A 72,089-nucleotide genomic window follows, 5' to 3' on the forward strand; every position below is an offset into this window, starting at 1 on the left:
AGAGTGACAGCATGGGGAGAGAGAGTGACAGCATGGGGAGAGAGAGTGATAGCATGGAGAGAGAGAGTGACAGCATGGAGAGAGAGTGGCAGCATGGAGAGAGAGAGTGACAGCATGGAGAGAGAGAGTGAAAGCATGGAGAGAGTGACAGCATGGAGAGAGAGAGTGGCAGCATGGGGAGAGAGAGTGACAGCATGGGGAGAGAGAAACAGCATGGGGGGAGAAAGAGAGAGAGAGAGAGACAGCATGGGGAGAGAGAAAAAGACACAGCATGGGGAGAGAGGGTCAGAGAGACACAGCATGGGGAGAGAGACAGAGAGACACAGCATGGGAGAGAAAGAGCATGGGGAGGCAGACACAGCATGGGGAGAGAGACAGAGAGACACAGAATGGGGAGAGAGAGAGAGCATGGGGAGACAGAGAGACACAGCATGGGGAGACTGACAAAGCCTGGGGAGAGAGAGAGAGACAACATGGGGAGAGGGAGAGACAGCATCGGGAGAGGGACGGACACAGCATGGGGAGAGAGACGGACACAGCATGGGGAGAGAGACGGACACACAGAATGGGGAGAGGGATGGACACACAGAATGGGGAGAGGGACGGACACACAGAATGGGGAGAGGGACGGACACACAGCATGGGGAGAACGGACACACAGCATGGGGAGAGAGACGGACACACAGCATGGGGAGAACGGACACACAGCATGGGGAGAGGGACGGACACACAGCATGGGGAGAGGGACGGACACACAGAATGGGGAGAAGGACGGACACACAGAATGGGGAGAGGGACAGACACACAGAATGGAGAGAGGGACGGGCACACAGAATGGGGAGAGGGAGAGACACACAGAATGGGGAGAGGGACAGACACACAGAATGGGGCGAGGGACGGACACAGCATGGGGAGAGGGACGGACACACAGAATGGGGAGAGGGACGGACACACAGAATGGGGAGAGGGACGGACACAGAATGGGGAGAGGGACAGACACACAGAATGGGGAGAGGGACGGACACACAGAATGGAGAGAGGGACGGACACACAGAATGGGGAGAGGGACGGACACACAGAATGGGGAGAGGGACGGACACACAGAATGGAGAGAGGGACGGACACACAGAATGGGGAGAGGGACGGACACACAGAATGGAGAGAGGGACGGACACAGAATGGGGAGAGGGACGGACACAGAGAATGGGGAGAGGGACGGACACAGCATGGGGAGAGGGACGGACACACAGAATGGGGAGAGGGACGGACACACAGAATGGGGAGAGGGAGAGACACAGAATGGGGAGAGGGACGGACACAGCATGGAGAGAGGGACGGACACACAGAATGAGGAGAGGGAGAGACACACAGAATGGAGAGAGGGACAGACACACAGAATGGGGAGAGGGACGGACACACAGAATGGGGAGAGGGACGGACACACAGAATGGGGAGAGGGACAGACACACAGAATGGGGAAAGGGAAAGACACACAGAATGGGGAGAGGGACAGACACACAGAATGGGGAGAGGGAGAGACACACAGAATGGGGAGAGGGAGAGACACAGAGAATGGGGAGAGGGACGGACACACAGAATGGAGAGAGGGACGGACACACAGAATGGGGAGAGGGACAGACACACAGAATGGGGAGAGGGACAGACACACAGAATGGGGAGAGGGACAGACACACAGAATGGGGAGAGGGACGGACACACAGAATGGGGAGAGGGACGGACACACAGAGTGGGGAGAGGGACGGACACACAGAATGGAGAGAGGGACAGACACACAGAATGGGGAGAGGGACGGACACACAGAATGGGGAGAGGGACAGACACACAGAATGGGGAGAGGGACGGACACACAGAATGGGGAGAGGGACGGACACACAGAATGGGGAGAGGGACAGACACACAGAATGGGGAGAGGGACGGACACACAGAATGGGGAGAGGGACGGACACAGAATGGGGAGAGGGACGGACACACAGAATGGGGAGAGAGACGGACACACAGAATGGAGAGAGGGACGGACACACAGAATGGGGAGAGGGACGGACACACAGAATGGGGAGAGGGAGAGACACAGAGAATGGGGAGAGGGACGGACACAGAATGGGGAGAGGGAGTGACACAGAGAATGGGGAGAGAGACGGACACAGAATGGGGAGAGGGACGGACACAGAATGGGGAGAGGGACGGACACACAGAATGGGGAGAGGGAGAGACACAGAGAATGGGGAGAGGGAGAGACACAGAGAATGGGGAGAGGGACGGATACACAGAATGGGGGAGAGGGAGCGACACAGAATGGGAAAGAGAGATAGAGATTGGGGGAGAGAGAGACAGAGATTGGGAGAGAGACCGAGACAGAGAATGGGGGAGAGAGGGACAGAGAAGGGGAGAGAGGGACAGAGAAGGGGAGAGAGGGACAGAGAAGGGGAGAGAGAGAGAGAGAGAGAGAGAGACACACACACAGAATGGGGGAGAGGGATACACAGAGAGAATGGGGAAGAGAGATACAGACACAGAGAATGGGGGAGAGAGAGACACAGATAATAGGGGGAGAGACCTAGAGAATGGGGAGAGAGACAGAATGGGAAGGGTGGAACGAGAATGGAGGGGTGGGAACGAAAATGGAGGGATTGGGGGGGGACGAGAATTGGGGTGTGTGTGTGAGGATGAGGGACAGTGAGTGGTGGAGAGACATAAAGGGGACATAAAGCGCAGTTGGTGATGTCATTTGTTTTATAAATATTTTTTTTAATGTGTCCTGGTTTTTACTTTTGTAAATCTTGTCACCCGACCTCTATACACACAAACACACACTGCAGGACCCACCTCTATACACACAAACACACACTGCAGCCCCCACCTCTGTACACACAAACACACACTGCACGGCCCACCTCAATACACACAAACACACACTGCAGGGCCCACCTCTGTACACACACACAAACACACACTGCAGGGCCCACCTCCACACACACAAACACACTGCAGGGCCCACCTTTATACACACAAACACACACTGGAGCCAGGGTTACCACCTTCTATTGAAGGCTAACCCAGAGATAACATTTTTTAGATCTTTTTATTATATACTAGCTGAGAGCCCCGGCGTTGCCCGGGATGTTTGTGGTGTGGGGGTGGCATTTGGGTGGGGAGTGGTCCACGCGGCCCATGTGCGGTGGTACTGCTGCTGTGGCTGTACTGATGGTGATTGTATCGGTGTGCTGATTTGGGAGGGTTTGGTGCTGATGTGGGGGTGCGGATGTGGGTGTGCCGATAGGGGAGGTGCGAAGGTGCCAATGTGTGGGTGCTGATGGTGTTGATGGGGGCTGGGAATGGCGGGGAGCCGAGAATGGCAGTGTGCTGGGGGGGCATGGGATACCGGTGTGCTGATGTGGTGGTGCTGGGGATAGTGTGTGTGTGTGTGTGTATACGTGTGTGTGTGTGTATACACACGTGTGTGTGTATACACACGTGTGTGTATACATGTGTGTATACATGTTTGTGTGTGTGTATACATGTTTGTGTGTATACATTGTATGTGTGTGTGTGTGTGTGTGTGTGTGTGTGTGTGTGTATAAGTGTGTGTGTATACATGTGTGTGTGTATGTGTACATGTGTGTATGTCTACGTGTGTGTGTGTGTACATTTGTGTGTGTATACATGTGTGTGTATACATGTTTGTGTGTATACATGTTTGTGTGTGTGTGTATACATGTGTGTGTGTGTATACACATGTGTGTATACACAGGTGTGTGTATACACAGGTGTGTGTATACACAGGTGTGTGTATACATTGTGTGTGTGTATACAAGTGTGTGTATACATGTGTGTGTGTATACATGTATGTGTGTGTGTGGGTATACATGTGTGTGTGTGTATACATGTGTGTGTGTGTGTGTATACATGTGTGTGTGTATACATGATGTGTATGTATACGTGTGTGTGTGTGTGTGTATACGTGTGTGTGTGTGTGTGTGTGTGTGTGTGTATGTCTACATGTGTGTGTGTATGACTCCATGTGTGTGTGTGTACGTGTACATGTGTGTGAGTATACATGTACATGTGTGTGTGTGTACGTGTCTACGTGTACGTGTGTGTGTCTACGTGTGTGTGTGTCTACGTGTGTGTGTCTACGTGTGTCTGTGTGTGTCTACGTGTGTGTGTCTACGTGTGTGTGTGTACGTGTGTGTGTGTACGTGTGTGTGCGTGTCTACGTGTGTGTGCGTGTCTACGTGTGTGTGCGTGTCTACGTGTGTGTGCGTGTCTACGTGTGTGTGCATGTGTACGTGTCTACGTGTGTGCGTGTCTACGTGTGTGTGCCTACGTGTGTCTGCATGTCTACGTGTGTCTGTGTGTCTGTGTGTCTGCGTGTCTACGTGTGTCTGCGTGTCTACGTGTGTGTGCGTGTCTACGTGTGTCTGCGTGTGTTTACGTGTACCTGCGTGTCTACGTGTGCCTGCGTGTCTACGTGTGCCTGCGTGTGTACGTGTGCCTGCGTGTATACGTGTGCCTGCGTGTATACGTGTGTCTGCGTGTATACTTGTGTGTATATACGTGTGTGTACACGTGTGTGTATACGTGTGTGTGTATACGTGTGTGTACAGGTGTGTGTGCGTGTGTGTGTCTACGTGTGTGTACATGTGTGTGTATACGTGTGTCTACATGTGTGTGTGTGTGTATACGTGTGCCTACGTGTGTGTGTGTATACGTGTGTCTACGTGTGTGTGTACGTGTGTATACGTGTGTCTACGTGTGTGTGTACGTGTGTATACGTGTGTGTGTATGTGTGTATACGTGTGTGTGTATACGTGTGTGTGTGTGTATATATGTGTGTGTATACATGTGTATACGTGTGTCTGTGTGTATACGTGTGTCTGTGTGTATACGTGTGTGTGTATACGTGTGTCTGTGTGTATACGTGTGTCTGTGTGTATACGTGTGTGTGTATACGTGTGTGTGTGTATACGTGTGTCTGTGTGTATACGTGTGTCTGCTGTGTGTATACGTGTGTCTGTGTGTATACGTGTGTCCGTATAGGTGTCTGTATAGGTGTGTGTGTGTGTGTGTGTCTACGTGTGTGTGTGTGTCTACGTGTGTGTGTGTGTCTACGTGTGTGTGTGTGTGTGTGTGTGTATGTCTACGTGTGTGTGTGTGTGCCTACATGTGTGATCTACATCTGTGTGTGTGTGTCTACATGTGTGTCTACATGTGTGTGTGTCTACATGTGTGTGTGTGTGTGTGTGTGTGTCTTATGTATAGAGATATATATAGTGTGTGTGTGTGTGTGTGTACGGAGGGATCAGGCTGGAGATGAAGGAATGTGTGTGGGGGGGAGCTGCATACATTACAGTCGGCAGCATCTTCCTCGTGCAGGCCGGGAGACGGACCCTGCAGTCATCTGGTACGGAGGGGCTGGGATCGGACGGGAGCCGGACAGAGGGCATGTGGAGGGGGGTGGGGGGGAAGCTGCAGGGAGAGCAGCACGGGGCATGTGGAGGGGGGAGGGGTGAGAGCAGCACGGGGCATGTGGAGGGGGGGAGAGCAGCATGGGGCATGTGGAGGGGGGGTAAGCAGCACGGGGCATGTGGAGGGGGGTGAGCAGCACGGGGCATGTGGAGGGGGGTGAGCAGCACGGGGCATGTGGAGGGGGGGTGAGCAGCATGGGGCATGTGTGGGGTCCCTCCTGCAAGGCTGGCGGGAGCCCCCCCGCTGGCCTCCGCCTCGAGGTGAGGCGGTGCCGAGGAGCGTTGCAGGTGGCGCCGGGTAGGCTGGGCTTTGCTGTGAGGGGGGGTGGGAGAGGTGAGGCAGTGCCGAGGAGCGTGCGGCGAGGCCCGTGGGTATGCTGCCTCACCCATCCAGCCGCTGCCTCACCCATCCGGCCGCTGCCTCACCCATCCGGCCGCTCCCACGTGGATGTGAGGCAGGAGGCAGCGTGTTGTGGCTGCTCCCCCGCTGTTTCCCCCGCTGACTGTAGCGGCGCCGGGGTGTGAGCTTGGGGGGGGGGGAGTGTGAGCTTGGGGGGGGTTGAGCTTGGGGGGGGGGTGAGGTGTGTGTGTGTGACACTATGTGTGTGTGACACTGTGTGTGTGTGTGTGACACTGTGTGTCCTTTGGCCCGTCACTCCGCCTCAGGCCAATGAGAGGTGACGTCACGTAATGCCCATTGCCATAACAACAAGCCGCTCCGTGACATCACACGGCATCATGTTGACATGACTACGGGACGCATTATGGCGCCGAGGCATCAAGTGATGCCACATTGTCATGGCAACATGTCATCGCCTGATGTCAGTGTCTCATTGTCATGGCAACGGGTGCGTCACAAATTTGTTTTATAAATAATTTTTTAATGTGTCGCGGTTTTTCATTTTGAAAATCTGGTCACCCTATTGGATGTCCCAGAATAAAGAGAAAAACTCAACGGTGACCATGTGGTTCCTTAGTCTCCAGCCCTTTAATGTCACTGTGGGACACAGGGCCGGTCTGAGACAGGGAAATGCTGATGGGATTTCTGGGGTGCGCGGCTTGATGTCCATGGTCACTCACCCCAGTAGGGATGAGCTGGGGGAGGATATGTGAGAGGAAAGGTGGTGAAGTTGTAGAGGGGAGGTATATACCTCCTGCTTTTGCAAACTATACCTGGCCTTACTAAGGGTTAAAGGTCCCGGGGGGGGGGGGGTTTGCAAATGAAGCCAGGTGCAGATCACCTCTCCTTAATTAGGAGTGTAAGAAAGGTCAGGCTGGGTCAGTTCTCCCCTGTCCCCTTATATCAGCTAAGGCCAGGTCCCCGCTGTGGCGGACGCTGCAGGGACAAGAGCCGCCCCACAATGGGACCGGGCCCGCTGCGAGGGGGAAGCGCCGCACTGCGCAGACAAACTCCTGCTCTCAAGAAAATTGAGATCAGGAGTTGCAATGGTACGCTAGGCCACGTCCCCCAGTGGTTCAGCCAATGAGGGCGAACCTGCCGGGTGACGTCACGGCCGCGCCCCGTCACTCCCCAGTCTTGCCCCCCCCCGTCTTTCCCCCTGCAGCTCTCTGCAGACCGGGGGACTCGGCTGCACGCGCCGCCAGCCTCGCAAGCAGCGGGGCCGCAGCCTAAGGCTACGCTTATAGTGCCGGCGACGGTCGCTGGAAAATCAAATAGAGATGACTTCCAGCGATCACGACCAATCCGTCTCACCGTTGCATCGCTCTTACTATAAGCGCACGCGCCGGCAGTAATGCATTTGTTTTGCCGTGACGTCGCTGTCGTCGTCGCCGGCACTTTAAGCGCAGCCTAAGGCTAAGGCCCCGCTGCACGGCTGCCTTGCTTGCCGGTGGCGCGTGCAATTCACTGCACCGCGATCTGCAGTGAATTTTTTCCGGGGGTGGCGGGGGAGGGATGGCCAAAATGGGTGGGGGGGCACGGCCATGACATGAGGGTTCGGGACCATCACGCAGCCCTTCAGTCCCTCAGCCCCTCACACACACAGGCACTCACACACACACACAGGCACACACACACACACACACGGGGGGAATCGGAAGGGGGATCAGAGCAGAGGGGGGAAATCACCAGGGGGGGTGATCGGAGCAGAGGGGGGAATCGGATTGGCTGCTTTACGTCATGTGACGCTGCACTCGCCGAAACAACGAGCTCCTTGTAGCTCCGGCTGGCTGACGTGTCACAGCACTCAATCAGCCTCGCCGGAAGGAGCCAGCGGGGACATCCAGAACGGGGGCAAGCAGCTGGTGGACCGCGGCCGCATGTGCCGCCGGCCGCAGTGGGACGAAAGTCTAAGGCCTGGTCCCCGCTGGCTATTGCAGCGCCCGCTGTGGCGGACGCTGCAGGGACGAGAGCCCTCCCCTCAATGGCGCCTTGCCCGCTGCGAGGGGGGCCGCAGCGCTGTGGCGAGAGTTGCTCCTGCGCTCAATAGAATTGAAAGCAGGACTCGCAACAGAGCGCTAAGCCACGCCCCCCGCGGTTCAGCCAACAAGGGCGAACCTGCCGGGTGACATCATGGCCGCGCCCCGTCACTCCCCCGCTCACTGCAGACCGGGGAATCGGCTGCACGCGCCGCCAGTCTCGCGGGCGCGCGTGCACCGGAGGCACTGCGGCCTGAGCCTAAGAGCTGGATGCTACAGACAGGCACTGGCCTGCAACAGGTTTGGTTTATGATATCTGTGTTTTATTGTTTGGTAAGTGGGAAAGCCACCCAAAGATAGCTAGAGAATTGCTGTCTAGTTAATGCTCAGATAGAGCTAGGATTTATTTTGATTTTTGTTTGTCTTGATTTTGTCTGCTGGAGTGACAAAGAAAATAAAGCCTTTAAACCAGAGCTGGATGGTCCTGTGACTGTGCTTACCCTAAAAGACAGTGGGATTTAAGGTTCCAAGACAAGAACCCTTCAGCCAAAAAGGGTATTTTGTCATAGTGTATACCGGTATTACCTCTCTGGGCGTGTATGTGTATACCGGTATTACTTCTCTGGGTGTGTATGTGTATACCGGTATTACCTCTCTGGGTGTGTATGTGTATACCGGTATTACCCCTCTGGGCGTGTATGTGTATACCGGGATTACTTCTCTGGGTGTGTGTGTGTATACTGGTATTACCTCTCTGGGTGTGTGTGTGTATACGGGTATTACATCTCTGGGTGTGTATGGGTAGGGTGGCCATTTGTCCCCCTTTTGCCGGGACAGTCCTGTTTTTTTGTGTCCTGTCCCTGATTTGTCCCGGGTTTTGGCCCTGGTCCCGGTATGCGGCGGTGAGGAGGATGCCGTGCGAGAGCAGGTAAGTTTTTTTCCATGTTGAATGAATGGTTGCCGGGGGGCGGGACTTAGAATGCCAGCCGGGCCGCAGGGGATTGGCTGCAAGTCATAGAGTGCCGGGGGCGGGACTTCCGCTTCCTTCTGCAGAGCACACGTGGTGTGTGTCTCTTCCCGCTCCTGGCTCCTCTGTCGGCTGTGCAGTGTCTCCCCCCTTCTGCCCGCCCGGGGTGATAGGAGGTGGGTTTTTGTGCATTTGGCTCCTGTCCTGGCGCTCCCCTCCCCCCCCCCTGGGTCCTCTTGGTGCGGGGGCGGGCAGTGGTGGCTGCGCGGTGTCCCCCCATTCTGCCCCGGGAACCCGTGGCTGCCCACCCGGGGTGATAGGCTGGCCACCAGGGGAGGCGGGGGGGCGGCAGTTTGTACCTCTGCGTCCCAGCGCTCCCACCCCTCCCCCTTGGTGCGGGAGATGGGCGCAGTGGGGGGGTTGCACGGGGAGGCGGGGAGCCGCCTGCTCGTGGCTGCCTGTCTGTACTCCACTGTGTATGTGTGTGTATCAGTCTGTGTGTGTGTGTGTGTATCAGTGTGTGTGTGTACCAGTGTGTGTTTGTATGTGTACCAGTGTGTGTGTGTCTGTATCAGTCTGTGTGTGTACCAGTGTGTGTGTGTCTGTATCAGTCTGTGTGTGTATCAGTGTGTGTGTGTGTATCAGTGTGTATCAGTGTGTGTGTGTATCAGTGTGTGTGTGTGTGTGTATCAGTGTGTATCAGTGTGTGTGTGTGTGTGTGTGTGTGTGTCAGTGGGGTTGTGTGTGTGTGTGTCAGTGGGGTTGTGGGTGTGTGTCTCCCTCTTTCCCCGTCTCCCTCCCTCTCTCACCCTCCATGTCTTATCTTAACTGCCATATACCTACACCGAAGTAACCTATCCTGCTTTCTTCCAGATCTGACTCAAGCTTCACACAGGAGACATCGGAAGACAGGTAGGGAACACCTCCCCTCTAGTATAGTACCTTGAGGGACTGCGGATCAGGTAAAATACCAGGCGGGATTGCTGCTTTAGAAATTGTGAAGAGGGGGCATCCTGACACTGGTTAAGTGGTTCAAAATCATTCAGCTCTGGCTTTTTTTTTTTTTTTTTTTGTTCGATTAGTGAGGTACACACACACACGCACACGCAACAAGGACTAATTGTAGTAAAGTACAAGTATAATACAATAAATAAACTGTTATGTAAAAAATAAATAAAAAAATGTCCAGGTTTTTCATTTTCAAAATCTGGTCACCCTAACTCTGTTGTGCAGTGACGACAGCGAGAGACACACACACACACACACACACACACCTAAATTATACACTAAATGCACACCAGTTCAACACGGTACAAGTTCACTAATTTAGGCTACTAAATTGTTTTGCATACACGCGCTTTTTTTCTGCAGAACTCCAACCTAGGGTTATTGCATTTAAGTTTTTATAATACGGAACACCGAAATCCAGTATGAAAGTGCAACATCACAATGAGTGATGAAAGATTTGCATATGCTTCGAGCTGAATGCTATCTCTTGCTTTTGGTTTGATCATCTCTGCTCTTGGGAGGACGGTGGAAGACATACACTGAACTAACAAGTAGCAGTTAAAAAAAAAAAAAAAAAGAGTAATGCCTGTAGGGTCAGGTGTCATGGTATATTAATTGTTTGTTCTTGTATAGCGCTGCTAGTTTTACGTAGCGCTTTACAGAGACATTTTGCAGACAGTTCCTGCCCCGTAGAGCTTAAAATCTGTTTTTTGTTTTGGTGCCTGAGGCACAGGGAGATAAAGTGATTTGTCCAAGGTCACAAGGACCTGATACCATGAATTGAACCAGGTTCCCCTGCTTAAAACTCAGTGCCAGTCAGTGTCTTTACTCACTGAGCCACTCCAGATGACCAGGTCGTCTCCTAACTGTATTATTTTAATAGTTTAGTAAGACGATCTCTACTGGAAAAGGTAACTACATATTTATGACTGATTTCATTTTAGTAATTTGAAATTCAGGCATTGCATGTCAAGGCACTAAAATACTAGACAAGTAAGACTCCCAACCTTTCTGGGACAAGTCAATGCAAATAAGGCAGGGGTGTGCAAACTATTTCAGCTGCCCCCCTTATTTCTTATGCCGGCATCATTTGACACCGTGGCATTGCGTCACACCAAGCCTCTGAATCCCTCCCTTCCACCCCAAAAATCTCACGCACCCCAGTTTGTTTTGTTAGCAAACCTGTTGGTTTTATTTACCAACTAGGGTGGCTTTAGTCCAGAGAATATGCATACAAATAATGGACATATAAAGCAGCAATCTGCACTGCCTGACCCTTTTTTTTTAATTTTGTGTCCGAGTGTAGGACCATCACTGTTGAAACGTTTAAAGGAGCAATCCATGCAATATCCTACATGTGTTTTTGTAAATAAATCAGTTGCGTAGTATTAGATACCAACTACATTCATTTTTTTTAAATTCAACTCAATGCCATTTTTAATATACTGAGCATCCTTTGATTTCTATAGCAGGCTTTAGCACACTTCCCCAGCAGTGCAAGATCTTTGCAACACTTTCCGGTTTGTGATAATTTGTTGCCAATGTTCCCAGCAGTTTGAGCTGCAAACTAACAATAGATAATGTTACCGTAGTAATATCAGAATACATTGTAGCTGCCGAGTTACGCTGACTGAAGGATTGATTGAAACTGAAAGGCCGCCATTTAGTGAACCCTGGGAACTATGATCTTTGCTGATCAATCACGGGAGAACAAATCGATTACTTTTATTGAAAATGTATTATCCAAGCTAGCAATCAAAGGCTGTGTGTGTAATATATATTTAAAAAAAAAAAAAAAAAGATATATTCAGAAAGAATTTTTGAATTCAACTAGTAGATACACTGAGCAAGCGCTTACGTTTTGAGAATATATATATATATATATATATATATATATATATAATGTCAAAACGTAAGCGCTTGCTCAGTGTATCCACTAGTTGAATGAAAAAAAAGTGTGTGTGTGTGTATATATATATATATATATATATATATATATATATAGCAACTGTAAATATTCCTGTATATTCATTTGCATGTCTTAGACAGGTCTGCAACCCTGTTATATGTGTGTGTGTGTGTGTGTGTGTGTGTGTGTGTGTGTGTGTGTGTGTGTGTGTGTGTGTGTGTGTGTGTGTGTGTGTGTGTGTGTGTATATATATATATATATATATATATATATATATAAAGTGTGTGTGTGTGTGTGTATAAGTGTGTGTATGTTTTTTTTTTTTTAGAAGTGCTGCTTGGATTGCCTCTCAATGCAGTTCAAATACTTTAGATTTAGCCCTTATGTTGAACTGTTGATCAAACTTCTATAAAAATGAAATCCTGTTATTAAAATGCAAAGAAATAAGGAAACAGACAACTTGTACACCTATAACCCTACATGCTTTTTATTACAAGACTAAAATCGAGCATATGTGAAAAATTCCTCATTCAGTAACTACATCTAGGAGCACAAATATTTGGAAAGAAGAATAAAGATTCATTAAATTATGAGAAAATATGATTAAATCATTGACCAAATAGAAAATTTATATAATAAAGCCAGAAAAAAAAAGTTGTAAAATATAGTTTACAATAATTATTCACATTCAAGGCTGTACATCAAATACATACAACAATGTGGCCCGAACATGAATTCAATCCAAATAATTCATATATTAGAATTTAAATAACACAGACTGAACTAGAGGCCAACAATTAGCCAGCAAATAACCTTATACAAGAATAAAAATACAAAAGTGAATATCCTATCATTGCATTATTTGTTTCTGTTTTCATAAGTTTTTTTTCCGTTTTTTAAGCTTTGCCTGTACATCACAGTTACAGTCAGCTACAAACCAGGTAGAGAATCACACACACGTTAATATCCGACTGCCACCAGCCTGAAAGAAAGCTAAAGTACTACTATCAAACTCTTTTTTTTTTTTTAAATTCTATCCGTTATTAGATACAGCAGTACTAAACGCTGCCACCAATTAATGCATGTAGTCGACATCATATTAAACCTAGCACATGGTCATTATAAGAGGCTTTTCAACAGTAATATTTTCCACATACATAGCCATTCAAGCAGACAGACAGACTTGAGTACTAGTTGGGTCACAGAATAAACTGTTGTTTTTTGTAAATTTTTATGTATAGCTAATTTTTCATTGAGATGTGTGCAAGGTAAGTGTGCGTTCCTTCACGCAACATACTCATCAACTGAAGCGCTTTGCCCAACTACCAACAGGAGGCTTGTACCAGGGCAACATTACTGTAGTTAGCTTGCCTTGCGCTTCAGTGCCACCTACTATTCCAGGTTTTAAAAAAAAAGTGGGTTAGTAAGTGTCACTATTGCTTTATAGTAATTAGAAATTAACTGAAGTTCTAGAAGTGCGTGTGTGATTTTTCCCTATAGGGCAGAAACTGAGGGGGCAATTAAGCATATTTACCATCTGCTTCGCCCATACAGCATTGATCACGAGCTCCCTTATTACCAGATTCATAGCACACACACATGTTAACACCCGACTAGTTTAAGTTTTCTAGCACAGACTAGGCTTTTTTTTTTTTTTCCTTTTCTCTTTTAATCACAGAAATGTTTTTTGACCACAAAATAGATGCAAATTAATAAACCAACATCTTGGCTATGACTTAAGTACCATAAATGTTTTCCAACATTAAACTTTTCCTGGTCTGTGATCAGTTTTGTGGCCCAGTATAATTGTTTTAAAAACAGTTTTTTTTTTTTTTGTAAGGATTGAAATAGCAGCAGGTACATATCACATGTTAAGCTGATGGATGACGCAGCTCTATGCTAAGACATCTCTCCATAGGCATATCTAATTGTATGCAGTACAACATTGCAGTTTTTGTTTCCTTTCCAGAATAAATGTTTGTCCTATTAAGCCACAAGTGCACGAATTTGGTGGATAATTAGGACTCGCATTTCCTCTCCAATTTGAGTGATGCTGAAACGTCCATCAACTACCGATTTTAGTCAGTATGTATTAAACGTTTACTTTTGAAACCGAGGTTTATTAAAAATAAAAAAAACAATAAAAGAATGGAGTTAAGGCATTTTGCTTGAATATTATATTTAAGATTAAAATGTTAAATATTGATATATTCAGTGCCATGGTCAAAATTCTGTTTCTCTTGCAGCCTGCTTCTCATTGACCCAATGACCCAAATTTCATGTACTAACACGAGTAGAAGTACCATGGATATCCTGGAACAAGGAGATTAGAAGTTTGCAAAGGTGCTTTTGACCTTACTGAATGTGCCACATACCAAAGAAAGCAAGAGGAAGAAAAACAACAACAATAAAAAAACACAACACAGGTGATCCTTACAACTTCACATCGTAATTAACCTCTTGTGCTACTGGACATGACAGCGATATGTTGCTGCTTCTCCAACAGCAAAGGGGTTCAAAAACTCCCTGATAAAAATGCAGAATTTTTTTTGATAAATCAGAACAAAAAAAATGAATAATAATAATTAAAAGAAAAAAAACGGAAAGACCCACGGACTGTGTGAAAGTGTGTGCGTAAAAGGATCTGTGTTTCTATTGATTGTACGTTAAGCTGGCATAGCAAGGCCTACCCACTAGTTTGCAGCAGATATAGAGCTGATGTGCACAAAAGCAAGATCTTCACTGCAACGATATGCATGTTGTAACAATATAAGCACAGAGAGTAAGCAAAGCAACCCTGAATTCCATATATGTTCTTTTTTTTTTGTTTTGTTAATTTCTGACATATGCTTTCCCGTGGAGATGGTGTCTAAATGATTGGAGAAAGTTCTTCTGTTCTGCTATGTAAAGCTCATCTGTTGAATCAGGAAGTTTCTAGCAGCTAGAGGGGAAGCGTGGCGGAGAATTGGGACGAGTGCTGCTATATGCCGCTGTTCTGAAGGTTCTGGTATTTGTGCCGCCACACTTCTTGGATCTTTTTGCACCATTTATGAGCGTATCCGCTAGGGTCCATCAGATAATATGTTCTGTTGGGCTACAAATTAAAAGCAAGGATGTTAACAAAAGAAAACACATGGCAAATAATTCTCTTTGGGAAGTCTGCTAAACTTCCTACATTGTACTCCATTGCTGCTAAAAAGACCAGCAATGCATTACAATGTGCTAATAACACCAATAACAGCAAGCCTGCCTACCCATCATACCCATTTCCAGCTATATACATATAGCTGGAAATGTCATTAAATGACAAGATTGCTACAAAGTATACACAGCAATACATGCAAGTAATGAAAAACTAAACTCGAACAGCGGATTATTTGCTCAGAAAATCTTTAAATTGATTAAATAATTGACTACACTTTCATAATAAAAACAGATACTCACTGTGTGAACGAAAAAGGTTTTGAAATTCTTAGCCTCCGGGCGCAGTTCCTGTGACCAGGGAATTTGTCCTTTCAGCACTTTATTTACAGGATCCACATAATACAAATGTGGCCCCTCTGTGAGGAGCAGCTGGCGCCGTCGTGCAAACAACCCCTAAGGACAGAGTATCATTTGTTGAAAACCATTTGAAATGACTAAGATGCAGAATTACAAGGTTTTCACTTCTGTATTACAGACCCTTGGAAAATAATTATCGTTTGCACGTTTATTTTCCACCCTGCGGCACATACTGTACGCCATTAGAATTCTAATTTGGAAAATTGATCATATATAATAATACTTGGGACTACTGTGAATAAGCAAAGGTGCTTCATCACTTTATTTTTAAAAACCCTTCAGAATGCCTCACAGTTGTAGCGCCAATGAACGCAGCATGAAACATTGTGTGCTTTTTGTCAAAGTATCTCAAGAATCAGGCGGTCCCGGAGCAGAAACTAATGCGGTTCAGCTCCGCAGCCGCCCTGCTTCCCACCTACAACAACAAAAAAACCCAAGCGGGAACGCACCTTTACGCTTTCGTGACCACATTCAAAAAATTAAACATCTTGATTTATTAAAAAAAAAAATACTAAAGTTGTACATAACACGTTACATTAGCAAGTACATTTTCTTCATTGCAACTCCAGTGGCAAGTTTAGTGTGACACCACTCACGTGAAAATTAAGCTGGCCGACATTCAAAATATACAGTAAAAGAAATATACACTTACCTTTCTTTTATCTACGGGACCCATTTTCAGTATTAAATTATTTTCTACAAACTGGTGCCTAAAGAACAAAGACAACAAACATTATTTGTCAATGGTTCATGCAGCAAAGTGTAAGACTGAATATTTAAGTAAGAAAATGGTCTCAATGTATTACTACTATTCTTGCCGACAAAGAGTGTCAACAATGCACAGAAGGAAAGCATAATTACTGATATTTTATTTATAAAGCACCAACACACTCCACAGTGTGGTACAACAGGGGAAAAAAGTGATATTCTACATCATGGGTGCAAAAAAAGAAAAATGTGCCTACAGCGCTAGTGCAATGAATAAATAGTGTAAAATAAACACTATTAGGGTGTACCAAAATATCATATCTATAAGATAGGCTGCCAGGACAAATGAGATCAATACAAATCACACACAGATAAAAAACAAAAAATAGTCCGGCGCCTAAAACAAATCCAAGGTATATACTGTAGTAGAAAAACCTGACCATATACAATGTCCAGTCCTGTTGAACTGGGGGTCTTCAGATGGATCTTGAAGGTTGTCTCACAATATGTGGAGGAAAAAAAAAACAGAGACCAATCATAGTGTATAGCTATAAAACTGTTGATAGGACAAACAATACAAACTAGACAAAAACACTAAACTCCCAACAGACCAACTGACACTAAACAACACCTATTGAAAAATTGAAAACCTACTTAAGTAGGTTTTCTTTTTTCCCCTACCGGAACGGAGTTCTCACGTCATCACTCCCTGTATACAATCTAATTATTTTTATGTGTATTTTATTAAATTAGTCATTTTTGGCTCATCAATAGGTGGTTTAGTTTAGTGTCAGTTGGTCTGTTGGGAGTTTAGTGTTTGTTTGTCTAGTTTGTATGGTTTGTCCCATCAACAGTTTTATAGCTATACACTATGATTGGTCTCTGTTTTTTCCTCAACATATTGTGACACAACCTTCAAGATCCATCTGAAGACCCCCAGTTCAACAGGACTGGACATTGTTTATGGTCAGGGTTTCTACTATATACCTTGGATTTGTATTAGACGCCGGACTATTTTTTGTTTTTTTATCTACATCAGGGGTGGCAAACTCCAGTCCTCAAGGGCCATCAACAGGTCAGGTTTTCAGGATATCCCTGCTTCAGCACAGGTAATGCAGTCGAAGACTGGTTGTCATCGACAAATGGAGTTGGTCACCCCTTGTCTACATTAATAGAATGACAAACCAAACAAGCGCAAACAGATACAGAAGTTAATGAGGGCTCTGATCCTCAGAGCTTACAATCTAGAGCAGTGGTGCGCAAACTGGGGGGTGCGAGACTGACTGCGGGGGGGCGCGGGGACTACAGAGGCCCCGCGCGCTTCCCGAAGGCACTTAAAGTGCCGGGGGAGCAGCGAAGGCCTCTGAAAACCTTACTGACCTTGACTCCGGCGGCTTCTTACACGCGTCGCCATGGCAACATGCCGTCATGACGCCGGAGCCGAGGTAAGCGGGGGTGAGGGGGGCGCAGAGAAAAAAAATTGCGCCCCCCAGATCTAGAGGATTGAGGGTGGGAGGCTGAGGGGAGACGTGAGAAAGTACTTTTTCACAGAGAGGGTGGTGGATTTGTGGAAGAGATTCCCAGCAGAGAGAGTAGGGGCCAATACGGAAACACATGGGCTGGACATAAGGCTAAATGCTAAATACAAAAGAAAGCCATGGGTCATATAGGGTCTGAGGTTTTACAGCAGACAGGAGAATGGGCCAATTGGTTCTGATCTGCCATCAAATTCTGTTTCTAGATGGTGAATAGCCAAAGAATGATTCAAAGTCTAACTCCTTTTCCTTCTGAATGAGTCCAACCAAGTGTTAAAAAAAAAACCTTTTTTATACCCCCCCCACCCCCCCAAATAATTTCCAGGGTGGATATGGTCTATAAAAATAAATATATCAAGTCAACATTTCAGAACTACCTATGCTTTTGTAGTATACCTGCTCTAATTACACACGTGTATTTAAAACAGCAATCCAGACCACAAAATGTTTATAGTACTCGAACCCGAGGGGTGCTGGGAGCAGTTTGAAGCATTCCGTTTTAAATACGGCTGCTGCAGTCATCCAATAGAAAGCCGCAATGTCATCCGTTGCAGCTTCTTATTGGCTTGCGGTCTGACAGCCATTGTAATTCCCAGGATGGAGAGGAGAACACAGCATCTCAAACTAAGTGAACCGGGGGTCCTCGGAGCGGAAAATGGAGCGAATACATGTATTTATCTGCGTTGACTCAAAGGCGGACAGACGCCTGATGGGTCTCCCCATGAGCTGCCCCCTCTGCACAGGACCAGCGTGCTAAGGGTTAACATTTGCTAGTACTATGTGGAACGTCAACCCCACCCACTGGAATGTGGAGCCAAGAGGACAAAGGACTTTGAATTCACAGCTGCATTCAATCTGATCCTCTTCAGTGTACATCCGCGTTGCCACAAAGGCAGACAGCCTTTGGCATAGCCAAAGGGCAGCGAAAAGGGTGTGAGCCGTTTGCTGATGATAAAGCTTCTCTATTTCATACTGAAACTCACCAGCCCTTTTATTCCCTGTATGCAATTTTCCAACTCTATCTTTCCATGAAATGTCTGAATTGACTGTATAACCCTGTTCTTTTAATGTAACCATGTATTGTTATAACTCTGTGCCCAGGACATACTTGAAAATGAGGGGCAACTCTCAATGTATTACTTCCTGGTAAAACATTTTATAAATAAATCAAAAACAAATGATTAATAGTTCCTGAATGTTACACACACAATACTGAACTTACACATTCAAAACGTATCTAAAACCTGTCGCTTTTTCCTCCGCAATATTACAAAGATACACCCTTTCCTCTGTTGCTCGACTGCTTAAACTTTGACACTGGCCCTCATTCTCTCCCGTCTCGACTACTGTAACCTCCTGCTGTCCGGCCTTCCTGCCTCTCACCTGTCTCCCCTACAATCTATCCTAAACGCGGCTGCCAGAATCACTGTACTTTCCTAAATCTGTCTCAGCGTCTCCCCTGCTGAAATCCCTCTCCTGGCTTCCTATCAAATTCTGCATCTCGCACTCAATTCTCCTCCTCACTTTTAAAGCTTTACACCAGGCCTGCCCAACTCGTAAAGTGAGAAGGGCCGAACTGCTCCAAGGAAAAAAAATTTGGGCCGCACGGGTTAAATCCTCATCATCATCTCTCCTCCAGCACCTCTCCATCATCATCATCCTCATCTCCCCCAGAACCCCTCACTATCAACCTTTATGATACTCCCCATCTATCTTTCATACCCCCATCTCTCCCCCTCACCCATACAATACCACCCTCCACATCAAAAACACAATACCCCCTCCACATCCCCCCAGCCCATTTCATGCCAGCAGCCCCCCCCCCCCAAGTCAGCATCCCCCCCATGTCTCTCTTCCCTCAATATAACACTCTCTCCCACTCCCCTAAATCACACCCTCTCCCCCTCCTCTCAATGACACTCTCCCCCTCCCCTCAATATGACACTCTCCCCCTCCCCTCAATATGACACTCTCTCCCCCTCCCCTCAATATGACACTCTCCCCCTCCCCTCAATATGACACTCTCTCCCCCTCCCCTCAATTTGACACACTCTCCCCCTACCCTAAATCACACCCTCTCCCCCTCCTCTCAATATGACTCTCTCCCCCTCCCCTCAATATGACACACTCTCCCCCTCCCCTCAATATGACACTCTCCCCCTCCCCTCAATATGGCACTCTCTCCCCCTCCCCTCAATATGACACTCTCTCTCCCTCCCCTCAATATGACATTCTCTCTCCCTCCCCTCAATATGACACTCTCTCTCCCTCCCCTCAATATGACACTCTCTCTCTCCCTCCCCTCAATATGACACTCTCTCTCTCCCTCCCCTCAATATGACTCTCTCCCCCTCCCCTCAATTTGACACACTCTCCCCCTCCCCTAAATCACACCCTCTCCCCCTCCTCTCAATATGACTCTCTCCCCCTCCCCTCAATATGACACACTATCCCCCTCCCCTCAATATGACACTCTCTCTCCCCCTCCCCTCAATATGACACACTCTCTCCCCCTCCCCTCAATATGACACTCTCTCTCTCTCCCTCCCCTCAATATGACACTCTCTCCCTCCCCTCAATATGACACTCTCTCTCTCCCCTCAATATGACACTCTCTCTCTCCCCTCAATATGACACTCTCTCTCCCCTCAATATGACACTCTCTCTCCCTCCCCTCAATATGACTCTCTCCCCCTCCCCTCAATATGACACACTCTCCCCCTCCCCTCAATATGACACACTCTCCCCCTCCCCTCAATATGACACACTCTCCCCCTCCCCTCAATATGACACACTCTCCCCCTCCCCTCAATATGACTCTCCCCCTCCCCTCAATATGACACTCTCCCCCTCCCCTAAATCACACCCTCTCCCCCTCCCCTCAATATGACACTCTCTCTCTCTCCCTCCCCTCAATATGACACTCTCTCTCCCCTCAATATGACACTCTCTCTCTCCCCTCAATATGACACTCTCTCTCCCCTCAATATGACACTCTCTCTCCCCTCAATATGACTCTCTCTCTCCCCTCAATATGACACTCTCTCCCCGTCCCCTCAATATGACACTCTCCCCCTCCCCTCAATATAACACACTCTTCCCCTCCCCTCAATATAACACTCTCCCCTCCCCTCAATATGACACTCTCTCTCCTCAATATGACACTCTCTCTCTCCCTCTCTTCAATATGACACTCTTCCCCTCCCCTAAATGACACTCTCTCCCCCTCCTCTCAATATGACACTCTTTCCCCCTCTCCTCAATATGACACTCTCTCCCCCCTGCAACTCACATCATACCCCCCCTGCACCTCACATAACTTCCCCCCCCTGCACCTCACATGTCAGCAGCCCCCCCCTCACATGCCAGCAGCCCACCCCCCCCTCACATGCCAGCAGCCCACCCCCCCTCACATGTCAGCAGCCCACCCCCCCTTCACATGTCAGCAGCCCACCCCCCCCTCACATGTCAGCAGCCCACCCCCCTCACATGTCAGCAGCCCACCCCCCCTCACATGTCAGCAGCCCACCCCCCCCTCACATGTCAGCAGCCCACCCCCCCTCACATGCCAGCAGCCCACTCCCCCTCACATGTCAGCAGCCCACTCCACCTCACATGTCAGCACCCCCCCCCTCACATTGGTGAGGAGGGGGGGGGGGCGTTGGAGGAGGGGAGGGGGATGAATCGCCGCCATTTATTTTTTTTAAATTTATTTATAACTGGCGCCCGGCCGGAGTCACCGCGGGCTACACAGAGAGGCCAGGTGGGCCGCATGCGGCCCGCGGGCCGTATGTTGTGCAGCCCTGCTTTACACTCTTCTGCCCCTCCTTACATCTCAGCCCTAATTTCTCGCTATGCACCATCCTGACTCTTGCGATCTGCTCAAGGATGTCTTCTCTCTGCCCCTTTTGTATCTAAAGCCCTCTCCCGCCTTAAACCTTTCGCACTGACTGCCCCACACCTCTGGAATGCCCTTCCCCTCAGTACCCCACTAGCACCCTCTCTATCCACCTTTAAGATTCACCTTAAAAACACACCTGCTTAACGAAGCATACGAGTAGCTCCGCAGTTAATACTATACACCTGTTACATAAAGCTTGGCCCCCTGCAGACGCACTTACCAGAACGCCCTCCTACTGTCTCTGTACGTTCTCCCTGTCTACCAATTCAATTGTTAGCTCTTCAGAGCAGGGACTCCTCTTCCTAAATGTTAATTTTTATGTCTGAAGCACTTATTCCCATGATCTGTTATTTGTATTTGTTATTTATATGAGTGTCACGTGTTTACTACTGTGAAGCGCTATGTACATTAATGGCGCTATATAAATAAAGACATACATACATACTAATGAAGCTCAGTACGAGTATGTGTAACATTCAGGAACTGTTACACCTACTAGACCACCCACTCACTCTGAAGAACCCATGCTTCACTACCTGTATCTCGAACCAGTTCCATAAACCAAATCTGCTACGCAAGTATGTAGGGACATTGAAAAGACACATACTTTCTTAGTTCAGTGGTATTTACATCGTATTTTCTCTTACCATTGGTTTCCTCCAACTTGCTTCTCCAGCAGTAGCCGTTTCTCTTCCTCAGAGAACTGAAGGTCGAGCTCAAACGAATTATTATCAATGTCATGAATGTATTGCTCTATGTTACTGCCGGACCTCTGGGGCGGAGCAGCTTCTGGCGCCGGCAGTGAATGGGAAGATGCTGAAGACGCCACTTGCATGCACCCAAACTGACTCAAGAGGTCATCATACTATAAACAGAAATAAAAAGGACACTTTAAAAGACGTGCAACAACAATTTCAGTTTGGGTTTCTTTGTTTTGGGGAAAAAAAATAAATTATAAATCGCAAAAAATATATAAACTAGAACCGGTAGCAATATGTATCTGGACAAATAAAAGGCTGTACTTTCCAACTAAAAATCTACCTTAATTTCTCTGGTTGAGAGAATTAATTCTGTGGACGACTTGCATCTATTCTGCAATGACAGTGCAAGTCCTGCATAGTTATTACTAGAGCGGCATCGGACTGCAATGTAGAGACATGACGCAGCAGAATAACTTACATTTCCATAGCAGTCCTCGTCGTCTTCCGACATCGCTGGTAAATACGCTGTGAGTTTCGGAGGTGTTTGAAGGTGCAGATCCTCCCACGTAATGCTCTCAAAGAACGGATGTGCCTCAAGAGGTCCAAAGCCTCCAAATTCTTCACAGCCCAATCGCTGAATAGGATCTAGAACCTAAAGGCAAAAGAGAGATAGTGAAAACAAGAACTATTGGGATTAATAACCCATTACATGAGGAAAATGCACTCTACAGTAATTACACTCATTGTGCATTGGCTTAATTTTCTGAGAAAAAGGCAAAGTATAAAAGACTTGTACCCGCCTCCCCACCACTAAAATTACTATTTGACATGCAATTTGTATCCTTCACTGTTTGAGCAGCATTATACAGGCATACCCCGGTTTAAGGACACTCACTTTAAGTACACTCGTGAGTAAGGACATAGCGCCCAATAGGAAAACGGCAGCTTGCGCATGCGCCTGTCAGCACATCCTGAACAGCAATACCGGCTCCCTACCTGTACCGAAGCTGTGCGCAAGCGGGGAGCCTATAGAGCCTGTTACAAATGGGTTATTTACATCAGTTATACACGTATATGATGACTGCAGTACAGTACATGCATCAATAAGTGGAAAAAAGGTAGTGCTTCACTTTAAATACATTTTCACTTTACATACATGCTCTGGTGCCATTGCGTACGTTAATGCGGGGTATGCCTGTATACAGTAATACTGTCCAGCTGACCAATCCGTGAACTACTAAAAATGCAATAAAAAACAAAATTCTCCATAAAGAACATTGTCTATTGGATGTTTTTTTTTGTTTATTATTTAGGATATAATTTTGTTTACTTTTTACAAGTAAATCAGTACACAATAAGGCTTGTAATATAGTTACGATTGGGCTTAACTTATAGCATCATTTGCTGCCCATTGTAAGCCTCTTAGTAGGCTCAGAATGACACGTTGTGTCAATAAAGCTTTGTTATTGTGACACGCAGCATAACCAATCAGAGCTTCTGCACAAAGGAGCAGTAAGCTGATTGGATAGTGGGCCGTGACGTCACAGGTTTGGCGCGAACAGGGTCTGTATTTGGCGCGAACAGGGTCTGTACAGGGTGTCTAATGCCCTAATATACATCTTGATAAAGGGCACACGGCCCGAAACGCGTAGGTGTGTTTTTTTGAGCTCTTTAGGGGTTATGTTGTATCCAGATGAAGATTAAAGGATTAGTTTTACTGTGAGCCTCCTCCTGTCTTTTTGGCAGTGCTCTGCCTTTCTCCATTTGTTTCTCCTGTTTGCTCTTGGTGGATTTGCACGCCGTTTGGAACCGCAAGTGGACCGCACAGAGGAACTGGGAACCTAACAGTGAGTTACCCTTGTGGATTTATATACTGTACTTAGCTTTAGTAGTGACATTATTTGTACTATACATGTGTGCTAGAAAGCACTAGGTACTAGTCACCTATCCCCTGCCAGGGATGCTGTATTTATATCCTATACAGTGAATGGTCCAAGCGGAGATTTATATCTTATGAAAAGGATTCTGGTTTTGAAGCGCTGGCCACCTCTATCCGTAATATAGTGGGCGCGCTTGCTGCGCCGTGCGTACGGCACTTATAATTGGCTGTGGTTTGCCAACCTTTCTATAATAGGGCCGCACACGCACATAAGTGAGTGTGGAGCCGACCGACAGCTGGGAAGACAGGGAAAAGTACATTTTTGCGCCGCTACCATGTATGTATGTATGAACATTGCACAATAAAAAGACAGACCGTACACACAAAAAATGTGTGTCACGTGCACGCATATTTGCACATGCGCTTGCGCGCCCGCACATACTATAGAACAAGCCTAAGGTTATGTTAGGTGCCTAACACAATCTAATCAGATGCAGGACAAAGATAAAAAATACTACAGTTGTGTTATAATGTCTATTTCACTTCTATAAGTAATACTGCTTTTAAAAAGAAGAAAATAAAAAATACCCAACAGTTGGTCGCTGTCTCCTCTTTGCTAATGCATTTAGGTCAATATAAGCAAATACCCTGACTTAGAAGGGGATACAAAAATGTCATTTTCCTACTTAAATTAATAAAAAAAGCAATGCCAAGTAATAATTACCAGAATCTTTTCCACGAGGTCTTTTGCCTTTGGGAAGAATTTTTCTGGGAAATCATATTCCAGCTTTATAATCTTCTGAAATATGAGATATTCATTTCTGTAAGAAAAGAAAAACATATTAAAAAGTGTTAAAACCAACCATTTTACATATTCGACCGGTATAGTACACGAAAAACATAGGTTCGAATGTTCCTTTTAATCTATCGGCTGCCTCGCTTTCTACAACCCATAAACCCATGGCATTCTCTGCCATTGCTAGCAGCATCATTTGTTGTAGAGGGTAATTAAAAATGTATTTAAACCAATTGCCTTCATCATTTGATTAATATGTGCATCACATTTACCCTCCCAAACTTATTGTGTATTGCTCCATAATATCGCTCCCAAAATCCGTTGATCTAGTGGACTGTAAAGCAGCTAAAACAGATAGACTACATATTAATCCTTTGGTGTTGAGACATATTTGACAATAGACTATTAGCATTAGTGAAAGGCACTACTGCCGTGTCCTTCGCTTGATACACAACACCTTGTGTACTATTTGAAGACAATGCAGAGACAAAATAATGCAGTGTTAGTTCTTACCCTGCTCGGAAAGGAGGTAATCCTGCTACCAGTTGATATATGATACAACCAAGTGCCCATAAGTCAGAACTTTGATTAAAAAGAGGGGGAGAAAAAAACAAAACAAAAAAAAACAGGTGAAACATTTCAGCTACAATCCATGCAGCATATTTCAATGAAGCTAACATCTTGCTGTGACTTCTATCAATAAGCAACACTTAACATTTTCCTATTTAACTAGATATGCCAATTCTGCAAGATCACAGTGATACAGGAGTATCGATTAATCAGCAAAATACGTTGAAGGCCTCTCTGTGGCAGACAAGGGATTAATAATTTCGAATGTTAAGATTTAGTGGGAGGATGGAGAGTTATGTGGCAAGGAATGTGCCCCAGCAGCTATAAGGCTACGCTATTGTGCCGGCGACGGCCGCTGGAAAATCAAATAGAGATGACTTCCAGCGATCGCAACCAATCCGTCGCGTCGCACTTACTATAAGCGCACGTAACGGCGGCAATGCATTTGTTTTGCCGCAACGTCGCGTTGCTTTCGCCGGCACTATAAGCGCAGTCATAAGTGGTTAAAACAGAGAGACGGACTTCCATACTGCAGCCAATAGAACGCTTACCTTTTACAAGCTGATTTCTCGGTTAACAATTCGGGCGACACATATTGTGCGGTTCCTACAAATGAATTTGCTCTTGCTGCAAGCAGAAAAAGAGGGGAAATTAATTACAACACCCAAAACACCTCCTGGCATTTCCTATCTAATGTCACCCCCATGATGCCAGGTCACCATTTCTCTGTACCACTCCACAATAAAATGACAAAAAGTGTATGTCATGAAAAATGACAAAGTATTAAGCATTTTAATAAGCCTGGCGCAGAGGTTCGAGTTAGTTGCAAATTGTCTTAAACACACATGAATTGTTTTTATGGCAAGTCTAACCACTGACCATGCCTAGTTTTATGTGGTTGTCCAGAAAATGAGGATATAAATATAGATAGATATAGATGTAGGGAGCGTGATGCTGGCGAAAAAATTGTCCATACATATGTGGAAAAAAACAAAAAAGTGAATCCCTGCGCTTCTCCCATTGGCCTAACAATATATGGTGAAAAATATACATAGTGAAACCCAAGTCTGTAAGACAAAGGAGACTTTTGGTTGCATCTTTTGATCAAATCATGACAAGCCTGCTCACCAACGTCAAGGTAAGTCTCAGTAGCAGGTCCCTATGCTAAATGCATAAACATTCTAGTGAATTATGTGAAATATGCCCTAACGGGGTTATTAAACAATGCATATGTTTCTGTGACTTAGTGTACTTACAAACTGGTATATACCAGTAAAGATACTCACATATAGGCAAGTCTTAAGCCACTTACTACTTGTGAAGTGGAAAGTGACATATAAAAGTGAAATTGCAGGGACCTTACTTGAAAAATATATAGAGGAAGGTAGAATGGCCTAAAAAGGTCAAGTTGTGCGCCTTGCACTACACCAATGAAGATAAGGGGAACCAATAAATTGTGAATGTGTGGTGACGGAACAAAAACTGCAATAAAGGGTGCGGAGGTGGTGCTGGCAGGGATGGGGTTAATGATGAGCAAAGAAAAGAAAGCTCCCTATTAGCCGCACAAGAGAACACCTATACCTATATTAAAAATTACTATTTATTGATAAATGATTAAAATATATTTATTGCAGCAAAAAACTAACGTGAACCAAAGTGATTAAAATAAATTAAAAAACGGAGGAGGTAACTATATGCCTTGTTCAAACTAACAGTGTATGCTAGGAATAACTATTTTGAATCAGTGTCCCACTGCTATATGATTATACTAACAGTGGTAGTTATACCAATACAGTTCTATGTAGTTTGAGGACTACACCTAAATGGAGAGTATAGCTTAATATAGTGTGTGCGCTCAAAATAATGTGGTATATTTGTTGAGCCAGCTAATGCTAATATACGGATATATACACACACATATATACCAGACCAACAGGTTCAAAGGTAAATGAACCTAGAGGTCTGTCATGATTAGCAAACAGCTATTTCAAGATCACAAAGTATGTGTCTTGTACTCGGAACCATAACAATAGGAGAGTAGTCAGAGTGTTGTGCTTCCTTTAGAAGGCTCCGAAACACTCTAACTGAGAAAAGGCAGCAGACCTCTCCGATATAGCCAGCACACTAGGTGGTGACGCTTAGCCTGCCCAACATATGTTTCACCGTTGTGGCTTCATCGGGGGCAATTACAGAGTGATTCTCTCAAATCTTTATACACTTAATTCTTACCCCATTGGTTAATTAGTGTCAGACTGTGATAGGGTTTCTGCATGTATATCCCTCCCACACTTCAAATTGGGTTACATAATGTTAGGAGTCCCTAGTTGGCTGTGACTTATCACATGGCTACTGATACGTCCCATTGGTGGGTGGTGGTCATGTGACCTTGGCCCCTGGTTATCCTGCCCCTTTATTTGATTAAGGGGGAGGAGGGGAGTAGGGGAGGGGAAGAGCATGAAATCCCATGTAATTTATGGCCGGGGGTAGCGTCGCGTCATCAAACTGCGACATCCCACACTGGCAGCAGACAGCATAATGCCAGTATCCACAGCACAGGGCCAGTCGCGCATCCAATTGGTTGTTCACAGTCACATGACCGTTCGGCATCTTAGCCCTGCCTTTTTTGTTTTGGTTTGCAGAGGATGGTTGCCATAGCTACCGAGAATGCCATGCGCTGAATGGCCTGGAGTTGCGTCGCGTCATCACTGCGCGACATCCCTATTGACAGCATGAGGGAAGTCACTGCGATCAATCTTCCCAGTGTAACTGAAGAAAAATGTTTTAAACACTCATTAATGGCCACCATATAGCATATTGACAATAGAGACATTATTCATTGTGATTGCTTGAAATCTCGGGTGCTTATGGTGTCGCATCAAAGTCTTCTTAGTCCTGACTAGGTAAGTATCTCTAATTAAAGGACATATTAGTAATTGTTTGCAGTGTTTTTACTTGATGTTTGTGTTTGCCTGTGTTTGTAAATAAACCTTCTTAATCAGCTGCGTGTTTCTAATTGACCATTTCTGGAGTCTGACATTGAATTTCAAAGGAAACCAGATTATTCATCAAAATTTTGGCCATTATATTGCCATGGAGTGTAGGAGTGAATAACCCAGAAGGAGAATTGCAAATAGTACAGCGGAACAGGATTGGAGAGTAATGCACCTATTTAAAATAAGTATCACCTGTAACCAGAAAGTTTTACCAGAAAATTTGCAAGAAGGGGGTTTGTTATAGGAAGGGGGTGTAGAGGAACCCCTCATTCAGACCTAATGGTGATAGGGTGGATAATTGATATATCCAACGGGACTCTTGCTGTAAAAGAATTTTGTCCCAGTCCCCCCCTCTTGTATTGGCTTTGAGGCAGAAAATGCCTTGAAAGCGTAGGGAATTTATGTCTCCCCTATGATGTCCCCTAACATGGCATGACACGGGAGTGTCTAGCTCATTTCTGATAGAACCAATGTGTTCCAATATGCGTCTGCGGAACTGGCGGCCCGTCTTCCCTACATACTGTATCCCGCATTTACACGTAATTAGGTATACTACTTGTATGGTTTTACAATTTATGAAACTCTTCATCTGAAATGTTTTGTTGTTGTTGGTACTTTTAAAACATTTACTGGTGTGGATATATGTACATGCTTTGCATGTTCCGCACCTATAGGTGCCCAGTGTTTTTGGTGGAAGCCATGTTTGGAATTGAGACTTAGTTTGGAAATGGCTGTGAACCAACGTGTCTTTCAAGTTCTTTGATCTTTTGGGTACCATTGTTGGATATGGTTTTAATACTTCACGAAGGTCTTTGTCCTCCAAAAGGATGTGCCAATGTTTCTTGTAGATGAATTTGATCTTATTCCATTGGGCACTATAGGTACCTATATATCTGATGGTTTTATCCATATCCTGTTTCTTTTTGGAGTAAAGTAGTTTTTCCCTATTGGTTTGTTCTGCGTTTTTGTAGGCTTTTTTTAACATTTGTTTTGCTGTACCCTCTATTGAGGAACTTATTTTTCATAATTTCCGCTTGTGAGTGGAAGTCCACTGGATTGGAACAGTTCCTCCTGATGCGGAGGAACTGGCCCGTCGGGATACCTTTAATGAGTGGTGTCGGGTGGTGGCTGTCTGCCCTTAAATAGCTATTTCTTGCCGTTTTTTTAGCATGTGATACCGTATTTATAGTGCCATCTTCATTGATGGAGATTTTTAAATCCAGAAAAAACAGATTTTTGTCACTGACCTCGCACGTCAAACGTAGATAATGCTCATTTGAGTTGAGAATTTCCACAAAGGTGTTAAATAGTTTTTTACTGCCCATCCATAATATCAGAATATCATCTATGTAGCGAATCCACATAGTGATATTGTCCGTGAAGTTGGTCATATTCTCATTAAACACACTATTCTCCTCCCACCAACCCAGGTACAGGTTAGCATATGTAGGGGCACAGGTTGTCCCCATTGCAGTTCCCTGTACCTGGAGGTATAGTTTATTGTTGAAAGTGAAGTGGTTGTGTGTTAGGACAAAAGATAGAAGATCACATACAAACTCGTTATGTTTAAGATACTTAATCCCATGGGTGGATAGGAAGGAGGCTGCCGCTTTTAAGCCTACTGGATGTTGAATACTTGTGTATAGTGACTCAACATCCATGCTGCACAAGATTGTGTTTGCATCAACTGTTATTCCTTCCACGCGTTTTAAAACATCACGAGTATCTTGTACGTATGAGGGCAAGGATCTTACAAATGTTCTCAGAACTTTGTCTACATAGACACTTGGGCCCTCAGTGAGGTTCCCAATACCCGATACAATTGGGCGGCCCGGTGGATGTATGGGATCTTTGTGCACCTTTGGCAGACTATAGAAAGTTGCTGTTTTGGGGAATGGGTTATACATGAATTTATGTTCATGTTTGGATATTACTGAGTCTTCTAATCCTTGATCTAACAGGATTTTGAGTTCTTTCATAAAGATTGGATTTGGATCCTGGTCTAAGATTGTGTAACAATTGGTGTCACCTAGAAGTCTCAGGTTTTCCTTGATGTAATTTTCTATTTTAAGTATAACTATATTCCCTCCTTTGTCTGAGCTTTTTATTGTGATGTCTTGCCTGTCTGATAGATCTTTGAGGGCTGCCCTTTCTTTTTTGTCCATATTACTCTTTCTACCTCTTCCCTCTATTGTTATGGATTCTATATCTTTGGACACCATTTTGACAAAAGTTTCCACATTGCTGCAAGTATCCATTGAGGGAGTGAATTTGCTCTTTGGTTTGAGTTGTGTGAAGGGACCCATTCCTGGTGGTATTTCACTTTCTTCACACAACTCTAAAAGAGTATCTAAATTATCCAGATCTTCAGTACTCATTTCCACAGAATCCAAATTTTTGGATCTGGCAAGTTGGATTTTTTTGTAATATTTGTGCAGCAATAGTTTTCTTGCAAATAAGTTGGTGTCCTTAATGCATTCAAAATGATCCATATTGGAGGTAGGAGAATATGAGAGGCCTCGTCTAAGGAATTTAATGTGGTCTGCAGTTAAAGCAAGGTCAGTGAGATTCATAATGAATGTGTCTTGTGAGTTTTCTGGTGCTAATGATACGTTCCCTTCCTGTTCTTGTTGTAACCTCTGCGTTTGTTTTTTCTGCCTCTTCCCCCCCTTTCCCCTTCTCGTTCGCTTAAATAAAGATCTAGGGGTTCGGACATTAAGGGGAGACCTAAAAAAGAGGTAGATTCCTGACTAGCTGTTTTGGATCTAGTAGTGATGTGTGATCCTGTGTCAGGTTCTTGGAATCTTCTATGTGTTATCTCCTGGTTACTGGGGTTATCAGTGTCTGAGGATTCCTGATCTGTAGTAGAATCACTCTGAACTGTCGGTTCAGCGTATTTCTTTCTTTTTTTTTTAAATTTGTTGGTCTGGTATATATGTGTGTGTATATATCCGTATACTAGCATTAGCTGGCTCAACAAATATACCACATTATTTTGAGCGCACACACTATATTAAGCTATACTCTCCATTTAGGTGTAGTCCTCAAACTACATAGAACTGTATTGGTATAACTACCACTGTTAGTATAATCATATAGCAGTGGGACACTCTGATTCAAAATAGTTATTCCTAGCATACACTGTTAGTTTGAACTAGGCATATAGCTACCTCCTCCGTTTTTTAATTTATTTTAATCACTTTGGTTCACGTTAGTTTTTTGCTGCAATAAATATATTTTAATCATTTATCAATAAATAGTAATTTTTAATATAGGTATAGGTGTTCTCTTGTGCGGCTAATAGGGAGCTTTCTTTCTTTTCTTTGCTCTTGAAAAATATATACCTTGAAGGGAGGGGCTAAAACCTCCCACAAGCTGCTCAATAAGCAGTTACAGGTGGATTGGCTAAATGCATTAATCATACCCTAACAGCAATGCCTTCTGTAAGGATATCCAGGGGGGGGGTAGGGGGGAGGATGGGGGGGATTGAAAAATCGCACCCTAATTCTTCTTGTTCAGCAGAAATAAGCAATAACACTTTTAGTGTAACGTGAAAGCCTTTGTGTTCTGGACATGCCAGGGTGTGTGGCCAAGATGACATTCCGGAATTGTGTAGCTGTACTCAATATAAGGGTATCAGGGATCTAACAGCGATTCGTAATAACAAATACATTTTTGTAAGATTTACAATTATACAAATCAAATAATGCTCAACACTTCAAAGGACAGATATCCATTTGTCACTCAAACGTAGGCATACGCCGGTCAAAAATAGTCTCTGTATATGCGCCCAATTCGCCCGAAATGTTGATATGAATCCTGTTCTTCTAAGTATTATGGGAATAAAGATATTGGACTTTTTCTGTATTCAGTCAGTTTTTTTAAACGTAATCAAAGAGATTGACGAGAGGGGGTTAAGGAAACGCCCAGAAAGGTGCGCTTATGTTGTTTTCCACTAAATAAGTTTTAAGATTTAAAAACAAATGTGTTTAGAAGACAAATTTAGAATTCAAAAGAAGAGTGTGGGATGTCAGCAAGATACGTTAATTCTCATCTTCCATGCTCCAATGACCTCTTTGGAAAAGATTGGATCCATGTTATGTGGTAATGTATAGGAATCTTACTTTTACCTTTTAATTTCAAGAAACGGTCTGCATTTATTGTTATGTATGTTCTTGTAATCTTTTTTCTGTAACCTAAGCACTGTACCATTTTGTATATTAAATATAAAAACTCTAATAAGTAATTATTTGGGCTCTGATTGAACTGTTGCACGCGTCGTAGAGGAAAGTACATTTTCGGACACATTTTGTTACAGCAGATTTGTGTGTTAAGTGCATATTTTCTTTAGTAAACAGGGACTAAAGACCCTGCAAATGAATATTTGATAAGTCTTTGATGGTGACAGCAAGTCAAGATATATATTGTGACGGATTGAGGGGAGATATTCATTTGAGTGACAATTGTAGGTGAAAAGTGGATCAGCTAGATAGCTGTGGGTATGTCGTGGTGACATATACAAAGCACATGCTCACAGGTGTGCCATCTGTGACCGTGTAAAAAAGAGTTTTTGCATTTACCAACACTATCAATTCATTGGCATATATACAACACTGCAGAGCTCAATGTCAATACAATAAATTATTTGTTATATACACAGCAGCACAGAATGCCTTATAACTTAGCACCTGTTCGTAAATATGGCCGACTGAGATGAGACCACGATACGCAAGAAAAGACACCATCAAATTTTACATCTACACACTTCTAGACAACGCAGTCCCCATTTGTACCCGTAATCATTACTTAATACTGTAGATCCTTTTTTCCATAATATTTCTGAAAGTTTAACATTTCCTAGCGGTTACTCAGAATGTATACATGTCTCCTGGATAAACAGTTCTGTAAAGAAGATGTGACATGCTTTACTCTCTTTGTAATTAAATAAGCACCATCCATGCAGCAATACACCTTCAAATTGACTTTTACTAAACATTCTCCATTGTACTATATAAACGGCAGTTATCCTTGTAACTATTTGACGGGCCATGGCACCATCCGAGATAGGGGAAATCGGATACATACCTTGTTTACTGTCTGACGATAACACCTTTGCTGTTCCAAAATCTGTTATCTGAATGTGCATGTCTTCGCTAAGTAAAATGTTCTCTGGCTTTAAATCTCTAAAAAAAAAAAAAAAAAAAAGTTTTTGAAAACAGTTTTTAATATAATTTTTTTGACACCTGCGACACTGGACTGAACAAAAAATATCCAATCTTTTTTTCCCCCCATTATCATTTTACATGTGGGACTACAGAAGGAGTGTGGGTTATGGTTTATTTTTTCTTCCACTCCTATAATAAAGTCGTCATTCAAGATACTGGACTAATTAATAAAGCAGAAGAGTACCTAATATGATATAAAGCACATAATAATAATAATAAAAAAAAAGGAACAAATTAAACAAAATATTGCTATTAGTTCACTTTGGTTCAACAAGGCCCCGCACATAAAAAGAGGGGGGGGGGAGGGGGTGTCATTGACCTTTTACTGCCCAGAGACTGTATATTAAGCACTTTGAGTACAACGTAATCTTTGAGTTGGGAGTGCTGGCTATGGAATCCAAGATCCAAGGGGGGGTGTGTGTGTGTGTGTGTGTCAAATTTGGGAGTAAACCCAGGGTATTTCCACACTGCACCAATGTATCAAAATATTTTTGTGCCAATTTTGACCCATCTGCGCTAGTTTGCTGCATGGGGAGTGTCCGTAGAAGGCGTTACACGAGATGTATCACAGTCTGCGTGTCTGAAGTGGTGCAGGTCTAAAATACTGCAGCAGATGTAAGAAACGCTTCTGACTTGTGCTAGTTCCTTGCCCCAAAACAGAGCAGTGCGTCTAAACACACTTCTCTCTACGTTGGTACATAGATCTCCAAGAGTTCAGATCAAGTACAGTCAGAGCAACTATAATACAATTTGCAGTTTTCTATTTGAGAAATAAATTCCAGCTCACAAACAGTTGCACCTTCATTTGTCAAGTATGCAAGTTCTACTCGAGCTTCTAGCATTCACACACCAGTATGCTTTTTACATGTGCACATTACCTGTGAATGATCCCCTTCTCGTGTAGATATTCTAAAGCACAAACAATTTCAGCAGTATAAAACCTTGTACAGGTCTCATCAAATGAGCCAATTTTTCGGATGTACTTTAGCAGTTCACCATTCTTGGCATAGCTAAGGCCAAAATCTGAAAGCACTGTTAAGAAACCATACATTCGAAAACTTTTTTCAAAAAGTGTTTTAAACGAGTTACGTTTCTGTACCAGCATATCCCCAGCTCTGATCAATTCAAATGGATTACAAATATTACTCAACTTCTACGTTTCTTGGTCTACTTTCTAACACCATCATCCTCTCTCATAGTGGTCAACAACCAGCTTTTAAAACACGTTTGACCTGATCTACTACATATACTCTTGAGAATAAACATGCACTTTTACACTACACAGGGAGGGGAGGCGAGCAAGGACTGACAAAAATGAACTGCAGACGGAAAGGCTGATCACAAATCAGTAAGAAAACATGACCAAAAGAATGACCGTCTCCACCTGCAAAAGTGATGTCATCTCTTAAAATATTGACAATAACTGGTGTGTGTTGCATATTATTTAGCAACTTTATGATAGTATAACCATAATAAAAGAAGCCATTCCCTTTTAACCGGTGCAAGTTGGATCTGGCAGCAGGTCTGGAGGACTCTTAATTCGCTCCCTTTATTCACTCCCCCGACAGCCTATGGTGGGACTCTTACCCAGTGGGCTAAATTTGTGAACCCCTTCATCTGTATTCTTTATTGGATTCAGCTACCAGGGTGGATAATATAGTGGTTACGAACATGTGGCAGCCATCTTTTTGGCTGAGGCCGATTGAATACACTGTGCAATATCCGTTTTCTGGTGACTAATATTTTGCCCTCAACTTTTACTTCTTTCCTCGTCTCAGAGACGGATGCTTTTATTGCTAAAGACTGAAATTAGGGTGCATATGTCGAGAGCAATAGTGGAGTATAGTTATAGTTGCAGTGCACTATACCATTAACACTCTTTCACCCCTATGTGTGCACTACTAGATCACTAAGAGGGTTATTCATTAAACTGCATAACTGCCACTATTGATCAGCACTATTGCTGTGTAATGCACAACCCCTATGCGCGATACCACCCCCCAGACGGGGCGCAGTGATCAGTCATTGTTTTGCCCACACCTCCGCACTGGATCCACTTTTTGATGTTCTGACCGGAGACTATAATTATTATTATAGTTTGTTTATAAAGCACCAACATATCCTGCAGTGTGGTTCAATGGGGGAATTATATAAATTACATAAACATAACAACTGTCAAGCATGGTGGTGGCAACATCATATTATAGGGATGGTTCTCTTCAGCAGGGACTGAGAAGCTTGTCGGGATAGAGGTGAGAATGAATGCTGCAAAGTACAGGCGAATCGTGTAAGGAAAACCTGTTTGCGTTCAGTCAAGACTCAAACTGGGGAGGAAGTTCACATTTCAGCAGGACAATGACCCGAAGCACAAAGTCACACCGGAGTGACTGAACAAGAAGAGAATTAATGTTCTTGAGTGGCCCAGTCAAAGTCCTGACTTGAATCCAATCGAACATTTATGGCGAGACTTGAAGATTGCCGTCCATCGACGATCCCCAAACTTATCAGAACTGGATCAATTTTCCTGTGAAAACTGGGCAAAAATGTCACCATTCCACTGTGCAAAGCTAGTAGAGACCGATCCAAAAAGACCCACAGCAGTAATTGCTACAAAAGGGGCTTCTGTGTTCAGTTTAACTACTACAGCTCGGTAGCTTTGAATAAAAATAGTTAGTTGGGAAAAAAAAATGTGCATACATTATTTGGAATGCTCTACTCATGATGGTTATTTATAATTAGATCCATGCAATGCCTGTAGATATGTGAGGCTTGTTATTACAAGTACTTAGGCCTTAAGCAAGGGCCCCTTATTTTGTTGCTGTGCACCAATTATGAAAGGATACATAGTTTTTCAACATCTTGAAAAGTGAAGTAGAGTTTAACGAAGAATGGGTGGTCCAGACGAGACATCACATCTCTTTCCCGGGTCACGTATGGTACCTTGTTCTCCTTCACAATATGTCGTTTCTGTAGAATTTTAACTAAAAAAAAAAAAAATTCCTTTTTTTTATCATAATGAATCGAAGGGTCAGAGTATTTCTCACATATGTCCAGTCCAAAAGAACCAAGTGCCCCTTTAATGAAGTTGAAAAACAAAGTGCAAGAGTCATTGCGCGCCAAACATTAACCACAGTAAATTGTGTTGAGGTCACCCCCATCTCTGCATGGTCAGCCCTGAATAAGAGAAAAAGAACATAAGTAGCACTGATTGCAAATGCTTTCAAATGTGTATTGCCCAATAATATTTTAAGTGAATGTTTGGAAAAAAAGGTCTTAAAGGTATAAAGAGGTCCAGGCCAAAACCTTGGTATGGAAAGTGTGGAGCAATAAACCGTTGAAAGCATTTGCAATCCCATGAGTGCGGCTTGCATCATTTTCCACTTTAACACAAAAGTCAATGCACATTATAGCTGCAGAAGTAATATCGGAGTTTCAAAAAGAACATAGGACACAAAAAAGTATGCAAGATAAAATTATACAAATTATTTAACCCTTGGGAATCACTTGCAGCCCCTTTGATCTATGGCTTGTTCACATAATATCACATTATTATCGAATAAATGTACTGCACTGAATCTCATCTTGAAGGGAAAATGCATTTTTTTTTAAAGTTACGGTTTCAATTTTTTGTTTGGGAGGGGGGGAGGGGGGAAGGGGGGAAGGGGAGAATTCAACCACACGTTATATAAAGTTATGGTGGGTAAATAAAAGTTACAAAAAAAACCCAACTTACAGTATACAGCAAATAAAATCTCACTTGTGAGCCCATTCACATATCCAAGATAGGTTTGCAACGCTATTTTCCCCCCATTATCTCTTGGCATACAGTGCTTCCACTGCAGCAAGGGATTATGGGAATTGACAAGCAAATGAGCACACAGTGACAAGTGTTTTTTTTTGTTGTTGGACAAAACAGCAATAGAATTTCACCAAACAGCACTTATTTTACCATAATGACTTACTAGCATATTCTCGTCCTGTTGATAACTCTTTGGCCAAGACCACCTTTAATTGATTGAAAGACAAATAAACATTAATATTTTAGTGCAATGTGTTGGCTAGATTTTTACCGCAAACATATTTGAGCCTGAAAAACAGAGCCTGTCCAAAAAAGCACAAACAAATGTCTCAAGTTTGATCAGTTGCAAAATACCAATAATATCATGAAAAAGTAAACTACAACAACCATTTATATGTCAAGAGAAAAACAATTAGGCCTAATATCTAGGAATTGCTGCCAAGTATAAGGGACTACAATAGCCCGGGCTGGAAAAAGCCACTCCTTCCGCTTGTGCAAGAGGAGTAGAAAATGGGGGGTGATTTGGGGAGTTTAAGGACTGCGGCAGCTGTAGAATATCTTCGGAAATGGAGCTGTCAATCACGGCTCCACTTCCCCAAAATCTCCCCCCCCCCCACCCCCCACAATGCATTACATATCATTATGCAAGGCATTGTGGGGTGCTAGCAACTTGGATCCTCTAATTTGTTGTTTGTGTCTGCTGCAATTGCCTTTTTCCCCATTACCGCTAAACTAATTTCACCTAATATGCACTTGAATGCTCAAAGCCCTGAAGGGAGAAATAATAAACAGCACTGTGTTAAATACTAAAATGATTTGCACAAACCATTTCAATACTGCTGAGAACAACATACAACCCTGAAAGACGGATACAATTCACCCATTTCAACCAGACAGTAAAGAACACAAGCAACTTCCAATTATTCCTTTACGTGCTGAAATAGCCTGCATTGTAAGCAGCCTCCTTAACGAAGCATATGAGTAGCTCTGTGGCTGATACTTTACACCGCACTTACCAGAACACCTTCCTACTGCCTCTGTACGTTCTTCCGACTTACCAATTAGATTGTAAGCTCTTCGGAGTAGGGACTCCTTTTCCTAATGTTACTTATATGTCTGAAGCACTTCTTCCCATTATGTGTTATTTGTATTATTTGCTATTTATATGGTTATGTCACGTGTATTACTGCAGTGAAGCTCTATGTACATGAATAGCGCTATATAAATAAATATATACATACAAGCCCTTCCATTACACTGGTCATCATTTTTGCTGCCTCTGGCAACAAAAGTGTTAAGAGTTTCAAGCCTGACACACTGAAAGCTGGAAGATTTCTAAGCGCTAGGAATCATTGTAAATGTAAAATTAGATTAAATTGGTGCACAAACATGTCCGCACAATAAAGGTGGAATGATTCACTCACTGTTGAAAAGGACCCTTCGCCCAGGATTTTTCCCAGCTTGAAGTCTTCGGGTCGTTTCTTTCGAGACTGTTGAGGTTGTTGTTGTCCTGTGTGCTGCAGGGGGTTTGAACTAGGTCTCGACTCTATTTCTGTAACATCCATACTGACACCCTGTCTGCTGCCACAGGTCGACAGGGCAGGCGGGGTGTTGGAGTCTGACGGGGTTCTCACCATTGAAGGGGAGGGGCAGGAACATATAACCACACTGGACTGAATGGGAATCGCATCATACTGAGGAAACAAAAATATATAGGATCATTGATCTGAGGGTTTAAACCGAGTCAATATTATTCAAGCGAAGAGAAACGAACCTTACAAATGCCACTGTAAAATTTGAAGCAACACTATCTGTATAACCACCTCAGCAAGAAAGCACTCCGTTTTCCTATAATCTGAAGCATACATGAGATGTAATCATAGATAATTGGAGATTAAAAAAAAAAAAAAACACTTTCATAGGTAACCCTAAAAAGTTATTTAAGTACCGTAATAACAAAACAAAAAAAATTTAGAAAAATATACCCTTTCAGTGTGAGATGGGCAGGCAGATTATTGGAGATGAGAAAAAAGCAGAGGTATTAAACAAATTCTTTGCCTCTGTGTTTACCAGGGAAGAATCAAATTGAAATAGTATTCCTGTAGGAGGAAGCCACAACCTCTATATTAACAAACAATTGGTTAACTGAGGAAGAAGTTCATAGGTGGCTTGATAAAATGAAAGTAAATAAGGTGCCTGGCCCCGATGGCATACATCCAAGAGTTCTTAAGGAGTTTAGTTTAGTAATAACCAAACCATTTCCACAGGCTCAGTACCACAAGATTGGCATAAAGCAGACATGATGCCTATATTTAAAAATGGAGAGAGATCACGACCAGGGACTTACAAACCTGTAAGCCTGACTTTAATAGTGGGGAAGCTACTTGAAGGTTTAATACAGGTATAACATTCAGGAATATCTAATGGAAAACAAAAATGATTAGTAATAGTCAGCATGGATTTATAAAGAATAGATCATGCCAAACTAACCTTATTAGTTTCTTTGAGGAGGCAAGTAGGAATTTAGACCAGGGTAATGCAGTTGATGTGGTCTACTTAGATTTTGCAAAGGCTTTTGATACGGTTCCACACAAGAGATTAGTGTACAAAACAAAGCATCTTGGACTCAGTAAAAATATATGCACCTGAATTGAAAACTGGTTGAAGGATAGACAACAGAGAGTTGTCATAAATTGAACTTTTTCAGGTTGGACTAAAGTTGTGTGTGGAGTACCTCAGGGATCGGTACTGGGACCCCTGCTTTTTAACTTGTTTATTAATGACCTTGAGGTTGACAGAGAGCAAAGTCTCCATCTTTGCTGATTACACTAAATTGTATATGGTAGTAAAATCAAAGCAGGATGTAATTTCTCTCCAGAAGGACTTTGATAGACTGGAAACTTGGGCAGGTAAATGGCAGATGAGGTTTAATACAGATAAATGTAAGGTTATGCATTTGGGAAACAAGAATAAATAGGCGACTTACAAATTAAATGGGGATAAATTGGGGGAATCCTTGATGGATAAGGATTTAGGAGTGCTTGTGGACAGCAGGCTTAGCAATAGTGCCCAAAGTCACGCAGTAGCTGCAAAGGCAAACAAGATCTTATCTTTCCTTAAACGGCCAATGGATGTAAGGGAAGTAAACATAATTATGCCCCTTTATAAAGCATTAGTAAGACCACCCCTTGAATATGGAGTACAATTTTGGGCACAACTCCTTAGAAAAGACATTATGGAACTACAGAAAGTGCAGAGAAGACCCACCAAATTAAGGGGATGGACAATCTAAGTTATGAGGAGAGGCTAGCTAAATTAGATTTGTTTACATTGGAAAAGGAGGCATCTAAGAGGGGATATGATAACTATATACAAATATATTTGGGGACAGACAGTACAATGAGCTTTCAAAAGAACTATTCATCCCAAGGGCAGTACAAAGGACACTGGGTCATCCCTTAAGGTTGGAGGAATGGAGATTTCACCAGCAACAAAGGAAAGTTATTTTCAGTAAGGGCAGTTAAAATGTGTTATTCATTCGCCATGGGGACTGTGATGGCAGATAAAATAGATATGTTAAAAAAGTTTGACATATTTTAAAAATAAAAGGTATACAGGGATATACCAAATAAGTAACCATGGTAAGGATGTTGATACAGGGAGAAATCTGATTGTCAATTCTTGGAGGAGTCAGGAAGGAATTTATTTTTCCCCTTATGAGATATAATTTGATGATATTTCACTGGGGTTTTTTGTTTGCTACCACTGGATCAATATACTGTAAGTCGGGATATTGGATAGAGTATCTGTCGTCTAAATTTAGTATAGGTTGAACATATGTCTTTTTTTCAACCACATCTACTATGTAGGATATTAGGGCTCCGTAGGCTGCTGTTCTAATGAGGTTTCTACACAAAGCACAAAAGTAAAAGGTTGGAGTAATTAACTCAATATGCCAAGATGAAAAAATAAATAGAAAGAAAGAGAAAGGAGGCACGGTCTTTGCCTTTGATGTTAGTGAATACGGACTAAATCCCAGTGTTACCTTATCTCCCTGGCCAAAGGCACCAAAGGTAAGTATGAGGTAAGTATCCATTATTTTAGTTTTTTTAAATAATTATTTTGCATTATAAAAAACTATATCTGCGCTTTCTAATGTGTTAGGCTGAGGCCATATAGGGGTTCAGCCGCACTCCTCCGCGCTGACGCTGAGGCTCGCCTGCTCGGTCAGGAGCGATTCCATGGACTGGCAGGCGAGCCAGCGTACACGATCGGGAGGCGGGGCAGTGACATCGCTGGGCCAATAGCCCGCGAAGCGCCGACGTCAACACGCTGCTTCGCGCTGATTGGGTGTTTTCAGCCGACAGCGCGCTGAGAAACAGTTTCGGCTGTAAATCCCTGCGCCACAGCACGCCTGCAGACGCTCGCGGAAGCCCCCATCTAAAGACATCCTTATTGAGGATCACAGGGCTCAGCGCGGCTTCTCCCTCTATGGACCCAGCCTTATTCTCAGCACCAGCCAGTGATATTGATGTCAGACTGCAATAACAAGCTCTCATGCAACAATCTATGACATCTTACACACATTACATCATGCAAGTGAGCGATTCACACATTCTAAATCATATGAAATAAAAAACATGTGTAACTATCACTGTTGATCAGGTGTGAGCATCTCCGGTACTCAAGGGGCACCAACAGGTCAGGTTTTCAGGATATCCCTGCTTCAGCACAGGTGATGGAGTCGTCGACTAAGCCACTGATTGAGCAACCTGTGCTGAAGCAGGGATTTTCTGAAAACCTGACCTGTTGGTGGCCCTTGAGGACAGGAGTTGCCAACCCCCGCTGTAGATCCATATTTCGACTGAAATGTTTTTCTTTAGTTAATTGCTCATGAAACGGAGCAGGTAGCAGATTTACTACAGGAAACTCCTACATAATGGAAATTTTCGTAGTGGCAAATAATCTATTACAAAAATACACTACATAACTAAAGTGAAGTAAACACAAAGTAATTGGTACTTTCCAAGCACCTGGATTGCTTGTGCTATTCTTGTAAACTATATCAAAGCAAAACCACAGGGGGCTGTCCCTGACACATTTGTAACCATGAATACACTGAATGAACAGTTTCTGCAACAGAACATCAAGATGCTGACATTTTAGTAGCCACGTTATATTGTGTAATTACACAAAAGCTGTACTGTATTTGCATTTAATGTACTGGTTGTTTGCTGGTGCTTAGCTAGAACCACAAAGTTAATTAAAGAGGCAATCCAAGGTGGCTAGTTTTTTGGAGCTGAACCCTGTTAATTTCAGCTCCGGGGACCCCTTTCTCCTGGAGATACTTACCTGTGAATTAGGTGCCAGTAGTAGCGCTCCTCGGCTACTGGGGTTCACAATATGTCCGCTGTTCAGATATTTCCCGCCCTTCGGCCCAATAGGAAGCTATGATATCATTGGTGTGGCTTCCTATTGGCCCATGTGACGCGGGAGGTTCTGAGCTAGAGCAGCTACCGGCACCTAGTTTGGATGCATCTCCGGAAGTAGGGGGTCCCAGGAGGTAAAATTAACGGGGTTCAGCTCCAGAGACCCCCTGCATCAATTCTATATTAAAATAATAATAATCATAATTTGCCATTTGGATTGCTCCTTTAAATTGGAGTTAAGTAAAATAACAATGGCAGTTGCACATTTTCTTCCACCCTTTCCTCAAACATGAACACTTACCTGTACTGGAATACTTTGTAGAGTACTGGTTATTCCTCCCTCTTCTTAAAGAAAACATACCTTAAATAAAAAGAACACATAAATCCCTACAAGTCCTGTTATGGTGATATTTAGTGGTGCCTCTCCACTTCACCCTACTAGCAGAAGTTAGAGGGACCAAGAGAAAGGCACATCAGCCAAGAACCTAATGTATTATTGGGGGGGGGGGAGGGGGAGGAGATTCCTTGGGTTCGAGCAGGGATTCCTAACAGTATGCTGGAAGTGAACAGTCTGAAACATACACACAAACATTGTGTGTGTGTATGTGTGTAGGTATACTGTACATGTATGTAGGTAGATTAGATAGAGTCCAGATTTCTTTGTTGCTTGCAAGATTCTGGATAGATGTGTACGGTTCCTGACATTTAAATACTGTATGTAGCGCAGAATGTACAAACAGAATTAAAAGTGGCAGACCGGTGGGAGTGGATACACATTCAAAAAGCAAAGCACAGGTCTGTGCAAATCCGGATAGAATACAGGTTGAATAACTAGCTTATATACACTGCAATTTCCCCAAGGCTGGATACAATACAAATGAGTCATCATGCCTAACCACCTGCTTTGCAAAATGTACAGTTGCTGCTTTTGTCCCTGTTGACAAGATATTTTTAAAATAAGGATTTCTATACAGTTTCTAATTTACGAAGGAGAAACAGGTGCGCAAATCACATCAGGACATGAAAAGAAAGTAGAAACACAAAATACTGCAATATTGTCTGCTCCAACAGATAATTTCAATGCAGAGAATTCTATAAAATTTGCACTCACGTATTTAACGTGAAATGAAAGCGTTGTGGTTATTAGAAGTTACCAACTTATATCTCCAGACGGGTACTCCAGATCCATGTAGAGGGAGGGGAAATCCATATACAAAAGAAGGGGGAAGCAAAAATAGTATAATACTGTTTTTAATTTTAAAAACACAAAGTATTCCACTTACATAAGTGCCTTTGTTTGAGAGCATTCAGACCACCCTGGGTCATAGGGTCAGACAAGGATATTCACAGCAACAGCATCCACTCCACGGCCGTCACAGCAGGTACTGGGCTGATTAAAGTTGTCCTCCACTCTGTATGTCATCAACAAGGGCTCCTTAGTAATCACTGATTCACCCAACGCGCGTTTCCACTGCAAAGTCTTCATCAGGGGCTAATCAACTTTTTTTTTGAAAAAGCCCCCAGTGGGTGAAACGCGTAGGAGTTGCGGGGGGTGCCATCCCTTCTCTTTTTAAACTGCCATGCTACAATAAAGTTTTTTTCTAGCACAGTCCAGCCTTTGCCAATTTGTTGCGCGGCCGTGCCCGCTGTTTCCTTTCCTCCCCGGTGAGGATACCTTGCTTGTATCTCTACACAGCCTGGAGCACGCAAAGACAAAGAAAAAAACGGACCAACTTTGAAGATATCAGTGAGTAATCTCATTCATTATTTCAATGTCGGAGCTTCCCCAGGTGTTATGGTTATATAGCAGCGGGACCCACATATGGGGTCTGGGTGGGTTCTAGGACTTCCCCCAGACAACCCTTCACAGTCGCCGCCAGACCACATCCCAACTAGGGGTTATTTATTATCCAGCTCCTTTACTCCTCTGTTCATCCGGACAAAGCAGCAAACAATTATTCAGGTGGATTTATGCCCTGCAGCACTGGTTAATTGAGGGGGTCGTGTACCTCAATGTTCTCTCTATTTGTTCATTCGCTCACAGACGGGTCAGGGTTCTGTGAATGACCAACGGTTCTGTGAATGACCATGGTGTTCCCTAATCCAAGGTCTTGGGTGCCAGAAAGGTATGGTAAGCACGATGGTGATGGGATGCATAAATGGCCTTTTTAGGAAGACTGGAGGTTCTCAGTCGTAACAGACTGGCACATATCTTATACACAAATTCGGTCTACTCTCTTTCTTCACCAGATTTAAGACTATCCTTCAGCTCCTGGACTTTCCCGATAGGCTTTTCTTAAAACCTCATCCCTCGGTGTTAGCTTGCCTCTGGAGCATCTCCTCCGTTTGGTGCCCGTAATCCGATGTCCTCTGAACTAATGAGACCATGTTAGTCTTTATTATAGCTACTGCTGACTGAAGTGAGGTCTGAATGTTTCGAAACGGATGTTCCAGGTCTCTTTTAGTAATACCTGTATCTTCCTATGGTACTAGGTTCACGTTCGATGCCACGTGGGAGAGCCGAGGCGCCACCATGACCAGGATCTCCCGTTGGCAAGATGCCTCTGCTTAGGAAGCGACATCACTCTTGCGCAGAGCCCTTTTTTGTTCTTTGGAGGCATCTGGGAGATATTCCTGTAGCATGTGGTTGCGTTTAAAATTATTTCCTAAGAACTCTGGGGGGTTTAAAGCTGAGAGAGCTTTTGCTCAGCAGGTTCACGAAGCAACTTAGGACGACGTCCATGCACTGTGACCGCACATGAACGACCTCCTCCTGGTGCTGGTTTTTGCCCCAGTTTTAAATGCAGAGGGAAAAAACAAAAAATATATATATATGGAACCATGTTAAAAATGGTTATTGAGGCAAAAAGTGACACTGTGTGCTCATTTGCATGTCATTTCCCAGAATCCCTTGCTGCAGTGGAAGTGCTGTATGCTGGGTGATAATGGGGAAAGGCGGGGTTGCAGATCTGCCTAAGACATGCAGATGAGCATACAGCTATATTTGCATATTTGCTTTCCTGTGGAGGGTTTTTGTCACTTTTTTTACTCACCATAACTTAACTCAGTATTATATATATATCTATATATATATATATATATATAGATATATATATATCTATATATATATATATATCTTTGCTAAATAGGCTCTATTGCCTTAAAAACCAAAAAAACATTGCAGCTAGAACATTGTTTTGATTAGAAACCACATACATTTGTCCTGAAAATCCTAGGACATGCACATTTTCCTCTAAAGAGTTAACTTTTCCAAAATATTAAATAGCTAAATGTGGAGAGCACCACCTGCATTTCATTCCTAAGTGACCATGACTAAAAACAAAACAAAACAAACAAAAAAAACTGCTGCTGGTATTGTGGAGACGTTGTCTTATTGGGCATAATGTGAGAGCACATGCACTGTTTGGGTATGCTGCTCTTTGCTAACAGGTGTATGCAAGGGTAGTGGTTTGAAAGAAGTATTGTCTTGGCTTTATTTATTTTTTAAAAAGGTTCTCTGTGTTCCCCACAAGTAAAAAGCAGAGAGTACCATAAATAGGTGCAACCATGTCAAAGAATGTGGCATCTAGGACATGGCCACATCATGCAAGGTGAAATTGTGTAATATTGTGCCATATCATTACAAAGTTATGTCAGTGAGCCAGGAACAGAAGGGAGGGGGGGGGGGGGGGGAAGAGACATAGCATTGGAGGGCCATCAGGCTGAGTCCATAGAGACTGCAGCCGTGCGGAGGCGCGCTGTGGCTGAGGGAAAGCGGGTGCTTTCCCTGGCCTTACTACGCGTGCCGTCAGGGGGCGTGTCTATGGGCGGGCCAGTGACGTCACGGAGCTTGGTGACCGGCCCTCCGCTCCCCTCAGCGCTGAAACTAAAATGTTTTTTGTCTGCTACACGTGCGCGAGCCCCTGCTAAAGCCGCTCTCATTGCGGCTGCACGGGCTCACAGACAACCGTGAGCGCGGGTCAGCGGCTAAACGCTGATCATGCCCGCGGCCTAATTAAGGCAGCAGCAGATCCTGACTGAACATTAAAGGCCATTTGATGATAAAACAAACCGTGACAAATAGAGAAATGTAATGTTCTTTGAACTATGTCATAGTAAAACCTTTGGCTCCCTGACATTGTGCTCCATCAAATACAGCCAGCGCACATACTTACACGTGTCTCACAAATCTGCTTCAACTGCATTTCCATTACTCAACCATAACAATAGTAACAGTACTAGTGATAGTGAAGGGGAAATTCTCAGTGTGGAATTAACAGCCCAAAAAACAAATGTATAATGAACCTATTGTCTCAGTTTGTCTTAATAAAGATGTACTCGTCATGCAAAGTTATTATTGTCCCCACATTGTACTGCGCTGCAGCATATGTTGGCGCCATACCAACAAAAGATAAAAACAAGTTTAAAAAAAAATCTATATATTTAAATGCATAGTGAGCGAGTTCAATTAGCTGTGACTATTCCTGGAGTCATGCAAACAATTTCCGAATTTTATGCCAACTTGTAACTTTCCGCTTAGGGTGTTTTGTTTTTATTTATTTTTTTCAATCCTATCTGAACCTGGGAGCCCCACGGAGCTCATTAGTGTTTCCCCGAAATCCAGGGACCCCTGGTTCCAAAGACATTTGTAGTTCTTTTGTGTTGGTTCTGACACAGAAAACACTCCTAAAAATATGACTGTGGACTACAACATGGACCCGTGGGTCACCAAAAGAAACAGTGAGGTCATCTACCGACAATATCACAGATTTTCTATTGGGCTGCCGGTCAAATCCTGGCCCTGGTAGCCAAGTTGCTCACCCAGAACTGCCAACTGGACACCTATAATGAACAGGCTCTCCCGCTTTTGAACCAGGAGGTCCACCGGACATTGGGGAACCCTTCAGTTAAGGTAAGAGTGAAATATACACACGCTTCAACATTTTCTACAAATCATGGAAACAATAAATAAATAGGACACAAATATTTGTCAAAATTGCCAGGTGCCCCAATTCCATTACTAATCTGAATATTGTAGGTTTCTATATATAGATAGATATAACAGAACACTTCTAACTATGTCTGAACAATCATGCAGAGACAAACGTGTTTAGGAGGCAGTTTCCCATTATACGATATATAATATCCAAGTAGCAAGTAACGTTATATTCTTTACAGCGTTTCTAGCCACTCTACTAAAGTTTACACAACTTTCTTGAGAAGACTCAGATTTCCTAAAACTTGCTTCCATTATTAGGAAGATGGAGATCAATAGTTTGAACCATCTCAATCCAAACTAACATTATCAAAAATATGTTAACAAAAAATCACTTGCTTCAGTACATTCCTGATGAAAAAAGGAGCCAGCACTGTCGGTTATATACCAGCTACAACATCCTTACCTATCAAATTTCAAATACAAAAGCCAACAGGAATTTGATTACAACATATTTTCAAAAGGTAATTTTTTTGTGTCCAACAATAACATTGGAAACTGCAATTACCCGTGCATTTGTAACCTTCGAATACAACAGTTAAAAAGACTTTAATAATTATAGCTTTTACAACATCTTAACAGTTTCCCTGCCAAAAAAAAAAAAAGGGGGGGGGGGGAACTAAATTCAGCACCTCATCAGAGCAAACGATTACAGGTAATAAGGTGAAAAACTGGCAGCTACAACTATTTAACTGCAGGCAGCACTCTTGCCATGTGTTAACTCATTCACTGCTGGATGGATGGACCAGATAACTAAATATTAAATACATAGGTCCATATTTACAAAGCAGTGTTCTGCTCTAAGACACCTTACAGCCTGAATAGGATGCAAGGCGTCTTCCAGCGTAAGAAGGTGTTTTAAGGCATAAGATTGCTTAGCAAATATGGGCCATAATCCAGGTAAACAACCCGTATGACGCTACGCTACCCATTCACACTTTGTCTTTTATAGTAAAATAAAATGGTTCGTTGTCTAAGAATAAAGGGGTGGGGGGAGATATTAAATACACAAATACTACTGTATTTTACAATAATAATGTCACCACTTCTTCAAAGCATTGTTGTAGTGGTAACTCCTGACTGGTTTTTTTTATTACCAGTTTTATGGAACATTGTATTTATGTCATTAAGTACAGTAGTGCAATACTTTGTCATGAACCCATATTTATTCTATGGAAATAAATATTTGAACTTATGCAAATTTTTAAAGAATGTGAGCTTTAACAAGATAAAGGAATAAAGCTTTAGGTTCAAGTTTCCATAGCTAAACAGGAATATTGGACAATTTGCACATTTAAAAAAATTACCTAACTGGTTAATTTAAAAGAAAAACAAACATCTCCAAAAATGTATATTAAAAGTCTGCATTGAAGTCTAACAAGTCTACAGACCAATTACAAAAGTGCTATAGAAGGACAACCGGGAGGTAATAGAACTTGCAAGTGGAGGCAAAAGGAGAGATAATTGATATGATAATGATATACAAGTCAAACGGTTAATAAACTGCAAAATGTTTACATAGAAATAATAAACGTTGTTGCAAAGACTCTTCTTATTCCTGTTGCTCATAATGCGATTTATCCACACTTTCAAGCTTCCTGTTTTCACTTTCAACTCACTGCCTTAACCCGTTTCCACTTCAATAGCAGCAAGTCATTCTCATGTAGCTTATCATACCTGTCAGTTATAATAGGATACAGTGAATCAGGAAGTGTTTCATGTGCAAAGCATTATCTTGTTAATGCACTGCCAATATTGGTCTAAAAATGTAATTACCATTGCAGATGTTTTTACTGTAAACAGAAAAAAACATTCCCATAAAAATCCAGTTGTATTTAAATTCACAGCACGTTAACTTTTTAATTGTGATCACGCATTAACTTAGATTAGTGGTCTCCAAACTTTTCAGTACGAGGGACACATCATATATTCTTACACATTTTCACGGGCCAAAGAAATAAAATCTTTTTATAATTTGTAGATATTTTATAAATGAATGAAAAGGTTTTATTTGGATCATTTTGGGGTAATCAGCATGATATTATTCAGAACAAAAGAGAAATGTGACAATTACAAAGAAAGGATGCCATGCTTACACTGGGAAATGATATATAATGGGGATATATATATATATATATATATATATATATATATTTATTTATATTATCTCAAGTTGCTTTGTGCCGGATAAAATCTTGTAGGGGGCCTGATGTGGCCCCTGGGCGGTAGTTTGGAGACTCCTGACTTAGATATACAGAAGGTTTGTATTTGGAAGTGAATACATTTTTGTGATTGGTTCGGTATACGTTCCCAAGTTATGTAGAAGTTTCCAGGAAGAAAAGAACAATGTGTATTGCATACGTGTTACTTGTTGTGATCTTCAAAGTTGTATTATCAGTGCAAATGTGAAAAGTTATTTAAATCTTACAATTAAAAAAAGTAGTGAAGATGTTTGATGGATGTGTGCTTTTACTTGTTTTGGCAACTTCCATGTATATTGCCAACATTAAAGCCACAGCACATACTGTATGTTCCTAACGAATTTCATTCAACAAAACGAACTACTCCCTCATAACATATCTACATACTCTTGAACAGTAACGCAGTATATTTTACACACACAGACACACAGACACACTTTAGCATGGGAAAAGCAGACCAAATTATCTTAACACCTTCTGAAAGAAACCACAAGCTACGAATTAAATATTTCCGTGAAACTGTGCTTTTATGAATAATTATATAACCTGCAAAATTTTGCTATCACTTATTCATTCCTGTAATTACTCTCTTTGATAGGACATCGTCTTAAAAAAATAATTCAAAGTAGTAACAGATTAGAGGAACACAATATACTTTCACTTATGCTACACATTTTAATTCCACATTAGATTGCCGTAACCAGAATGCAGTGAGGGATTCAAATATACATGTTGATGTACCATAATTACTATTGTTTGACAAATTTAGTATAACACAAAACTCTAAAATGTTATATAGAATAACATTGCTTTTTGGTATTGATTTATTGGAACGCTGGCTAATAGCCAATAGGAAAATGCATTTGCGTCTCTTCTACTTGCCATACCAAAATCAATACTGTATGGTATGGCAATCTAGAACTTCATTCATCCAACAAACTTGAATAATTTAGGTTATAGGAACAACATCAACAACTTCCGGAGCTCACCAAAAAAATAAAGCAGAGTGTAAAGCCAAGGATAAATAGAGAGGTACCTCGCTCTAACCCTAGAAAGTTACTGTGTGCTATCTGGGAAGTAGAGGAGTACAGCAAAGAGTAAACATGTAGTACGAAGAGAAAAATAAGTCCCTTGAAGGTGCACCACAGTGTAAAGCCATACACGGCATCAATATACAGAAATACATGGACATTTCTAGAAGCATCAATAGGTCTATCCCTAAGAATAGGCTTTTTATAAACATTTAAGCAAAGGACACAAACCACATGACTAAGAATTATTGTTCTGCCATGTACATCTTTACACTGATTATGTCCCCAACTTAAACAAAATTCAAAGGGATAGAATACTGATAAAGAAGCATAGAAATGATCGCCTGGCTTAAAAATATTCTGCACATCATTAAAATGATTTCCTAAAAAGTTCACGTTTGTGGTCTCTGTGAGCATATACAAAGCAGGCAGCCACTTGAGGTACATTTATATATAGAATTAAATTGTACACATCTGCATGGGAGGTAGGCAGCATGTTTCTTATGATGTTATCTAATCATCGTTTCAGTTGGCGCAACCAGGTGAAAGGGACTAAATGCACTAAAACAGGGGTACTCAGCTCCAGTCCTCAAGCCCCCCCCCCCCCTTGCAGGTCAGGTTTTCACGATAACCCTGCTTCAGCACAGGTGGCTCAATCAGAGATTGAGTCACCTGTGCTGAAGCTGCGATAGCCTGAAAACCTGACCTTTTGGGGGAGGGGTCTTGAGGACTGGAGTTGAGCAGCCCTGAAATAAAACATTAATAAAAACACAGTTTGCATAATTATGATTCATCAAGTCTCTTGGACCTTTCCCCCCCCACCCCCAACATTCACACCATTTTGACTGCAAATTTCTGCCTGTTGTATTGAAATTTATTAGAAATGTATCTTAAAGCTTTTCCAAGAATTTAGTGTAAATATGACTAATTTCTAGTATAAAAATGACAGATTTTAACATATTTGTTTTTATTTACAAAAATGTGTCTATGGGTTGCATCACCAACTACCTTTCTAAATAACATCCGAGTTTAAAGCAGAATAATTAAGATAGTGTAACAAACCATTAAAATGGGTGTAGGAATAAGGGGATCTCATTTTTGCAGAGGCATGGATTTGACAGCATGCCCGTAAATGATGGCAACAGTGGAACCCAGTTCCCTCTATACACTTTAATCAGGTATTTGATAATATTATTCAAACTATCAATTATAAATGTTAATATAATCTCATTTTCCTGATCAGTGTAATACAAGTATTGTAATAATGTCTGTATGTGTTGAGATTAGTAGGCCATTATGTGGACATATCAATAACATGAGTGCAATTGTTTTCTAAGCTTAAGTACCTGAAGTTGAATCTCATGAAAACAAACTATTATACACACACACACGATAAATAAGAACTCCTCTAAATGAATATGCACCCGTAGTACTCAATCAATACCAAGAATGTTTTTACAATAACATTTATTAAACAGCAAATTATCTATAGAAAACAACAGGTTTGCTCAATGAACCACCACAAAAAATCCTGTCAAAATCCAAATTGTATCTGTCACACGCATGCAAATGTCACATTCATAATCTAAAACCTTTATGCAAAAAATAAATAAAAAATATGTATTTTATATACATCTCAACGTTTTGGCTACCCTCTGGAGCCTTTATCAATATATATCTTTTTTTACCCCCTATAACTTAACTAATGTGTGGTGGATACCTATCCAAACTTCACATTGCAAAGCCAGTATAACCAATCTCACACTGAAGAGACCCAAAAGGTTGAAACGGCTGTCTGTGGGTAGGTTTACTGGCTATGCATCTTAACCCATGCTGTGCTTAAAAGCTGTGCAATGCAGCAAACATAAGCTTATGTCAAGTCCATGTCAAAATGGATTTGAAGCAAAAGGTGGCACTGTGTGCTCATTTGCATGTAATTTCCCAGAATCCCTTGCTGCAGTGGAAGCAATGTATGCTGGGTGATAATGGTGAAAAGCAGGGTTGCAGACCTGTCTAAGGCCCGGGCCATAGAGGGGTGGGGAGAGCGGAGGCGCGCTAACGCTGAGGCTCGCCTGCTTCAGTCAGCGCGATTGCACGGACTTGCAGGCGAGCCAGCGTGCGCGAAGGGAGCCGGGGGGAGGTGGTTGGAGGCGGGGCAGTGACGGCGCTGGGCCAATCGCCCGCGACGCACTGACGTCAATGTCACGGCGCCGACGTCACGGCGCCGTGACGTTGACGCTGCTGTGCTGTGATTGGAGGTTTTCAGCCGACAGCGCGCTGAACAACAGCTTGGCGCTCGGCTGAAACCTCCAACTCGTCAGCATGCCTGCGGACGCTCGCGTGAGCCCCCTCTCAAGGCATCCTCATTGAGGATGCAGGGGCTCAGCGCGGAGCGTCCTCACGCCTCAGCACGGCCTGTCCGTCTATGGACTCGGCCTAAGACATGCAAATTAGCACACAGTAATATTTCCATTTGAGATATAAATATATATATTAGTCAGCGAAACTGTGAGGTAAATTGTGTAAGGTGCCAAACATAAGAGTGCACATAAATGTTAATGTATTTTGAAAACACATAGCACAAGATGCTTCAAATGACAGGGAATTAATGAATGGTTCCCACAAATCAGCAATACATGATTTGCACAATCCTATTTCCATTAGATTCAAAAGAAAAATGGCTTTGAATTTTCTCTTGACTGAAGGGATGCAAAAATAAAATAAATAAAAAAGCCAAATGTTGCAATTCTATAACTAATTTCCAAAAATAAAAATGACATCAATGCACCCCAACAACCTTTGCCCCCTACAAAACTCAGCAATTGTGTCCCACCCTCCCCAGTCCCCTGGGTTCAAGCAGACAGGTTTAGGGACAGAAAGGCCCGCACTGCCACCAATATTTTTAGGATAGGGGGACACGTTTGCACCTAACAACCCCATTGTTGCACCTAACCAACACATTCTTCACCAAAGCCCCTGGCTGCATGTCCTGGGTGCTGGGGGTGAGGTGGATACATGTGAGGGGCGGAAGAGAGGGAGATGGGTGCCCTACCCCAACTCAGAGGGGACATTTCTGCAGTGATCGAGGTGGATTGCCTCCCTAAGGGGGGAAGGGTGTGTTTGCAAATTGGGAAGTGTCACCTCCATATCCCACAGCGTGAGCATACTGCCAACCAGCAGCATCTAACCCCCCTCCCCCCGCCCCCTTGGCATAGGTGCAAGGCAAGTGGGGTGTCAGCCCATGTACTGCAGTGCAGCCACCTCAGGAGGGGGGAGAGGCCCAGCCACCTCAGGAGGGGGGAGAGGCCCAGGCACCTCAGGAGGGGGGAGAGGCCCAGGCACCTCAGGAGGGGGGAGAGGCCCAGGCACCTCAGGAGGGGGGAGAGGCCCAGCCACCTCAGGAGGGGGGAGAGGCCCAGCCTCCCACCACCTTCCCTGCCCAGAATGGCGCCCCCCGAGCAGCGCCACCTTCCCCACACGCACACACATAAATAAATAAATAAAGGCGGCTTCTGTCTCACCACTTGGCTAGTAGTCCTCGCCATGGGCCGCTCTTCCTCTCCTCAGGTGGCTGGGGGGAATCACACAGTAATGGCCGCCCGCATCGTCTGGCGCTGACGTCACTCCACAACAATGTTCGTGAGGAGGAGGGGTGGGAGGGGGCAGCCGGGTGCGCAACCCCCCCAACAGGCGGGAATGTGGCAGGGCCCCACCCACTTCGGCAGGTGATTGGTGGAGACGGGTGTCGGTCACGGCATGGCCACCTCCCCCCACCTCCCACTCCTTCCCATTCACAGAAAAAAGCGGCTTCGTTTCCTTGTGTGTTTCCTCCATTTCGCAGCAAGATGGGGGGGCTGCGCCTCTGCCTGACAGCAGGGGACCACCTGGGGCGAACACACACACACTCACGCACACACGTGGGCAACACACATGACACACACACAGACGCAAGTAACACGCGAACGCACACGTACATAACACACATACACGTACTCAACACTTACGTAGCACGCAACACTTAATATGTAACACGCACACAAACGTGTATGTTGTGTGTGTGTGTGTGTATATATATATATATATATAATATATGTAGCAAGGTCCCTTCTGGCTCCCCGGGCCTCCGTTTCCCACACCCTTACCTCCTGTGCGGTGGGGGCTGTTGCGGGTGGCGACAGGCTGGCCCACGGCTACCTTTGCAGGGCACCGCCATGTTCGTTATCGTTAGGTTTGCGCATGTGCGGAGGCTCGTGCATGCGCAGAAGAGTTGTGGCGGCCATTACAGTGATCATGGATGGGCAGATGTGGCGTTCTGTAGCGCCGGGGCTCCCCGAGTTTGTGCATGCGCAGATGCGAGCAGCGGTGGCCATTACCAAGTCACGTCTGCGAAGTAGAGATAGCGCAGGCGGCGGCAATAGGAAAGGGCTCCGCAAGAGACTACAATACCCAGCAGCCACTGGGGCTGCTAACCATGTGACGCCAGGGAGCCAATCGCGCGGCCAGATCTCCTACAAGGAGATAGATACATTTGGCACGCTCAGGAAGAACAGGCAGTCAGAGCTGGGGCAGAGTAAGGGTAGGGTGTGCAGGTGGCCCCTGTAGTAGGCCAGAGGCCCCAGCTAGGCCCCAACTCCCCTCAGCTTGCTGCAGGGACCGCCCCATAGGATAGGGACACGGTCCTGTAGAGCCAGCTTAAGTGAGGGTCACAGCCAGGAAGCGTGGATATCCTAGTCACTGGTGATAAGACTGAGTCACCCTCTGCTGGCTAGCAGAGATAAGAGACATTCCCAAGGTGGATCACTCCCAAGCGGGAGCCATCCACTGTAAAGGCGGATGACGACGTGGGATCACCCTTCTGGAGCAGGGACCCCAAGTACAGCGTCTGCGCGCCCGGGTGTGGACACACCCGGCAGGTACCTTCTTCCCAACACGTGCACCAACCAGTACACCTCACCTAGTGGGCAGCGCTGTCACACTTCGGTGGGTGGGGGACTCTGGGTACACGGTGTTCGGGGAATACGGTGTGGGGTTTAGGCCCTGCGAGGCAAACAGGTAGTTGTACCTATTAGTAACCATCAGAGTGTTAAGAGTTATACCTGTGTCAGTAAATGTTATTGTTTTATACACAGTGTGTGATTGATGTTATTGGGTCCTGTGAGGGGCTCCTCCCACTACGCTGGGATCCCTCACAGGTGGAGGCGTTGCACTAAGAGTATTGTATTATATCACCCCGGCTCCCATTGGCGGAGGCTTAGGCCCCTGTGAGCCAACAGGTAACAGCAGTACCAGTAGCATCCATAGCGTATACCCCCAATCACACGGGGGGGGGGGGATACATGGGCTACAAGGGAGTGGTTCAGTGAGTAAAGACACTGACTGACACTGAGATTGCTGCAGGGGAGCCTGGTTCAATTCCTGGTGTTGGCTCCTTGTGACCTTCGGCAAGTCACTTTATCACCCTGTGCCTCAGGCACCAAAAACATAGATTGTAAGTCCCACGGGACAGGGACTTGTGCCTGCAAAATGTCTCAGTAAAGCACTACATAAAACTAGCAGCGCTATACAAGAATATGCTATTATTATTATATATATCGTTTAAAAAAGGGGTGTGTACCAAGTGAAGTAGACAAGGCAAAAAGCCCAGAATAAACGCTGCACCACAAATTTAGAAAGTGACAAGGGAGAGGACAAAAAAACGATTTAATGTGCCAAAAATAGAAGAGCGTTACACTGACATGTTTCGCCAACAAATGGCTTTATCCTCGACCTTGTCGCTTTCTGAATTTGTGGTGCAGAGTTTTATTCTGGGCTTTTTGCCTTGTCTACTTTCCTGGTTATCTACCTTCAACATTTTTTGCACACAGACTACCAAGTTAAAAGGATCCTTTACCCTGCAAGTGAAGAAACTCCTGCGGTTGTGGTTTCCACTAGGGAGTGACAAACTATTGTACATCTGGCTGTACTCATGACACGGTGTAATATGTCATGTTCATCTGAGGTTGTATTTACCTAATTTTAAGACCTGCAAAGGAACAGATGATTGTTATTATGTCCTGATATATAAAACCATAGAATTCAAAGAGGGTGTACTTTCTTTTTCACACAACTGTATGCCAAGATCCCACAGCCAGTCACAACCATGGAACACTCAATGTTAAAGTGACGCAGGGTTTACAGAGGCTGCGCGCTTCCCGAAGGCATTTAAATTAAGTGCCGGGGAAGCGGCGAAGGCCTCTGTAAACCTTACTTAACATGGTTCAGTTGGCATCTGGAGACGCGGCGTCATGTGACGTCATGTTGCCCAGGCGCCAGGAACCACGTTAAGGAGTAGGGAGTGTTGGGACATCATTTCTCACTACCAGATAATTCCATAAATTATTTTAAAATGAAAATCGTCAATGGAATGTTTAAACGCACCCAAGAATGGAAAACATTTGAACTCAGAATGATAAGACTCTTTGACACCAAAACAAGAGGACTTAATGCGAATATGGGGTTTCTCACACACTATCAGAATTGTTTGTAATTATCCTGCCTGCCTCTCTGCCAATGTTTTTATCCACACCTTTCCCCTCCCCCCACAGCATCCCCTCCCCCTCCATGCTGTTCCTTGTCATTGTTTTATCACCCTTCTTATGTCTTCAAACACTTTCTCACCCTACCTTATCTACAGTACATCTCTGTTTTTTTTTCTTTTTCTGATGCCCCAAGCCCTGTTGTAGCCATAGATTCCTTTGTTAATCAGTATTGCCGACCAGAGGAAGAGAGGAGAACTCTCGATAGCTTGTCCGATGACATAAATTGTTAGTCCAAATAAAAAAGGTATCACCTAATACTGAAGTACTCATTTATTCTGCACTATCACAACTGGACTAACACGGCTATTTCCGTTTTATATGTGTGTGTGTGTGTGTATATATATATATATATATATATACTGTATCTATATTTATAAAAATGAAAACGTTGTTTGTTTGCTGTGCACGTTGTTTGTTTGCTGTGCTTATGGGCAATCTGATTGGTCCGTTGGTCTGTCACTCACCCTCTGGCCCGGCGGCTCCTCCCATCACCCCCCCTCACCTGCAGCTCACCTCCCCGCCGTCTTTCCCCATCACCCGCGGGCCCCGTTCTCTCTCCCCTCAGCGGGGGCGCCGGGGAGGGAGGGTGGAAGGAGCGCCGGGGAGGGGGGTGGAATGAGCGCTGGGGAGGGGGGGTGGAAGGAGCGGACCCCAATCAATTTCTCCCCCCAATCAATTTCTCCCCCCTCACAAAAAGTGCTCAGTCGCAGTCCACAGCTCCTACCTGTCTAGGGGAGCCCAACCTGGTGTCAGATGGTGGATGTTGTAATTGACTTCCAGGTTGGACTGCTGGGTCGGGCGCCACCCCTGCACCACCATCCTTCTCCCATCACTGCCGCTCGGACCGGCATACACCCCTGAATTGTCCCGTTGCTCCTTAAAATACGGGATAATTGCGTATATCGACTTTTCAGGGGTAACAGGACCATCCCGGCTATAGGGGACGTCTGGCGAACCTACCAGTGACGCACCCCAGCTGTGTGTAGAGAAGCAGCAGTGCAAAGTCGCCGGGGGGGGGGACACGCGCAGGGGACGGGGGGTGGAACACGCGGAGGGGACAGGGGGGGGGGAACAATCACCGGGGACAGGGGGGGAAACTGATCGCCTGGAATGGGGGGGACACGACTCACCCCCCCACCCAAGATTCACCCCCCCGCACCCACCCAAGATTCACCCCACACACCAACCCAAGATTCACCCCACCCACCAACCCAAGATTCACCCCAAAAGATTCATCCCCACCCATCCAAGATTCACCCCACCCACCAACCGAAGATTCACCCCAAAAGATTCATCCCCACCCATCCAAGATTCAACCCACCCAAGATTCACCCCCCCATCCCAAGATGCCCCCCCCCCATATATATATATGTATGTATGTGTGTGTGTATCTGTACTGTGTTAGCCGAGCTTAATAATCAAAAACATCCCTAGGGTTTAAATATCACCTCTATGCTGACGACACACAAATTTACTTTTCAACCCCTGACCTTACACCTGCTGTACAGACCAAAGTTTCGGAATGCCTCTCTGTGATATCATCCTGGATTGCCCTCCGCCGATTTAAACTGAACATGGCAAAAACAGAGCTCCTCATTCTTCCTCCCAAACCTGGCCTTACTACCTCCTTCCACATTACTGTTGGAAGTACCATCATTCACCCAGTAGCCGAAGCACGCTGCCTAGGGGTCACACTTGACTCTCTCACATTCAAAACGTCTCTAAAACCTGTCGCTTTTTCCGCCGCAATATTACAAAGATATGCCCTTTCCTCTGTTGCTCGACTGCTAAAACTCTGACTCAGGCCCTCGTTCTCTCACGTCTCGACTACTATAACCTCCTGCTGTCCGGCCTTCCTGCCTCTCACCTGTCTCCCCTACAATCTATCCTAAACGCGGCAGCCAGAATCACTATACTCTTTCCTAGATCTGTCTCAGTGTCTCACCTGCTGAAATCGCTCTCCTGGCTTCCTATCAAATCCCGTATCACACATGCAATTCTCCTCCTCACTTTTAAAGCTTTACACTCTTCTGCCCCTTCTTACATATCCCTAATTTCTCGTTATGCACCATCCAGACTCTTGCGTTCTGCTCAAGGATGTCTTCTCTCTACCCCCTTTGTATATAAAGCCCTCTCCCGCCTTAAACCCTTCTCACTGACTGCCCCACACCTCTTGAATGCTCTTCCCCTCAATACCCGACTAGCACCCTCTCTATCCACCTTTAAGACCCACCTTAAGACACACTTGCTTAAAGAAGCATATGATTAGCACCGTAGATATTACTAGACACATGATACATAAAGCTTGGCCCCCTGCAGAAGCACTTACCAAAATTCCCTCCTACTGTCTCTGTACGTTCCTCCTACATGCCAATTAGATTGTAAGCTCCTCGGAGCAGGGACTCCTCTTCCTAAATGTTATGTTTATGTCTGAAGCACTTATTCCCATGACCTGTTATTTATATTATTTGTTATTTATATGATTACCACGTGTATTACTACTGTGAAGAGCTATGTACATTAATGGCGCTATACAAATAAAGACATACAATACAAAAACAAATAGATGATACCGTTCTGTGGCTAACGAAGCCTAGAAGCCTTACGCAAGATCGCCAGGGAACTACAACCCATTCTCCAGGAAGATAAAAGACTGCAACAGGTCTTCCCTGAAACTCCCTTATTATCAGACAGACAACCTCATAATCTCAAGAAAATGATGGTGAGGAGTAAAGTATTCAACGGTACAACTGAATGCGGGACAAGACCATGCCAGGACGCAAGATGCAAAACCTGCGCAATGCTCCACACAGCGGGCACAATCCAAATACCACAAACGAATCTGGAGTACAAAATCAGAGGAAGGTTCACCTGTTCCTCCAGCAATGTCGTTTACCTCATCATCTGCTACTACATAGGTAAGACAGGACAGGGGCTAAACAAGAGAATGAATCTGCATCGCTATAGCATCACACGCGGAACAAGAGCCAGTCCTGTCGGCAAATATTTCTCTGACTCTGGCCATAAGATGAACGATCTGAAGGTGGCCATACACAAAGGTAATCTTAGAACACAGAAAGAGTGATGGTTGCATGAATACAATTTTGTGCAACTGTTCGGGACACGTAGGCTACGGCCCCGCTGTCTGCGCGGCATGCGCGACTGCTAGGCTGGTGGCACGTGCCGCTCTGATCCCTGGTCTGCAGTGAGCTGCAGGGGGAAGGCATGGCGGGGGCACAGCCATGACATCATCCGGCAGGTTCGCCCTCATTAGCTGAACCGCCGGGGGGCGTGGCCACCGCGCTCATCAATGTTATTGAGCTACATTTTCCTGTCTTCAGCTTTCCGCCGGTGGTATGGGGAAGACAGGACAGGCTTTTGGGGTGATGTTTACTTCTCTCTGTGGTTCAGCGCCTCCATCTCTTGCAGGCTCCAGGAGTGCTGGAGGCAGCCCCTGTAGGAGAACTCTCTGATACCCCCCCTAATAGATTGCACTCAGAGGCAGGAGTATATTTTATGAACTGGAACAACTTTATTCTCCAACTCTCAGCATACACTGTATACACTTGGCCTCCAGCCTTCAGATGGTTCCTGGACTCAAACCCCCAGGCATGGGACCCAAGGGTCAGTCCTAACTCTTCCCTTACTCCCTGGTGGAGTAGGAGGTATAGTCCTCACTCCCACTCCCCTAAGGGAGGAGAAGGAAGGTGGCCAGAGCCCTCTTACGTGGGATAGTCTCTCTTGGGGGAGACACAACTGACTAAATTTGAATCTGCAGCCCCTTACGAACCCTGGGAGAGGGACTTAGGTCTAAACCCCTGGTAGGGCAAAACACAGGCCTCAGCCCGCCTGCCCCCTTGTCATTCAAGGATGCTGCTTACTGCAGGGGAAAACTCGGATTGGGCCTAACACTGCCTGCACTGTGTGTGTGTGTATAATTTCATCCTCTTGATGTATTGGGGTGGTGGGGGTATATGTTATATGTATTGGGGGTAGTGGGGGCATTTTCTATATGTATTCTGGCGCCGTGAGGTTATGTTTTATGTGTATTCAGGGGGCATGGGGGTATGTTTTATGTGTATTCAGGGGGCGTGGGGGTATGTTTTATGTGTATTCGGGGGGAGGCGTGTGGGTATTTTTTATATGTATTGGGGGGCGGTCGCATCTTTTACCATTGTGTCCAGTATTTTTGGACAAGCCACCTGGCAACCCTACTGGATGGCGCTATATAAATAAAGACATACATACATACATTGATTGTTATTTATATTAATAAAGTCAGCACTATAATCTTTTATGCCAGCATTTTAATTGCGGTCATGCAATATGCCAAGTCAATAATTAACAACATTACCCAGTTAGAGCCTTTTCGGGTACTAGTGGCATTAATAATGTAATTACTTAACTATATAGCATTTTAAAGCTGCAGACCAAGCAATTTCCTACACATGTTTATTTTATTTTTTTTAATAAATCAGTTCTGTACTATGAGAAAATACTTGTACAAGAAGCATTTTTATTGTTGAAAAAACAACAACTCTGAAATGACATTTTAATGTAGTATAATCAGTGGTTGACAAATAACCCAAAAATCTACTCGCCATCTAGTCCCGCCCCCAGGCCCGCCCTAGGCCCGCCCCCAGACTCGCTTTAAAAAAAATAAAAAAATAAATTGAATAAATTCCTAGTAAGAACAACATTCGTTTTTGACATAAGTTTATTTATTGTATTACATTATACTACAATTAGTCCTAGTTACGCGTGTGTGTGTATGTGTGTGTAAATGTCGGATTTACAAAAAAAAAGCCAGATGTGAATGACTAATTGTGACGATAGCTTCCACAGGCTTATTAATATTACACAAAAATAATTGGGTTTGAACTGAACGAGGCTTAAGATATAATAAATTGTATTTATTCCTTAGAATAAAGGTGAACACAACAGATAATGCAGTAACAAACAAGAAGTACACTTACATTGGGGTTGGGGAATGAGAAGTATGATGTAGCATTTCTCTCAGCAGTCGGAAATCATTCAGGTGAGATCAGGTTACCATATCAGCAAACGAAAACGAATGAAGACTTTGCATGAAGACCAAAAATGAAGACAAAGGATTGATGGGGAACAGCAGGTTATAAACCTTTTGTCCCTCTACCTGTAACATTAAGAACCTGTGATTGGTTTGCAATTATCTCCAGCCAATCTTTGATGGGGGGACACATTTTAGGACAGGCCCACCTGCTAGCTGGCACATGTGCAGTAGAACTCTGGGGTCTCCTTTCTGAGGCCCCACGTGTGCAAATGGAATGCCAGCCCAGCTACCCCTCCGGATCTTGGACAAGATAACCTGTGTTGGACAGTGATAAGTGGGACACTTAAAAACTGCTATGGTATGCGCCTCCTCCACCCTCACAGACAGGGAGGGTGATAAAACCTTTTGAACAAAACTTAAGTTCTAGCCATTGGGACTCTAGGGCCATCTGTCATCCTGATAGCAAAGGAATTTCTCTGAAGCTTTGTCCATACCTTGAGACACAGTATTAACGGACTATTAACCCTTGTGCTCCCGGATGGATTCTAGTGTGTGTGTGTGCAGACACTGATGTACAATAACAGAGGGGCAACAGGAAAATACACATTTACAGGTTATAACAGGGGTGAAATCACATTTCCGGACCGCAGTCCAGTTAACCCCTTGTCTCCCTGGTGGGGTCAGGGGTGGCCAAATGGGGTGCAACCCCTTTAATACCGGGCCACCCCCTTTCTCCCTCTACACCTCCCCTTCTTAATGCGTGTCCTGTGGCCGACTGGCCCTAATGGGAAGTGGGGCACTGCTGGTACCATTAAGGAATTCAGCCTCAGAGGGATAGTCCTGGCGTGAAAGTCCATCAGCATTGCTGTTTTCACTGCCCTTTTTGTGCTGAATGGTAAATTCAAATTCTTGCAACACCAAGCTCCATCTCAGCAGTTTGGCATTCTCCCCTGATACCCTCTGTAGCCAACTCAGGGGATTGTGGTCTGTGATGACCGTGAAAGCCCTCCCATAGACATTGGGCTGGAGCTTTTTGAGTGCCCACACAATGGCCAGGCACTCCTTTTCAATGGTGGCATATGCCACCTCCGTGGGGAGCAGTTTGCGACTGAGATACACCACAGGGTGCTCTTTGCCGTCGTCCCCCACCTGGCTCAACACAGCCCCCACACCAAAGTCTGAGGCATCAGTCTGAATAAGAAAACGCTTGGTATAGTCTGGGGCAGCCAGGATGGGGGCCTCAGCAAGCGCAGTTTTCAGGGCCTGGAAAGCAGTTTCACAGGCAGGAGACCAGGTAATAAGCACAGGCAGTTGCTTCTTAGTCAGATCAGTCAGGGGTTTGGCCACTGCGCTGTACTGTGGGACAAACTTCCTATAGTACCCTGCGGTGCCCAAAAATGCCATGACCTGTTTCTTGGTTTATGGAACAGGCCACTGAACTATGGCTTCTACCTTGGCTGGCTCTGGTTTGAGATGCCCTCCACCCACCCTGTGCCCTAAGTACAGGACTTCTGCCATCCCTACCATACACTTAGTGGGTTTTAAGGTAAGCCCAGCCTCCCTGATCCTATCCAGCACCGCAGCTACATGTCCTATGTGGGATTCCCAGGAATTACTAAAGACAGCAATGTCATCTAAGTAAGCCCTGGCATAGCTCTGCATCCCTTCCAGTAACCTATTGACCAGGCGTTGGAAGGTAGCCGGGGCATTCTTCATCCCAAATGGCATCACAAAAAACTCATAGAGGCCACTTGGAGTGATGAATGCTGACTTCTCCCTAGCCTTCAGGGTCAGGGGAATCTGCCAATAGCCTTTGCTCAGATCCATGGTGGTCAGATACTTTGCCCCCGCGAGTTCATCTAGTAACTCATCCATGCGGGGCATGGGGTAAGCATCTGACACCGTCCCAGTGTTGAGCAACCGGTAGTCCACACAAAACCTGGTGGTTTTGTCCTTCTTAGGCACTACTGGACTTGCCCAAGGGCTCTGGGACGGAGTAATTACCCCTAGGGTCAGCATCTCCTCAATCTCTCTCTCCATACTTGTCTTGACCTCTGCTGACACTCTATAAGCGTGCTTATGCAGAAGCTGCAGGTCCCCTGTGTGTACTGGGTGTTTGGTGAGATGTGTGGTCCCTGGCATGTCAGTGAAGAGGGCGCTATACTGAGCTAGCATGTCCCTGGCTTCTCCCTTCTGCCTAGTACTCAACTGTGCCCCTATCTCTACCTGCTCAACAGTGTTTCCTTGCTTTGCCTCCCCTAGGAGATCAGGCAGAGCATTGCTCGCCGGATCCTCCAGCAGTGGGCTACAAATGGCCATTACTGCTCCCATACTCGGTGCTCTGTATTCCTTTAACATATTAATGTGATATGTCTTGTGCCTCTCAGGCGCTACCTGTACAACATAGTTGCACTCATTCACCTTTCGGATGAACGGGTACGGTCCCGACCAGGCAGCCATTAACTTGTTCTCCCGAGTGGGTTTGAGAACAAGCACCTGCTGTCCTGGGATGAATTCTCTGCTACGGGCCTGCTGGTCCTATCATTGCTTCTGCTTGGTCTGAGCAGCCCTGAGGTGGTCCTGGGCCACCCCCATAAGCATCTCTAACCGGTCTCTGAGATCTACTACATACTGGATCACTGAAGCATCAGTAGCAGTAGTCTCCCCTTCCCATCCCTCACGGAAGAGGTCCAGAGGTCCACGTACCCTGCGGCCATATAGTAGCTCGAAGGGGGAGAAGCCTGTAGATTCTTGCGGTACCTCTCGGTATGCAAACAGCAAGTGCTGCAGGTGAATCTCCCAGTCTTTCCCCTCCGCCTCTATAAAGGTCCGAAGCATCTGCTTCAGGGTACCATTAAACCTCTCACATAATCCGTTTGTTTGGGGATGGTAAGGGATAGTGCGCCGGTGCTGTACACCGCAAGCATCCCAGAGACAATGTAACAGTTCACTCATGAACTGCGACCCCTGATCGGTTAGGATCTCACTAGGGAAACCTACCCTAGCAAAAATGTTCAGCAAAGCTGCTGCCACTGTCTTGGCACTTATAGTGCCAAGCGCTACCGCCTCAGGGTACCGGATGGCAAAATCCACCACCGTGAGGATGTAGCGCTTCCCTGACCTGCTAGGAATCATGAGGGGTCCTATCAGGTCCATCGCTACCTTCTGGAAGGGTTCCCCTATTATCGGTAGGGGTTTCAGGGGTGCCTTCACACGGTCGCCCGCCTTACCCACTCGCTGGCAGGCATCACAAGAGCGGCAGAAATTGCTCGCATCTCGGGATGCCCCCGGCCAGTAGTAACGCTGCAATAACCGGGCTCGCGTCCTGGTGACCCCCTGATGTCCTGCTAACGGAATAGAGTGAGCTACCCGTAACAATTGCTGTCGGTACCCCTGGGGTACTACTAGCTGTCGCTTACCGGTCAATCCCTTCTCTATCCCCGGGTTCCCTTCTTCTCTGTATAGGAGTCCCTTATGCCATAGGCAGCGTTCAGTGCCCTCCCCTGTCTGAGATTCGGACGCCCGAAGTCTCACGCCGGCCAGGGTAGGGTCTGTCTTCACTGCCTCCCTAAACTGGGCTCCTAAATCTGGCCACCCCCCAGTCATGTCATTGTCAGGGGAAGGGGACAAGGTAAGGGGAAACAGTAAGTCAGCCTGTGGTTGCAACTGATCCTGGCTTACCTCCCCGGGCTCCTCTGTGCCCTCCGCTAACGTTGGTCCCAAAGGCTGGGGGACTGGGGTGGCCACCGCCGGCATTGCCGCGGTCTGGCTCCGGGTAACCACCGCCACTGCAGCGGCCTGGGGCACACGGTCGTAGGTGCAAGTCATCGGTCCCAGGTCGTTGCCCAAAAGAATTTCAGCATCCAAACCTGGTAAAACCCCCACCTCCCGCACACCCTTGCCCACCCCCCAATCCAAAAAGATGCGGGCCACCTGCAGGAAACGTGGCTCTCCGTCAGCCACAGTGATCTGCATCCCAGGGCCTGGGAGCAATTCCTCTGGCCGGACCATATCAGGTCGGACCAGGATCACTGCAGCTCCTGAATCAAGCAAGCCGACTGCTGGCCGGTCACCGACTGTGACCGGGGTGAGATGCCTGCTCCGGCCGTCCGTCTGCTGCAGGTCTGCGCTGTGCTGTCCGCCGGTCCTGGCTGTAGGCACCGAAGAAACCGGGGTAGGGGTGACATGGGACGTCTCGCTGGGAGTTGTTTCCATGACCGGTCCTGGTTCTTTGGGGGAAGCCACCCGCACGCGGGCTACCGGCTTCGCAGCTGGGGTGCGTTGCCCTCGATAGGGTCCATTGGAACGCAGGGGTTCCGGGCAATCTGGTCTGATGTGACCAGTGCTGTTGCAATTGTAGCACCGGCGCTCATGCCGGAGCTCTACCGCCTTCTGTGACCCGCTGCCCGCAGGCGGCTTTTGGGCCCACTGGGGGGTACTCACAGCTTTCTTGGCCGGCGCCGTTGGGGTTACCGCTTGGGCTGGTACCTTGGCGGTCATCTGGGACCGGCTGACCACATAGTCATCGGCCATCCTCGCCGCCTCGGTGTAGGTCTTGGGCTTTTTATCATACACAAAAGCCCTCACCGCCGGCGGGCACTGCTGCATGAGCTGCTCCTGAAAGATGAGGTCCAGCAGGCGTTGGTAAGTCTTGGCCTCAGAGCCCTCCACCCAGTGTAACCCGTACAAAGCCATGCGGGTCACATAAGTGACATAGGTCTCCTGAGGGTGCCTCTCCTCCAGCCGGAACTTACCCCAGTAAGCTTCAGGGGTAAAACCGTGCTGAAACAGCAAAAGTTCTTTCAGGTGGTCATAGTCATCAGCAAACTCATCTGGAAGCGCCATCAAGGTCTGCTTAGCCAAGCCGGAGAGTAGCGGGTCCAGGCGTGCAACCCTATGCTGGGGAAGCACCCCGTACCGCCGGCACTGCGTTTCAAAGTTCCTTAGAAACATGTCAATCTGATCAGTGCCCTCCACATACTTGGTGAGACTGTGCTTGTCCAGTTGGAGTCCATCTTTGGGGGGTCGGACCGGGGGGCAATAAGCGGGTCTGTTCACTGCCATAGAGATAAACTGTAGCCGCTCCTCCGGTGTCCCTCGGTCTCCCCACGCTGTTATCAGTGCCAGCATTTCAGGGGTAAACGGGCTGGTAGCCGCAGCTATCAGTGCCCCTCCTGCTGCACTTGTCCTGGGAGGTGCACTTGGTCCCTCCCCGGGATCCTGCCGGCCCGGCACTGGGTTCAGTCCCTGATCTCCGGGCGGCTGTAAAAGGGCAAGCTGAGCTACTTCCAGGACCTCTGGATGCTCAGCTTCATATGCGGTGACTGCAACAACCATGTCCTCGACCGCCTGGTCCACATATTCCAGTCCATAGGCACGGCACTTGTCTTTTAGCTGATTTCTAGTTCTCAGGTAATAGAGGTTCTCCGCTTCACTCATGGCTCTGAGTTCTGGGTCGCAGCAGTGAGGTGGTGTGACAACTTGCGTTACTTGTTGCACTACCGTGTGTTCAATATCTTTAGTCCCAGGAACTTGCAATTACCATCAAGTTCCCACTGGATCACAGTACCCCGCAGAATACTGTAATCCAGGTCCAGTTCAGTCCCGCCGCTGCCACCAGTTTTATTAATACGCAACCCCTTTAATACCGGGCCACCCCCTTTCTCCCTCTACACTAATTTCCTGCACCCTTTATCCAGTGTCTGGATGCCCCCACTTCACAATATCTAAAGCAGCAATCCCACCTGGGATCTTACCTGATCCGCAGTCCCTCAATTTCCAGGTACCTCATTCCCGCAATGTTATAAGTTGGAGGGGAGGTGTTTTCTACCTGTCTTCTGGTTTAGGGGGGATTCCGATGTCTCCTGTCTGAAGCTTGAGAGTCAAATCTGGAAGAAAGCAGTATAGGTTATTTTGGTGTAGTATAGGACAGTTAAGATATATAGGGTAAATAAGATATCCAGATACAGAGAGGGGAGAGAGAGAGGGGAGACAGAGGGAGAGAGAGGGGAGACAGAGGGAAAGAGAGGGGAGACAGAGGGAGAGAGAGGGGAGACAGAGGGAGAGAGAGGGGAGAAAGACAGAGAGGGGAGAGAGACAGAGACAGAGAGGGGAGAGAGACAGACAGAGAGGGGGGAGAGACAGAGACAGAGAGGGGGGAGAGACAGACAGAGAGAGGGGAGAGAGAAAGAAAGAGGGGGGAGACAGGGGAGAGAAAGAGAGAGGGGAGAGAGAGACCAGAGAGAGGGGAGACGGCGTGACTGACTGACTGGGGGGGAGGGGTGACTGACTGGGGGGGGGGGGTAACTGACTGACTGGGGGGGGGTAACTGACTGACTGGGGGGGGGTTACTGACTGACTGGGGGGTGACTGACTGGGTGACTGACTGGGGCAGGGGTGACTGACTGGGGGGGGGTGACTGACGGGGGGGTGACTGACTGACTGGGGGGGTGACTGACTGGGTGACTGACTGGGGCAGGGGTGACTGACTGGGCTACTGGTTGGGGAGGGGGTGACTGATTGGGGGGGTACCTCTGGTGTCACACACATACTCCCATACACACATACACTCTCCCATATATACACACATACACATTCTCCCATATACACACACACACACACACACACACACACACACACACACACACACACACACACACACACACACACACACACACACACATTCTCCCATATACTGTATGCACACACACACATTTTCCAATATATACACACACATTCTCCCATATACACACACACACACACACACACACATTCTTCCATATACACACACACACACACACACACACACACATTCTCCCATATACACACACACACACACACTCTCTCTCTCTACACACACAGGGGGGGAGAGGAAAGGCCGCGACCAGCACCACAACCACCACGCTGCCCCACCCCCGCGCCCATCTCCCGCTCCGCAGGACCGGGGGGAAGCGGGGACCTGAGGGGACCCCCACACAGAGACAAGGCCGCGGCCGCCCCAGGGACATCGTGAGGCCTCCCAGCCCCCACACATGAGACAGGGCCGCCCTGGGCCTCACTGCACCCGGAACATGGGAAGAACACGAGCTGCCCCCCCCCAGGGCACACCCGTCACCTGGCCTGGGCCCTCCCCGTAGAGGGACCTGCGGATGACGGAGGTGGTTAACCTGACCCAACATGATGGGGCCCGCGGCGGATGGCCCGATTGAGGTGGGGGACCGGATGGCCCGATTGAGGTGGGGAGGGCGGGGGCGGATGGCCCAATTGATGTAAGTGTGGGGGGGGGGGGGGGGCGGATGTCCCGATTGGGGAGGGGAGATGGATGGCCCGATTGGGGGGGGGGGGGTGGCGGATGGCCCGATGGGAGGGGGGGGGGGGCGATAGGTGGCCCTGCAGGGGCCTGTGGCAGACAGAGGCACGGAAGGGGCTGGCTGCCTGAAGGGGGAGGAGTGAAAGCGCTGATGAGAGGAGGTAAAGTATTGCTAAGGGGCGGGGGAGGAGGGAAGGCACTGCTCATATAGCCGGAGGCGGGGTAATCTCCCTCAACAACATGAACCCGCCTCCGGCTTTTTTTTTTTTTTCTCCAGTGCAAGCAGGGAAAAAAAAAAAAAAAAAAAACCACGTGTGCTGCTTGGGCCAATAGGAGCTTGCCACGGTGTTAAATCCACTCGCCCGGGGCGTGCAGATGTATAGGTTTGTCGAACACAGAGTATAATGTAACAAGCATTTTTTTGTTTCTTTTGCAACCATTTACAATGTCACATCCCCTTCCTCTTCTGAAACAGACTCATGCACACCCCTTTTTGAGCCCTGCCCTCACTCTAGCAGTGCATCAATTGTATCTAGTGACTGCCTGGTCACATGATCTTCCCCACAGAACTTTGCATCTTTGGTCCTCTTCTGCTGCATTGACAGCCATTTAGTCAACTCCTGAGCTGAATCTTCGCTGATCGATCACAGGAGAACGGATCGATCGGCAACTTAGCTAATCACTTATCATTGTGTGGATTGTATTGATGCACATATTAAGGGGGGGTGGGGGGAGGAGCGATAGCTTGGACTGCTGCTTTAAGATTAAAAAGCATTATTTGGTACGTGAGTTCCAGTAGAGGGTGCTGCACTTCTGAAAATGGACATTAACTCATCACTATTTCTTCATTTGTATCTCCTTCACTGGAGTATATAATGCAGGCACGTCTGCGCAGATGCTGGGTACATGCATGTAAAACAGAGCTGCTTACTATTGCACCCTTTGTGCCTGTTTTACAAAAGTGTTTTTTCTTTTGAAAACCACTGATTTACTGTGCTGATAACAAATAAGCTTACATTTCTGTCATTGTTGCACTGGGGGGAGGGGGGGCAGAATCTCCAAATAATCACCAAATAATCACAAAACACATTTCTTTGGGGAATTACAATACAATTAGGAACATGTCTTGGTGGGTAAAAACTACCAGTGTCTATGAAGCAAACTAATCAGGAGCATCCGTTTTGGACGCCTCAGCCTCACATTTGCAGGATAAACTGGGAAAGAGGTGACAAAACAATGATACAGAGTACAGTACATATTTATTGAATCTGATCAAGAGTCCGGTCCCCCGTTTGGACCTTTGTCTCACGTCCATGTGAATGCCGACTTCTTCCAAGTATAACACACATTCCGAGCTAGCTCAAACTCCTACACCCACCACATCATGAATATATATTTTGGCCAAAGCGTCGTAAGCCTCCATACCTCTGTATGAGGGGAAAGAACCACCTTTATAACTTGGGAGGTATTTTCACTTTGCTGCAAGAACAGGACCTACTATGGTTCTTTCCCCTCATACAGAGGTAACAGGAAGGGTTCGCAGTTTTAGTGTTAGGACCTGCATTTTTGGTTTTACCTTGACGTTTGGTATGCAGGCTTACGACGCTTTTGCCAAAGGGTTTAACTAAATAACCAAGTAATTATTATTATTATTGAAGTATTTAAACTTTATACTTATTACCATATATGTTTTGTCAATTGGATGTAGCATTGGGCACCCCTGTCTTTTGTTCTTCCAAGTATAGTTCCACACATCGCTGTGTACCCGTCCAAAGGTGCCCGATGAAAGGTCCATATGGGACCTGAAACGTTGTCTTTCCACTGTTCTTGGCTGTCACATTAAGGCCTCGTCCAGGGTGAAAGCGAGCACGCTGGCACTCGATCACCGTGACGTCAGGTGCTCATGTTGCTCGGGCGATTCCTGGCTAGCAAGTTGTGCGCATGAGGCGGTGGGGGGGGGGGGGGTGCCGGGGGGCGTTCCCGTGACATCACGTGAGCGGTTCGCCCCCATTGACTGAACCACGCACGTGAACTTGTGATTAGAGCTATACTTTGTATCCCTGTCTTAGAGGAGACCTGCACTTTGAAGAGATTGT

At 45.3% G+C, this 72,089-nt stretch overlaps 1 protein-coding gene across 4 annotated transcripts; it reads right to left on the bottom strand.

The window, feature by feature from the left end:
• Positions 1–13,392: 13,392 nt before the first annotated feature.
• Positions 13,393–54,741, bottom strand: PDPK1 (3-phosphoinositide dependent protein kinase 1). Of its 4 annotated transcripts, XM_075565546.1 has the most exons (17): positions 54,596–54,723; positions 49,462–49,519; positions 43,148–43,207; positions 38,842–39,111; positions 37,581–37,623; positions 36,462–36,599; positions 34,497–34,641; positions 33,479–33,576; positions 25,952–26,027; positions 25,344–25,412; positions 24,759–24,855; positions 22,634–22,807; positions 22,496–22,546; positions 22,102–22,319; positions 15,963–16,020; positions 15,194–15,346; positions 13,393–14,843 (listed from the first exon to the last, which is right to left on the bottom strand). In XM_075565546.1, the coding sequence occupies exons 4-17, from the start codon at positions 39,052–39,054 to the stop codon at positions 14,730–14,732; spliced, it is 1,647 nt and encodes a 548-aa protein (XP_075421661.1). In that variant the 5' UTR covers positions 39,055–39,111; positions 43,148–43,207; positions 49,462–49,519; positions 54,596–54,723; the 3' UTR covers positions 13,393–14,729. The 4 variants fall into 4 exon arrangements, with proteins under 4 accessions (XP_075421661.1, XP_075421660.1, XP_075421657.1 ...); XM_075565545.1 differs by lacking the exon at positions 49,462–49,519 and having other exon boundaries at positions 54,596–54,730; XM_075565542.1 differs by lacking the exons at positions 43,148–43,207; positions 49,462–49,519 and having other exon boundaries at positions 54,596–54,741.
• Between the last annotated feature and the right edge of the window lie 17,348 nt (positions 54,742–72,089).

This window comes from Ascaphus truei, chromosome 11, assembly GCF_040206685.1.
Source record: "Ascaphus truei isolate aAscTru1 chromosome 11, aAscTru1.hap1, whole genome shotgun sequence".
Taxonomy (NCBI): domain Eukaryota; kingdom Metazoa; phylum Chordata; class Amphibia; order Anura; family Ascaphidae; genus Ascaphus; species Ascaphus truei.

Excerpts from the sequence above, each read along its gene's own strand:
- PDPK1 (XM_075565542.1), bottom strand. The coding sequence starts at position 54,619 with ATGGCGAGGACTACTAGCCAAGTG. Across the intron at positions 25,413-25,951 it reads GAGAAATCAGCTTGTAAAAG|TTCTGACTTATGGGCACTTG; the intron begins GTAAGCGTTCTA and ends TTTTAATCAAAG. Across the intron at positions 15,347-15,962 it reads GTCCCGTAGATAAAAGAAAG|GGGTTGTTTGCACGACGGCG; the intron begins GTAAGTGTATAT and ends CTCTGTCCTTAG.